Source organism: Panthera uncia, chromosome C2 (genome assembly GCF_023721935.1).
Source record: "Panthera uncia isolate 11264 chromosome C2, Puncia_PCG_1.0, whole genome shotgun sequence".
Lineage (NCBI taxonomy): Eukaryota > Metazoa > Chordata > Mammalia > Carnivora > Felidae > Panthera > Panthera uncia.
The window spans coordinates 116,585,110-116,657,198 of NC_064810.1; the positions used below are offsets into that span (position 1 = coordinate 116,585,110).

Below are 72,089 nucleotides of genomic sequence, written 5' to 3' on the forward strand. Positions count from 1 at the left end.
TGCAATGAGAAGTCATTGAAAGGCTTTGAGCAGAGGAAAGATCTGCCATTTTCTCGCCAAGGATTTTTCTGGAGGCTGTGCCGAAAATAGACAGCAATGGAGCAATAGTAGACTCAGGCACCTGTTAGGGGGAAATGTAGTGATCACAGCAGGAGATACCAGCTTTCCCTAGAATGGCAGCCATAGAGGGAGCAAGAATTTATGAGAATCTGTATATATTTCAAAGGTAAGAAGAGATAGAGTTCATGTGTCTTTATGAGAAAAAAAAAATCAAAGACGACCATATAAATAGATGCTGTGATAAAAAGTTTACGCAACTCAATCCAGTAAGCACAAAAAACGGAGTGCATATGTCAAGGTCCTCTCAAGAAATATCAATCTATTCTGCAAGTTTAACAGGAAGACATTAATGAAGAGAAGTCATTCCTTATGGAACTGATAAGGGCTACTGAAAACCCAGAAACTAACACCAGTAACAAGCTGTTACCAGATCTGGGTCTCTGGGTCTGAGTAAGAGAAAGGAACAGTGTTACCAAAGAAAGCAGCGGTGAGAATTGAAGCCATGGAGAAGGAAACCCATTCCCCTTTCCCTCCTTTTACAGAAGCTTCCATCGTAGTGGTATAGGACCACTGTGAAAGATGTAGCTGCAGAAGGAGGGGTAAAGGGAAGAAATATTGCAACTTACTTTCTCTCAGCTTTCTAATCTACCTATAGTCCCTGTTGCCAAATTCATTGAGAAGCTAATTAGCTAGGGAACATGGGTGGGCATCAAGAAGAGGTTAGAGTGGTTCTGACAAGAGGTGGCGAGGGGTTGGGGGGGGGATGGAAGATAACCAGTAAAGAGGGTACAATAAGCTTTATCTTCAGGGTCATCAAGTGAGAGGCCACAAATGTAGGAATATTGGTAGTTTCTTAATTAGTGAGTACATATTTATAAGGCGATAAGAAGGTAAGAGTCATGGTTAATCCACTACATCCACTTGGAAGAGAAAAGAGAATAATCTTTTTCCACTGACATATGATAGCATTCTGTTTCATCAGAGCCTGACCCAAGTATGTGACTGACTTAGCACATTTCCTTCTTTTTACAAATTTTATTAATTTTTGATGTTGCATAGCATTCATTAATACCTTCTCAATTGAAAACATTCAAAGCCCCTGTCGACTGAGCTCCAATTCAGATCCCCCAACTGCAACTATTTTTATAAGCATGCTAATGTATACTCTCAGCCCTTGTGCTAATATATTTAAATAAATGTATGCATAGTCAAAAGAAACTATATCTGTATCTATATATTAAATGAGCCACCCAGCCCTGACTTCTCTCCTAAATTGAGACATTTGCATCTCACTAACTAGTAAACATCTCCACTTGGGTAGCTAATAGGCCCTCAACCTTCTGACTAGTCTTGATTCCTTTGATTCTTTCCTTTTTTTTTTTTTTTTGAAATCACTGGGAAAATGAGCAGAAAGCTCAAGTCTTTAAAAGATTAGCATTCATCAGAAGTGTTTTTTTATTAAAATCCTTTTATTTCTAATCAAGGGAGCATCAAATATCAGGTTTTACCCGCACTGGTTTCTCAGTCCCATACTGGTGAAGGTTCCACATCAATCACTGGAGAGGTCCAAGCAGAGACTTGAGAGATTCCTCCACCATAAAACAGGTGACAAAGAGGCCTGTCCAAAGACAGCTCGAACAGTATTAAACAATGAAGAAATGAATGGAAAGAAAAAAAAAAAAAAAAAACTCCACCCTCTCCATTCCATATTCTTGTTTTATTTCCTCATCAAAATTTATTTTAATTTTTTTTAATGTTTATTTATTTTTGAGACAGAGAGAGACAGAGCATGAATGGGGGAGAGTCAGAGAAAGAGAGGGAGACACAGAATCCGAAACAGGTTCCAGGCTCTGCACTGTGAGCACAGAGCCCAACGCGGGTCTCGAACTCATGGATGGCGAGATCATGACCTCAGCTGAAGTTGGACGCTTAACCAACTGAGCCACCCAGGCGCCCACTCCTTATCAAAATTTAAATAAACATTCTTAACAGGATGAACTAGCTTGGGTACTGAGGAAATAGAGCCCATCTGTGCTAGAATGTTTCAGGCACACCTGGAGGGGATGCTCAAATATTCACCGATGTAAAGTGTCATCCCACGGAAAATGTACAGACAAGGTCTCTCCTCCACAATTTTGTCCAAGTGTCCCTGAAACACAACTAGAGCAGAAAAGATAGATCCGTGGAACAAAAAGGACTCACAGCAGACCCTATGGTGTGTAGGAATTTTATACATGATACAGTACAAACTGTACTCTGGGAAATCTAAGACAATGTATTGTATTTTTATTTAAAACAATTATCACTGACACATTTTAATGAGATAATACAAATAAACCACTTATTATTCTGAGTGGCATACGAATAGAGCCTGGTTATTCTCGTCATTAATGTGAAAATTAATTAATTTAGGTAATTACCGTACATTTCATACTTTTTGCCTAAAAAATAAAATCCCAAGCATAGAATTAATAATTATCTTCATCCTTTTAAAAAATTAGATGTCCTCCTCAGCATAATAATGAACAAGCTTTGCCTTTTTTCAAAACTAATTAAGAGTCACATTACAAGGATTCAGATTATATTTGAATTTTATTTGAGGTGACACTGCGTGTCCTCAAAGTGCATTTTTAAAGATGCAATAATGAAATGCCAACAAATTAAGAGTAATGGCTAATTGCTATTGACTAACCTAGGAAACGTTCCTATTAAGAGCATTTCCAAATTCTACACTGAAGATACAAAAATATAAAGAACTAAGAACTGCTTCGGTTATCTCAGAATACAAACAGTTTTTATAGATAGAAAGAACACAAATTGCATCTTTAAACTGAAGTCAAGGGATAAGTGTTGAGATTTTTAAAAGAAACTGTGCAACAAGCCACGCCATAAAAATGTGGGGCTGGCAGCTCGCTGTAAATTTGTCTGGCAGTTATGTCTGTAATCCTAAATCCAAGTTACTGAAACCCTGTAATACAATAATAATAAAAGCAATGCAGCGTGAGCACAAGGCCTGTCAGATTTATGATGAGATGGTGTCTTCCATGAAAGGAACACACCAAATCAAATTAGTGGAGGAGAGATTAATAGAATTTCATCAGTTTCTAGCATGGAGACGTTAAGCTGCCTCATAAATTTCCGGTGTCCTGAAAGGCAATGGCTTGAGCCCTTTCGAAGCCAAGCACATAAAAGACCACCACAAGTGGCCTTAGCTGTTGTGAGGTAAAGTTATTCTATGAGGCCTTAGTTGAGCAAGGGTTGGGGAGCAAGTCTCACAGACAACATCACTACCAGAGGGGCAGTATATCATGGTGGCTACAAAGCTGGACTTCAGAGCCAGATTCCTGGGCTTTGAATTCCGGTTCCTTCACCTACTAACTCAAGGACCTAAGGGAGTTTCTTAGCATCTCTCATTTGTAAAGTGGGTATAATAATAGTATAATGCTGATAGAGTCGTGAAGATTAATATAGTAAGTGCATTAGAAAGGTCCTCGTAAGGTAGTTAATGTTACCAGCTATTACATTCCAGCACCCTCTAACCCCTATCTGAATGATGCGGCTGATGAACTAAAGACAAAAGGAAAAATAGAAAACAAAATGGAGTTCTACAGTCCAGACTCGACTAAGGACGGGAGACATCAAGGTCTCCTTTAAGAAAGGATTTTCTATCACTGTCAAGAGAAGTGTGGCTTTAGGAGATTCTAAGTTTCCTATGGTTAGCATTCAAGCAAAGGTTAGATGATGCTTTATGGAGATGAAACAAGCATTAGAGGTTGGCCTAAAGAGCCCCTTTGTCTCCTTCAAAGCAAAGAGTTACAATAATAAAGACTTAAATTTTAAAAAAAGGAGGATTATGGGCTACTTAGGAGTTAATCCCTCCAACAGAAAATCTCAGCTCTGCTGGGTTTTTTAACTGCCTATTTTACTTAGTTAACACTACCCTGCCTTCGAAGGCATGGGATCTGCTTGTTTGGGTTTTGTTTGTTTCACTTAGAATTATTGAAATTCGTTTGCTGTGACAATTTTAAAACTAACACGAGGTAACTCGAGAACGCAAGGGATTTTCAAAGACATCACAGCACCAAATATTTGTACCTTTGGTCTAAAATTGCCTATTGCCAAATTGCTGTGATTTTTATGATGCTTCCCCATTTAGGGAAGAAGAAAAAAGCTGAGTGTACCTTTTCCCATGCAAAGGTGCAAAAGACAGAGATGTAAAAATGAGTCATGACCTAAGATAAAACAGCCAAACGAATTAACAGCATTATAAAGATCTACCACAGAGGTTATTCCTCGAGAGCCATACTGTCTTGGCCTGTTCTTGTTTTTCAGCTAAAATTAAGATTGCTTCAGGGCACACCATACTTCTTTGTGCCTCGCTCAGTGGCTAGCACAGAACTGCACCTCTCTTCACCGGCATTCATTCTCTGCATGATCACAGCTGGTCTAGTCTTAAAAATGCCTTCTATTTGATTCAGACACTTCTATATTCCTGCCCTCTCTCCTAACTTGAGTCATATATCCAGCTGCCGACTCATTTAATTATCCAATATTCCTCAGAACATGCTCAAGTGAACTCCCGACTTTAAGCTCTGTAGTGGACTTCAAGGTCCAATGTAGTTGGTGCTCTATCCGGTGACCCTAAGATTCCTCTTGTTTTCTGTGCCTATCCCTCAAGCTTTGACATGCTTTGAGTCTAATAGACTGTACTTGTAACCTTCTGTTTTGGCTGCCCAGGCTGCTGTAACAAAATACCAGAGAATAGGTGGCTTCGATAACATTAATTTTTTTTTTTTTTCCTCTCACTTCTAGAGGCTGGAAAGTTTAAGATCAAGTTGCCAACTGATTCGGTTCCTAGTGAAGACCCTCTTCCTGGTTTGCAAATGGCTGCCTTTCTTCAAAGTCCTCACACAGTGGAGAGAGTGATCTCTTTCTCTCCCTCTTATAAAACCACTAATCCCATCAAGATGGTTCCACTCTAATGAACTCATGTAACACTATCTCCCAAAGGCCTCATCTTCAAATACCATCACATTAGGGGTTAGGGTTTCAACATATGAATTTGGTAGAGGGAAGCAAAATTCAGTTCTTACGACCTTCTTTAAAAGGATAGCCCTCGGGCTACTGGAACTGCCTAGACGTCACAGGGAACCAGAAATGCCTGTGAGTTTATGCTTCTCTCCCCTTACCCCAGAAGATCATACCCAAACAGTCTTAAGGCAGGAAAAGCTCTGAGATGCAATTTATTCTCCAGAGCTCCTTTTGGATCCCTTAACAAATCACTTGCACACAACTCTTAATTTCAAGAATGGCTTCAAATCTCAGATGCCACCTATAACCTTTTCCTCTCCCAAAGGCTCCTTCACCAGTCCTTCTCCCTCAACAGCACCACCCAGTTCTCAGCCCTCAGACTTTGTCATCATGCTTGATTTCTGTTTTTCTCCACTTTACACATAATCTATCAGACAGTCTTTCTGGCTCTACCTTCAAATTATACTCAGACACTGGCCATTTCACAGGACCTTCACTATTACTCTCTTAGTTAGGAGATAATACAATTACTATTTTTGAGAGCGAAAGGGAGTGCTACTAATAATTATGCAGCGATGACAGGTACAAACTAGGACACTTCCCAGCAAATGGGACATATGGTTTCCTTTAGCCCTATCTACTATCTCTCCCATTTGGACAACTGCAAAACCTATTTGTCTACAGACTTGACGTATATCTATTCTCTAAATAGTAGCAAAAGTGACATTTTTAAAATGCAAATTAGTCATGCCACTCCCCTGGTCAAAAATCTTCCAATGTCTTCACATCACATTATAATAAAATCCAAACTCTTTACCAATGTGTAAAATGCCCCATATGACTTGGCATCTACAACATAGTGATTCCCCAAGTCCATAGGTTATGCAATGCCCACAAGTATAGCTACCATTTGTCACTGTACAAACACTATTACAAAACCATGGACTACATTCTCTATGATATACCTTTTATTCCTGGTACTTATTCATTCCATAACTGGAAACCTGTACCTCACTCCCCTTCATCCATTTTGCCCATTTCTCCCACCTCTTGCCTCTCTGGGGAAGATGTGGAGAAAGAGGAACGCTGATGCACTGTTGGTGGGAATGTAACTTGGTATAGCCACTATGGAAAACAGTATGGAGGTTCCTCAAAAAATTAAGAATAGAAATACCATAAGATCCAGTAATTCCGCTGTTGGGCATTTACCCAAATAAATGAAAATAGTTCAAAAAGATATACGCACCCCTACAATTAATGCAGCATTATTTACAATAGCCAAGATATGGAAGCAACACATCAATATGTAAATGGATAAAGAAGATACGATATAGATATATATGTATACAGTATATACATACATACACAGACACAATGAAATACCACTTAGTCTTTGATGTTCTTTTAATACTCCAGGTACATTCAAGACACAAATAGCCCCATGTCTTGATTACTTACTCCTCTCAGAGTTCTATTAGGCTGTATAAGATATCACCTGTCCACTTGACACACTGACCCTCTTCTCTGCTCTGCATTACATTGTAGCAGGTTGGTTTTTTTTAAGTTTTATTTATTTACTTTGAGAGAGAGACCACAAGTTTGGGAGGGGAAGGAAGAGGGAGAGAGAGATAATCCCAAGAAGGCTCCCCACAATCAGTGCAGGGCCCAATGCAGGGCTCGAATTCACGAACCATGAGATCATGGCCTGAGTCTAAAACCAAGAGCTGAATCCTCAACCAGTTGAGGCCTCAACCAGGCACCCCAGAAGTTATCTTTTTTAAGTTCATCTATTTATTTTTGAAAGAAACAGAGCATGAGCAGGGGAGGGGCAGAGAAAAAGGGAGAGGGAGAATCCCAAGTAGGCTCTGCACTGTCAGTACAGAGCCTGATGCAGAGTTCGATCTCACAAACCCCAAGATCATGACCTGAGCCAAAATTAAGAGTTGGGTGGTTATCCAGCAGAGCCACCCAGGTGCCCCACCTTTGTAGCTGCTATAACATGATGCATTACCTTCTTTGTTTATTCTTATAAGTGTCATCACCCCTTACTTAGGATGAGAGTCCGGTTCAAAGACTTGCCCCTGGTCCCAGGAGCTGAAACAGAACAGGCATTCAAAAATATTTAAGTTACACTAAGTCCCCATTAAGTTCTAAATTCCCTATTTGAGATTCATTTTTGTGCACTGCTTTAGCTAAGGTTCTTTTTAGTTTTCTAGAAAATATATAGATTCTAAAATTTACATCCATCCTCTAATCCTTTTTTATTTTAGAATTATAAGATTCAATTTCTTATGGATTTGATGATTAATTTAGGTACAAATGAATTATTCACATTTAAATGAATAATAAGAATAATTGGGAATTAAAATGTAAATATGTGAATTATGTAATGACAACATATATACAATTTCTCAAAAACACAATAGAAACCCTTTTTTAAAAACATTTATTTATTTTTGAGAGAGAGAGAGAGACAGAACATGAGTGGGGGAGGGGCAGAGAGAGGGAGAATTCGAAGCAGGCTCCAGGCTCCCAGCTGTCAGCATAGACCCCTACGTGGGACTCGAACTTGTGAACCACGATTTCATGACCTGAGCTGAAGTCAGATACTCAACCAACTAAGCCACCCAGGCTCCCCGAAACATATTATTGACCTTTGAAAACTTCTACATCTTGCCACCTTTTTTAAATCACAGTTTGAAAGCATGGTTCTTTTATTTGTAATGAGCATACTTATAACAGCTAATATCTTTTAAATACCATGTTCCAGAGTATAATTTGGGCATGCATAATTCTGAGAAGTGAGTTTTGGAAAGGTAGCCCAAAGCATTCCCTGCCCAAATCCTGAGAACTTACAGAAAATATTGACAACAACTTTTATTCATCCCCTCCCCCATTTATTCAACCTTTCTTACCTCTTCAGGACCTCTGTGCCACAACTGAAAAGTTTACTTCCCTTATATTTTAATTTTAAGCATATTGAGATGACTTCATCAGATTTAAAACAAAAATCTTTCTCCTGCTCAAGATACTGCTCTTAGCCACTAACCTATTTTTTTTTTAAGTTTATTTATTTATCTTGAAAGGGAGAGACTGTGTGCAAGTGGAGGAGGGGCAGACAGGGAAGGAGACAGAATCTCAAGCAGGCTCCTTGCTGTCAGCAAAAAGCCCGACCCAGGGCTCGAACTCGAACCGTGAGATCATGACATGAGCTGAAGTCAGACACTGAACTGACTGAGCAACCCAGGCATCCCTATGCACTAACCTATCTGTTTTACACATGCATATAAATATTTCAAAGGATGGAAGTTGAATCCCTAAGTTATTAGACACTGAGGTAAGTATACCCATCCCATAGTTTAGATGCTATATTCTACTAAGATGTACTAAGATGTATTCTACTTGTTAAACACCCATCCCCATCTTGATTTTTCTTCTATTTTATGCAATACATAAATATAAAGAACGAAGAAAAATAAAGAACAAAAGAGGCTCTCACTGTAGTGAAAACAATCTAGATACATAGGGAGTAAAATATGAAAATCTTTTTTTTAATTTATTTTTTCTTTTTTCTTATAAATTTTTTTTAATGTTTATTAATTTTGAGACAGAGAGAGATAGAGCATGAACAGAGGAGGGTCAGAGAGAGAGGGAGACACAGAATCTGAAACAGGCTCCAGGCTCTGAGCTGTCAGCACAGAGCCCGACGCGGGGCTCGAACCCACGAATTGGAAGATGTTGACCTGAGCTGAAGTCGGACGCTTAGCCGACTGAGCCACCCAGGCGCCCCTGAAAATCTTTATTTATGTTCCAAACCTCCAAACACCCTGAGGAAGAAGTCACTGTGAATAGTTTGGGGTAATGCTTGTCTCTTTCTTCTATATTTGTGTGCGTGTGTATACATGCATATATTTATTTACTTAAATGATATCATACTGCTGCACTGAGGTGGCTCGGTTGGTTAAGAATCAGGCCCTTGATTTCGGCTCAGGTCATGATCTCACATTAGTGAGATCAAGCCCTGCACCGGGCTCCAAGCTCAGCATGGAGCCTGCTTGGGATTCTCTCTCTCTCTCTCTCTCTCTCTCTCTCTCTCTCTCTACTCCTCTGTGGCTTGCACTCTCACTCTCTCAAAATGAACAATCATCTTTAATAACTAAGTAAGTAAAAAATGACATCATACCATATGTTTATGCTAGCATAGAGTTCCTCTTTAATTATAATGGCTGTTTTATATATTCCATAGCATATATGTACTACAATTTTCCCTAGCCCTCTTTGATTGGCTTTATGCAATTTCCAATTTATAACTATGTTAAGAAATTTTTGCAACAAATATCCATGTAGATAAGTCTTTGCACCTACGTGTCTTCATGTGTAAGTTTCATAAAAGAACAAGTTCCGAGTGAACTGTATTCAATTCTTCTTTTGATATATTCTGCTCACTTGCTCTCCAAGATTGCCCCAATTTACATCCCAATTTACACTAAGAGTACGTAAGAATAACACCTATTTCTTCAGTAGATACTGTCAATATTTTAGATTTTTTCCTATATAGTGGTTAAAAACCAATGTTTTATGGCTGTTTTAATTTGCATTACTCAAAAGTCCTCAGTCGACATCTTTAAAAACAAAATATGATTCATTGATGTTATTGTGATACTAACATATTTAAACTTAGCCCCCCCTTTTTTTTACACTATTTGCCTCCTTGATTTGTTTTTCTTTTCACCTCATACTTTCTTGCCTATAGTAGTTTTGAAAGCATTTTCTTACTTCAACTTCCAAGTCTTCATTGTATATTAGATATATAATATCTATGCTAATATTAAACTTTTAGGTATTTAATATGCACATGTACACTTGATTTTTACTTGCAATGTCTGGAATTAATCAGTACTAATCACTGTTTCCCATAAAAGATGATGCACTCAATTACGATTTTCCCCACCCATCTCCTCCATGGTGAAATCCTTTTACTTTGAAATACTTTATTTCAGAGAAGATGCAGTATTCAAGTTAAGGTAAAACTTCCAGTTAAATGAGTAGATCGTAAATGTACAATTTAATAAGTTTTTTCAAGTTTATTTATTTTGAGAGACAGACAGTGCACGTGAGCAGGGGAAGGACAGAGAGAGAGAGAGGGAAAGAGAGAATTCCAAGCAGGCTGTGTACTCACTGTGGGGCTTGAGAGCAAGAACTGTGAGATCGTGACCTGAGCCGAAACCAAGAGTCAGAAGCGTAACTGACTGAGTCACCCAGGCACCCCTAATAAGTTCTGATGAATGCAAACAGTTGTATAACCACCACCTCAAAGTGCAGAACATTTTTATCACTTCAGAAAGTTCCCTTACACTCCGCTTCAGTCAACCACAAAATGCTTAGGCCACCACTATTTTCATTTCTGTCACCAAAGATCAATTTCATCTTTTCTTGAAATTCATTTCAATGAAATCACAAGGTATGTACTGTTTACTCCATATCATTTAATTCAACATTAAGTTGTGAGGATTCATCTATTGTTAATTATGTCACCAGTTTATTCTCTGCAATGCTGAACAGTATTCCATTACACGGATATACTTCAATGCTTTCATCCACCTTCCTGTTGATGGACATTTGAGATGCTATCAGTTATTAGCTATTATGAATTACGAAGACATGTGAAAGCCTTTCTGAGGGCATATGTTTTTATTCCTCTTAAGCAAATACCCAGGAAAACACACCATAGTATGGGAGGGGTATATTAACTATCAAACTTTAAATAAACAAACAAAAAACACAGGAGCACCTGGGTGTCTCAGGTGGTTAAGCAGCCCATTCTTGATTTCAGCTCAGGTCACCATCTCACTGTTTGTGACACTGAACCCTGCGTGGGGCTCTATGCTGACAACATGGAACCTGCTTGAGATTCTCTCTTTCCCTCTCCCTCTGCCCTTACCCAGATATATAACACAATGCTACAAAATACATAATTTATCACTTACGTGATATATATATATATATCACTTACGTGTATATATGTACACGTATATGTATATATATACATATATATATATATAAAACACAGTGCTACAAAATATATAATTTATCACTTACAAAGCAGTATTTTATTATCTCTTTAAGGCTGTGCATATAAATGCATTATTATTTAAGATATCACAAGCATTTTCCCAGATTCAGCAGTTGGGCACTTCTTTCTGTATTTCAGATTTTCTAAAACTATATAAACTGGTAAAGGTCAGGTAATTAAAATATATATATTTTGGGTCAGGTAATTATATATATATATAATATATTATATAAAATGTATATATTATATATATACACATATATAATTATATATTTTATATTATATATAATTAAATATATAATTTAAAATATATATATATTTATATATTATATAATATATATTATATATATATTATATATTATATATATATTATATAATGTATATATATACACACACACACATTATATAATGTGTATATATATATATATATATATACACACACACATACACATACACACACACACACATACATATTATATAATGTATATATATATACATACACACACACACACACACACACACACACACACACACACATATCATTCAATCTGCACAATAGTCCTAGAAAGTAGTATCTTATCAAGAGTTCTCTCCGGACAGTTGATTCCCAGAGCTGTTGGAGCAAAAGCCATTTTGCACTAAAACTTCCTTTCTTTGGTCACCAGCTGTTCTAGAAATTAACTGAAGCTCATACATGTTAATAAAAAAAAGGATAGTGGCAACTTGATTACAGTACAACAGATTCAGTTAGGAGCCAATGTTATGGTTGAAATCCAAGAGTGTAATTGGCTTTCAGCAGTATATTTTAGAAGATTTGATTAGCTACTTTGTTTGCCAAGTCCAGCTCCAGGACTCCTGGCTGGTCACAAAGAAGTTAGGACTAAATCCAACTGATATTCTAAAACCAAAGGCCTTGTATTCAACTTTCAGGACCAGCCTTGTCCAAGGATATAACCGTCTCTGTCTGAGAGTCTCTTCTCCACTTTTTCTGCTTTGTCTGCAGAAGAAATTCTACAGTTCACCTAGGGGGTAAATGGCTCCTCCCCATTCCTGCCATCAGAGTGTATGAGATCCTGCCTAGATTTGTGAGAAACTACTACTGGCTGTGGCTCAGGACACTCCGGTTTCCTCCAAACCTATCTGTGGAGGACAGGAGGCAGCAATAATGTGTGTTGATATTTCACCTTTGCCTTATGAGTTTCTGTCCTCTATCTAAAGTCCAAGTCCTATTGGAGGAGAAAAACTTCCTCTTGTTGTACCCCATACAACTAGAGTCCTTTATCAGTCCTTTGTCAGCCTAATTCAAGGAGAATTTATGGATAGTTTTTCAAAGTAACATTTCATATAAAAGCAGCTTTTTCTTCTTTTACACACACACCCATTCACATGCACACCTTTGCTATGTAAGATTATGCTAGCATCTCAGGAAAGGGAATTCTGAAGTGGATTTCATAATATAAGTCAAGTAACATTATTTAGACACATTTTTTTCCTTTGCTTTATGGGAAATGTGTCTCTCCTATCATCACAAGACTGTCATTTAAAAAGCACAGTGGTTCCAAATTCTCTTCCTTTTCTATAAATTCAGTGCAATAGATGTGGAATCAGAAACTCTTCACTGTGTATCTTCTCCATGAAAACAACCAGTTAACAGAGGTCACACGAAGTTCATCTTTTTGGTCATCTTCATGATCTTGCTGATTTCTCAAAACAATGCAAATACATTACAATTGTATAAGTGGACATTTTTCCCACACAGTTATAATTTAGTATTCAATAATAATGGTCCTCTGCGTTTGACTATTCTACTAAATGAGATTCCACACCAATGAATTTCTAAGGATGCCCTTTCTTCACATCTTAAAAATGAAATACTATTTTTCTTTAACTTTAAATATGTATAGTTAACTGGAATTCTAAGTTTAACAGTACATATATTTTGCTTTGTAAAATACCGATTTCCCAAAAGATCGAAACTAAGTTGCATATATGTGGAAATAGAGTAATAATAGCAGCTAGCATTGACTGAATGCATACTGTGTGCAGACGGTGTTCTACTCATGTATTTCAAATCTACATCTTTTTTTGTTTTTTTTTTTTAATTTTTTTTTTCAACGTTTTTATTTATTTTTGGGACAGAGAGAGACAGAGCATGAACGGGGGAGGGGCAGAGAGAGAGGGAGACACAGAATCGGAAACAGGCTCCAGGCTCCGAGCCATCAGCCCAGAGCCTGACGCGGGGCTCGAACTCACGGACCGCGAGATCGTGACCTGGCTGAAGTCGGACGCTTAACCGACTGCACCACCCAGGCGCCCCTCAAATCTACATCTTTGAAGTAGGGTCTATATCATCCATTTTTCTAATAGGGAAAAGTTAAGTAATATAAGTAACTTAAGTATCTTACCCAACATGACATAACTGTTAAGAATATGCACATATATTTGCATAATTAGGCTTCAATATAGGAAATAATACATTTTAATAAATTCCTATCTTATCTCAAACCACAGCCTTGAAAATAACCTAACTTATACCCTTAAAAATAACCTACAAAACACAATCTTGGTTTAACCCATTTTCAGAGATTACATAAAATGTAGTGACAATAGCAACATAATAATCAGGGGACTTTCAGTGCATTTTGACTTTCTTCAGAGACATAAGCCCCTACTAGTTACGTATTTCTCTTAAACTGAATACTATCAGCTGTAAATTCATGTGGGATTCGAATTTAAATTCTACGTAAATCAACTGAGAAAAAGAAACATACTGATTATGGTGTTTTAAACAAATCTAAGGCTGGTATTGTCAGAGATCCTAAAAGCCATAAGTGCTAAAGAAAAAAAAACAAACAGAATTTGTTGGGTTTGCTTCAACTGCTTCCCCCAAATTTTATTTGGGGTAAAATGAAATTTGCTCTGGTTCTCAATTACACTGAATATTAGAAACAAGACTTTCTTTATATCCATTGAGTACTTTAAGCAGCAGACCTAAGGTTTTCTTGAAGTGGTATCTAAAAAGTAACTTGTCCAGGGATCCGTCGATGTTTGACTCTCAGTGGACATTCAGCTCCAGAGAAAGCTTCCATTCTCTGTGAGGCCCAGTTGCCAGACTCAAGCACCAGCAGTATCTACTGAGAACTCAAGATATTGGAAACTGGCATCGTTGCGTGGGGCAAGATACACAACAGCTGTCTTTACTACACCTGGCACAAGCTCAGTTCTCGTCCACGTGAAATCCTACTAGAATTCCTGGGGGGAGTCACACGTGACCGCTCCATAGAATTCCTGGAGGGAATCATACATAACCACTCCATAAAACAAAATGAGTTTAATTTGACCAATGTGATGACAATTAAAAGACAGACAAACCACGGTAGACCTCATTTCTGTTCTACCTCAAAACTTAGAACAAGACATTCTATCATTTTTCCTCTATTTTGATTTACAGCTTCTTTGGATTCTTTCCTAGAAGAGCTAAAAAATATCCACATTACAGAAGCTGAGGTTGCATTCATGCAGTGATTCTGTGAACATTTTGGAAGCTGATGAAAAGAATATGGATTTAATATGCCATGGCTTTAGCAAGGAGTTTAGAAAAAGGATATTTGAAACAAATTAATTACATGGAAGGAAATGTATGAATGGCTGTGTGTGTTTTCTACAAGGAGAGACTAAGCTAGATGCTGTTCTTTGAATAACAAGAATTATTCACTTTGGAACTAGTTACTTAAAGACGATCTCACATTTTTATATCATCTCCAAAAGTAGCATGGTTTGGATACAAGTAATTTCCCATTATGTGTCTTCTTCCTGCATGGAGTACTGGGCAGGTCTGTAGAAAGAGGCACTCTGGGGGAGGAAAGGCGCTGATTCAGCCACATTCCTCCAGAAGCCTCGGGTTGACATTAAGTCTCTAGTGTAACTTTAAAGGAACCAAGGTCCCTTAGGGTTTATTATTGATCATTATGTTCCCAAGAGTCAGAGCTTTGGTCCTCCTCTTCTTTTACAATCACACAACAAAACACAGACTATGGGTCATGTGGGCATTTCTACTTTATCTATAGCCATTTAACTCATCATTATGTATATCAATGTTTTATACATTAGTTTCTAAGTAGATTACAAATTCAGACATGATTTTTTCTATGCTTTTGTTGGCTGGGATCATTAGATTTTTTTGAAATCACAAAATTTACATAAAGTTGCAATTGTTTAGTAAGGCATATTTCCACTTTCTCAATTTATTTTTCTTTTTCTTTTTATGTTAGAGCGTGTGAGTGGCAGAGAGGCAAAGAGGGGCAGAGGATAAGGGAAGATGGGGAGAGGGAGAGAGAGAGAGAGAAAGAATCTAAGCAGGCTCCACACTCAGCAAAGAGTCCCCATGCAGGAGTTAATCCCACAATTCTGGGATCATGACCTGAGCCAAAATCAAGAGTCGGACGCTCAACCAACTGAGCCATCCAAGTGTCCCTGTTCTCAACATTTTAAAGTAGAAATGACAAGTTAAAAAAGTTAGTTTGGGTCTTTTGTTCTTTCACTTCTGCATCTTATCACCTTTAATAATTGTGACATGATGAAAGATTCCAAATTAGAAATCAAAAGAAAATAATAATAAATCCTGAGTTTTGGTCTTGTCTGTGTTTCTATTACATGTATTAGTTTTAGTACATCAAGTACCCTCTTTGGGGCTCAGCATACTCATGTGTAAAATGAGGAAAGCTGGACTAAACCTCAAAGGTCCTTTTCAGCACAAATTCTATGAATCTTGTAATTACTTCCATTTTATGGTGCTTTGTGAAGTGCCCTTATTTAGTGAACAATTCAGGCCTATGTCCTTCTGAATCATTTTTCAATAGCACTGTTGCACCCAAGGGAGGGAAAACAATAACGAATGAACAGATTATTTGCTCATCATAATACATCTTTTGAAAATGTCAAATGCTCTGACAATATGCTTAAATGTCAAGCTTCTATTTTAACCTGTGGCTTTACATTGACACATTCTTCCTTTTCTTTATCCTTCCAATTGTTTTCTGATGATAAAATCAATACATTGTCATTATAAGTAATAGCTTACAAAACACACATTGAAGAGCATAAGAAAGAAAAAGTAATTACCTTTAATCTCACTATCGCAGAGATCCATTATCAAAATTATTCCTCTGGGCCCACCTGCCTGCGTGTGTGTAATGTAATTTTACAATATTAGATGAATTGTGCTTTCAATACTGTTTTGTAACCTACCTTTATTATATATAAATATTATGAACATATTTCCATGTTAATGAAGGTAAAATCTATGTCATTATTTTAATTGCTACAAGCTATTCCAATGTTGGAATATGCCACGATTTATTTAAGCAATAGATTGTTGGACAATTTAGCTGCTTCTAATGTTTGCTATTATAAGAAACTTTGAAGCATACATCCTTTTTCTTTAAACACATGTCTGATTATTTCCTTGTATTCTATATACTTAAGAATCATACATTTCATTTTTGTTGTTTTTGTAGAGAGTAGATTGACCAAAGTATTTTTATCTCTATCTGATCCTATATAAATACTTTCCTGACCCAATGATTCAGCTTTTGATTCCTACTGCCTGAATGACTCTTCCTTAGACCTACAGCATCTACTATCTACTGCAGCCACACACACCCCCTGCCTTTCTCAGGGACTCAAGCATTGTTCCCTACCACAATGTCATCCCAGTAGTGTGGTTGTCTGACTAGGCTTCTAATCTCCCCTTTTGCTTTTTAATTTCTCCCATAATACTAGCTAAATCTTTCACTCCTTTGGCTATGTATTTTCCATTCTTATTCCCAATAATATACAAAGCTTATATATCATCATGCGAACTGTATAGCTTTATTTTTTTTCCATACCGTTGGGTGTCCAATAGAACTGGTTTATGCTGTTAATACTTGAATGTTGTACATTTTACTTATAGTTTTATTTTATATAAAACTATTGCAGCCAATCCTTTAATCCCTTTATTTCAGACTTAGTCTATATGCACTTAAAGGATTAATTTCATAAGGGACATGAATAAAATAAAGGAAATCCTTTTCATATGATGTTGGCTGCTAAGTTTAGGCAAAGAGGCATGAACTTTTATAGTTTTTGAGATGTCTAAGTAAGGAAAATACAAATACAAATTCCTGCTATTCAGTGGATTCTATGGTCTCTCAAGTGCATTTTAGCTTCATTTAATTTCTAATCAATTCTTAAATTGATTTAAGAAAAATTGATTTTAAATTTAATTCAAAAATAATTACCTTTATCTTTCCTGCTGATAAAAGCTCATAATTGTGAAAAGACAGAAGCAATAATCTTATCTAATATAGCAATAGATAATTTTTGTGCTAGGGTAGGATTCAATATTCAGGGTCTATGTCCTGCCTATGCCCAGACAATGAACACAAAATTAGCAACATGTATTTTTCCAGAGCTTTAGGGTACAAAAACCAAAGTGAACCTTCAGTGGAGGTCCTACATGATAGCCACTCTGGATTATATTCCTGGAAGTTAGATTATCAACCAGTTCAGAAATCCCGGGGAAACTGAAAAGAAAAAGAATGCAAATATCCAAGGATCAAGGAGAATGACCCAAACTGAGCCATCTAGAAAACTCTTTGGAGGAGAACAGAGAGAATAATAGTGAGAGACGCCAGTAAATGTAAATAAGGGTAGATTAAGGGAAGAGGCAAAGACAGAGTTTACCAATTCCTGTAAGTTGTGATTAGAGGTAAAGAATAAAGAGAGAATTTGGAGGGATAAAAAAATAACAACAACAACAACAACAACAACAACAACAACAACATTCCAAGAAAAGGCAAGCCAAGAGACAGATTTGAACCATAAATCTTACTTTGTTTTACAGCTAGTATTTACTAGAGATAGTACTGTTATTCCCAGGGCAATGGTTAAATTGTGCATAATAGGTTCAACAGGTTGAGCTGAGATGTTTAGACTGCTAGTGTAGTCAGTCTGGCTTAGGAGTGCACACACTTATACACACACAACACCTCCCATCATTCCTTTGTAAAGTATATTTACACTTTTTTTCCCCAATTTCATGAAAGGTGAAAGTGGTTGTTAAAAACAGAGGCAGAGAAGAGAAAAACAGTAATGGAGCAAATGACATGGTGTCTATTCCTGTGAATCACTGGGTTACAAAGGTTAATTCCAGGAACTGAAATATGTTTATAAAAGATGATGAGATTCTGGAAGAGTGCTAGAATCTGTGGAGACTATTTCCATAAGGTCTTTGTGTTACACTGCAACTGATGTGATGAAATAGGACATTTTCCTTCCACTGTGCTAATCCTAGCCTCTCCCTTTGACTTGGAGAAGCAGAGGTAAGCAGGACATAATATCCCATGGCATAAATAAAGATGCTCTTGGGGATGACCTTGAGCAGGTAATATAGTAGGTTTCCTTCTAACAGTTTTGCAGGTGACCAAGTTCACTTAGAAGAAACAGCCTTACGAGGAAAGATAGACTTGGCAGATATTTCTGTGTGATAATTACAGTGCACTCAGTGGAATGTGGCATATATATATTTTGGGGGGAATTTCCTCACATAATTGGGGTTTATGGAAAGATAAAGGGTCTTGCCTGAAAAGCGGTGGCCATTGCAATCTAAAGCCATCATAATGTGAGTATAGTACATGGGTGGACCTAAGTCCTATTTGTAAACACAGACACAGGTACATTAGGTGATCTAAGGGTTACATATAGAAATATGCCAAAGGTAAGTCAGAGGGGCCTCAACTATCATGTGAGTTGTTTTTATGATTGTGCAGAGTTTCCCCTTTGGTAAGTTCCATGATGATCTAGATCAATATGAAGTTGATTTGAAAGTCTAAACGATTTCATATGAGAAATATGAGGGATTCTAAGTCAGACAAAAACAGCCTGGTTCAGACACCAAACTGGTATTGTATACTGAGTCCATAATATTTTCATAAATTTCCTAGAATAGTCTCAGAAAGGGAGCAAAGTCAATAATAGTGAACCATAGTCTTCCCAAGTCATATAAATCCAGACCTTGGGGCCCTGAAAGAGACCTGCTATTTCTCTGATGGAATAGAGTATCACTGGCCTGCACCATCTAGAATAAACAAGTTTTGCTCCCAATCAGCATTCAGAACACAACTGTGATGTCTCCATGTTAAATTGGGGACAAAGGAAGGAAAATTGCTATTTTGTTTAAGATATCAGTTTATGCCGTATGAGAATCAGGCCCCATGGGCAGAATATGGAAGCTAAGAATGAGACAAAAGAGGACAAAAACAACTTTGCATAATAATGTAAAGGGCCATCTTCCTAACTGCAGTATAATTTCCCAAAGTTTCCACTCCTCAAAATGAAGATAATAATTGATCTTAAACTGAGCTGTACTATTTTATCTTTAAGACATGCAGTTTTTCCTTGGGAATGTATGTATCTGAATGTTAGTGTTTTGTCCAAGAGCTATCCACCAGCAGGAAAGAATATCAAAATACCAAACTTGGATGGGGGCAGGGAGAGGAGCTCTAAAATCCATTCTAAATAGAAGATTTCTGTGAAGCATTTTGCCCAATTCCTTCTCTTTTGCTTAAACTTTTACCAAACACTACAATTTGTTATTACTGCAAACAGACTGCCATGGAGTAGTATCCTGATGGAAGGGGATAGTCATTGGGTAGGATTTCCCTGATGAGATACACATTTGCACCATAAGAGAGCAGTGTGCCTCTCCTCTCTCCCCGTAGTTTCCCTTCACTCCCCTCTCTTCTTGCTCTCTCTGGTAGGGTGACTACAAAAAAAGAACACAAAGTCATTAATTAGAATGTTCTCAAGAGGGAAACCCTATGATAGTTTATTCTGCTCTTATCTTCAGTCCTTAGACTACAGAAAAGTCATTTTAACATCTAATTTCCAGGTCACTTTCCCCTCACTGTTGCAGTTTCCTCTGTTATCCTTCAAATTGCCATTAATTACATCATACATTAAAACCCACTGTTAGAAGTTATCATAGTGGCAAAAGTACCATTGAATGGGGCAATGCTAATTCTGTAGTTCTAAGCAGAAACTTAGCAAAGAGAACAAAGGGGTACAAAAGAGTGCCCATGAGGAACCTGGCATCAGGAGAGGGACAGATTATATAGCACATCCCACTCCAGATCAGGAGGGAGATAGACTTCACTGGCCAAATGCTCTATCAGAAGGCTGTCCTTGTCCTAGGAAGGGGTGGGTATGGGGTGGGAAATCTACATCCCATCATTGGGTGGCATAGAGATCATCTAATTAACATATATTTGGGTTAGATAAATACAAGTTCCATAATGAAAATCTTTAGAAATAGTTTATAATAAATATATACATATTTCAACAGTATTCCATGTAAGTAGACATTAATTTGGAAAGCAAGATGCTTGGACTATCCTCCCATAATCTTTACTCTGAAGAATGTATTTTGACACAATTATATTAAAGATAAAATTTTATCATATAGTTTCATATTACTCTGTAATAGTTCCATGGGGTTTCTCCCCCTGCCCCTTCATACCCCAAACTGTGAGCCCATTAGCCCGCAGCTATTGCAAAATTATGATTGGATTTTGCCGCTGTCCCACATTTAAATGACTCCTTATAGTCAGACATCAAAAAGGACCCACTCCTCAGGTAACAATGATAGAAATGGTCACCCTAACTTCTTATTGGGGGTGATAGCAATTATTTACTCTATTTTTCACATAGGTGGTAGTCTCATGGTAGAACCATGAGTAGCTCATAACATGGAATTGACTCCATCATCTCAAAATACCCTCACTTAATGTTATAGCCTATCACAAAATAGCTTCTGTGAATTTTCTTCTATGTGATTATAGAACCCTAAATCAGTGCTCTACCTCTAAAGCTCAATGCACTAAGCAGAGAGCACTCAATCCTCCCTTTTCCTCAACTAGTAGCCTTAAAAGTACAGCCTTAAAAGTAGCCTCTTTGTATATAAGCAAGGAAATTGTGGATTTTGTAAGAATAAAAAAGTAAATGAGCATTTGTATATTTGAGACTAAGCATGTCAAATGTTGACGTCTTAGGGGATTTACACACATACAGATGGTTCCTAACTCATGATGGTTCAACTTACAATCTTTTGACCTCATGATGGTATAAAGGCGATATGCGTTCAGTAGAAACCATACTTCTAATCTGGAATTTTGATCCTTTCCTAGCAGCAAGCCACAGCCAACAGTCAGCCACCCAATCACGAGGGTGAACAACTGATACACTTACAACCATTCTGCACCCATACATCCATTTCGTCCTTTACTTTCAGTACAGTATTCAGCAAATTACGTGATTTTCAATACTTAGTTATAAGATAGGTTTTGTGTTTGATGATTTTGCCCAACTGCAGGCTAATGTAAGTGATCTGAACATATTCCCTTTGATAAAAAATGAAAAGAGTCATTGGAATAAAGGCAAAAATTATCATCTTTAGCCTTCCAGATTTTCATGGTATAAAGCCTAGTGTATTAAGATTTTTACTGAGATAAGTAAATTTTACCTTCATCAGTCAATGGCATTTGAATAATATACGACACCACTGCTATTGGCTCACAATGGGAAATCTATAGTAAATTGAAAATTAATTAGTAAATTAATTGAAAGTCTTCTGAACTACAGTCTTTCATTTCTCTTTTGAATCTTGCCTGGGGAGAGCCACAAAATCACACCCTTTTTGGCACCAGTTTTTCATTATGCCTTTCATTTTTGAATCTCTAAATAAAATATGAGATCTCACATTCTGTGCGAAAAGAGAATAATTTTTTTTCTCTTCCACTGTCCCCCACCTGCTATAGTAATCAAGCACGGCAGTCATGGGTTGGGCAATTCTTCCCACCGTAAACATGGTTTTTGAAAGAGAACGCAGGATCGTCTCCCTGGCAACATCACCAGCAAAAAGCGCTCACATGATTTACCTGTTTAAGAGACGGTTGGGAGGCAGATTTCAGACTGAAGGTAGTCACCTGATTAAAAAGGCAGCTCACTTAAGTCTCATCTGACACCACAACTAAATCCGAAATCTAGCTAGACAAATTATAAATGCTGTTTGGGTTGGTGGAGGATACAAGGGGACATGAAATGCAAACATTCTGCATCTTATTTAGCTACAGCAGGTACAAGACCTCACGGGCTTCAATATTTGTTTCGAGCTGTTTGAGTTTAAAATTAAAGTGTTCTTTTTTCTTCTCTTCGTGTGGCCTGCTCCCTTTTCAGGCCAAATGCTGCTTCTGGAAGGCTTTCCCTGATGTACCTCTTCACTTTCTCATCCCTCAACCAAGACATTTTTCCGTAATTATAATCTTTTCACTTCTCTTAGAACATATAGCACAGTTTAGAAATATATATATTGTCACCATATACTGTCTTCATCATCAGATTACAATTTTAAGCTGTCAAAAATACATGTTGAATGAATAAATACTGACTACAATGATTTATTTAAGCATAATAATGCGGTAGTAAAAAGACCTATTCATTCCTTAATCCTCAACCCTGTTGTTAAAATAACATAAGCATTCATAAAATCCACCATCTAGTTTAACATAATCACAGGAAAAACTTGGAAACCATTAATATATACACACAAGTATACCCCATACATTTACAGCATAGTAAAAGGACTATATACTTCCTACACATGTTCTAATGAAGTGTGAATATACATTTGCTTTATTGTTTTAGAATATTCAAATCTTCTACAGACTATAAAACAAATGGAAAGGATATAACTTAGATATGCATTAAGGAAAAGCAATTCATAAGACACAGTAGATACAGATAAAGCAGAGCATAGGAGTTTTAACTATAGGTCTTAAAAGATAGAAGGCCCAAGTGAGTACTAAATATACAAAAGGCATAGGAGATGTCTCAGTCTTCATGAGGTCTTAAATTAGCCACCCACTGATGAAACTCATTCTCATCTCACGTGTCCAAGATGGACACACAAAAATCAGGCCTATTGGCAAGTTTCATCTATGGATCACACATACTTGGCCCCGCCTCTCTTCAATTAAGCAGCGTGTTGTGGTGGTCCCAGTCTTACCTGACCACATTTATCCATCTGCTTTTTAGATTTGTCAATTTTTTCTTACATTCTAAAGGCCCAGTTTCCTATCTGTTGTCCTACGCTAGGCAGGAGATACTGTAAAACAAAAGTACAAGGTTTAAAAAAAAATGCACACCACTGAGATGGCCAGCTCATAATTACCCAAGCCCATAGGAATGACTAAGATTCAGAGGAACAAATGGCAGAAAACTGTATTTTCCAATCCTCTGCACTACAGGCCAGAGAGATGGGCCAATAGGAATGAATATTTGAGTTCCTTCTTAAAAGCCAAACTCACAAGTGCTTCTGGGATATGCCCATCTTCACCTTCCCACTTTCCCTTATTCTTCAATTTGTATTCTATGGGGAAAAGGAGTAACAGTATAAACTGTATACTACCTTGGGCTCTTAGCTCAAACTCCCTGCCACTGTCCATAGAGAAAAGTCAAGTACTCTTTCTTAGATACAACAGGGTGAGCAAGTTTAAGGAGGGCAAATACAGTGTTTGGTGACCTTCCTGTTGAATTTCTTGCCATGTACATTTGAATTAGGGGATAATGGAAAAGAAAAGTGACTTCTGGGGCCTGTCTGGAATGCCAGGTTTGGCGGGCATGTGCTGGCCACAGAAGCTACAGTGTGCACAGCAGGCAGGAGTGAAACAGGTAACAGCACAGGTTATTCTTCCCAACAACCACAAGGATCCATTGTTTTGCTTCATCTCTAACTCCTTTCCCTGGAGGACATTCCTAAATGATGTAAAAGAACTCCCTTCAGTGGTATTTAAATAGTCTCCCTTTCTCACATCTAACCCAAATCCTATATATCCTAACTTCATACTGTAAAGATATTAATGATCAACTATTTTTTATAAACCCCATATTTATTCACATACTGTTCAAGAGTTGTTTCATCATCTGTTTGCTATATCTCAAGATCTCTGCTCGCTAGAGTATTTTATTGAATAAGCAATCCATATTTCCATTTGTGGTAAGAAAGCAGAAAAGTACTTATGAAACAACCATGTTGCCACAAATACATAAACACATCATAATTACTAACAGAACTTAAACATCTTGGAAAAGCCATGCCTAGGGCCATGAGCGAAACCAAGGCTAATTATATGCTTGTTCACCCTATTTAAAATCTTTAAATGCCCCAAACTTCAAATATTTGTTTGGATCTTGGAAGACTCCAGAAAGAGCCAAGTACTTTCTATGTAAATAGCCAAAAACCAGTGGGAGCCTTAAACAGTCCTCTGTGCATGGCTTCTCAGGAATGTGATAACAAAAGAACAGAGCCCTAGCATGGAACTTTTCTCTATTTATTTCAAAGCTATTTAGTAATAATTTCACCAAAAATAAAAATATCATATCATTTTAGAATTGAAAGACAACTTTTTGATAATCTCTCCAAACATTTTATTCTACCATTGAATAAATTTAGGAAAAGTAAGGTAAGATGATGCTCACAACTCTGTAGATATTTGAACCACAGAACCATAGCTTTTAGATTCCTTGCCTAAGACTAACACACACACACACACACACACACAACCCTCCAATTCCAGGGGCTTATAGAAGCTAATGAATGGATGGGCAGGGGTTTAAAGAGAGCTCTGATTTATGGGTTTGCTTAGCACTGTCTCAGTTTTAGCACCAAAAGTCTGGGTTCCAGGAAACCTCTCAATCCCAGGCAAACCAGGATGTTTGGTCATTTTAATTTTGAGTTCATAATTCCATCTGACATGCAGGGTTGGGATTTTGCCTGTAGCTCCTTGATCTTTTCTAGTAACAGTAAAAGGGATAAAATAAAGCTACAAGCTTTCTGGTGGAGGTTAAGGAAGGAAAGAAGGAAGGAAGGAAGAAAAGGAAGGCAGGCAGGCAGGCTTTGAGGATTCCTTAACTGAGCCATGCACATGGTAGTAAATCAATATCAAATGAATGATTATTAAATGAATAAGTCCAGTAGTCATGTGAAAAATTGCGTTGATACAATGGTAGCTTCTAGGTCCAATGCCAAGAAAGTGATAAACAGAATAATGACCTCTGAAAATGTTCATGTCCTATTCCATGCCCATATGTCATGTGTATGTATGTGTGTGTGTGTGTGTGTGTGTGTGTGTGTATACACACATGGCAAGATGGAACTAAGGTTGTATATAGAACTATGCTTGCTAATCACTGGGCTTTAAGATAAAAGTGGTTATACTTGATTATCCAGGTGGGTCCAATATAATCACAAGAGTCCTTAAATAGGGGAGAAGGACACAGAAGGGTCAGAACCAGAGAGAAAGCACCATGAGAAACTCAATCTGCCATTAATGGTTTTGAAGCTAGAAGGAGGCCATGAGCTAAGAAACAAGGGTTGGTTATAGAAGTTTGAAAAAGCAAGGATTGTCTCCCAGAGCCTCCAGAGAGGAGAACAATCTTAATTTTAGTCCAGTGAGACCCATTTTGGACTTCAAACCTTTAGAACGACAAGGTAATAAATTTGTGTTATTCTAAGGCACTAAATTTGTGGTAATTTGTGTACCCAGGATTCCAGTAGTATGCTACAGCTTATCTTAACTGTATTAACTCATTTCACCTCTTTCTCCTTCCTTCTTCCTGTGTTTTAAAGTCCTTTAATAAACCATGTGATTTGAGCATTTTAAATTGGTCTATGAACTATTCTACTCTTTTACATCTGGAATAGCATATTAGTTTCCTCCTGTACTATAACAGTGTTCATGTATCTTCTCCTTCTTTCTGCCACATCAGTCTCCAAACCACTCCAACGGTGTATTTCAAGAATTAAAGTTGAGGGGCGCCTGCGTGGTTCAGTCGGTTAAATGTCCAACTTTGGCTCAGGTCATGATCTCATGGTTCGTGGGTTCAAGCTCTGCGTCCGGCTCTGTGCTGACAGCTTAGTTCCTGGAGCCTGCTTTGGATTCTTTGTCTCCCTCTCTCTCTGCCCCTCCCCCTCTCTCCCTGTCTCTCTTCTCTATCTCCTCTCTCTCTCTCTCTCTCTCTCTCTCTCTCTCAAAAATAAGCCAACATTAAAAAAAGAATGTTGAAATATGAAAAAAAAATATCCTGGATTGGAGTGGTCCTGACCCAATAATACACACTGGCAAGACATAGGGACAATCATATCTGGCCATAGCTGGTAAACAGTTAACCTGGTGAACAACCATGGGTTTGTGTTTCTTGCGTAGAAGGCACATGGGACAAAAATGGTGTCACCAATGAGTGGCCAAATCAAGACCTCATGTATATTGAGTATCCATGTATATTTAGTGTACCCTAAATAATTAGTATCTCTTGTATGTTTTGTGTATCATAAATAGTGCTAGATGCCTCATGTATAAATCAGTAATTCATGAATATTAATTATCTCCAGTCCATCTAACCTTTTTAATACATGCTTTACTATTTGTTTATACTTAACACATTTATGACTTTCATACAGCTTATCTGTGTTGTTTTGTATAGCAGAATTGGATATTCTCATAGAAAAGAACACATGCACACTAGCTCATGAAGAGAATGAACAAAATTTTAAGGTGTTTCAAGGCTGACCCAATACAGTGTCATTTTGAAGATTTGCTTCAGGTCTTGTAAAGGTGCCTACTGTTGTCATTCCTCTGTATTCCTCAAAGGGCAACTTTACAGGATTTTTTTTTTAGAAAGAAAAATTTTTCTTCTCCAAATCTAAAAATCCACCTGGTCTCTCCCACTGTAAACCATTACTTAAGGGTAAGCCTTGATCCCTTTAATCATTAGAAGCACCATGTTCATAAAGGAACATGACTCCCCAATCACCATGCCTTGTACTTTGAGGGGAACCATAGGACAGTACAAAGAACAAGGCTCTGAATTTCAGGAGATAGGACACTTGTCCACCATTGTGCTCTATGCAGGTCTGTGACAATAGGGTATTCACTTCACTATTCTGAGCCCTGTTATCCTCCTTAGGCAATCAGACTTGAGAATATCTAGGACCATGTTCGATTATAAAAACTAATTGTCATCACCCAATGGCCTCTGTATTTGCCTAAATGTCAGTAGTTTGGGTCTCTGACACAGCTTTACCTGAGAGCCTTAAAAACATTAAAATCAAATTCATGACCAAAAATAAGTCTCACAGTCATGTAATTTCATATATGAATGAAGAAAGAAAATAGTTATTTTGACATTTTACCTTTCCACCACTGAAATATGGTTCATTTAGCCTTTTTGGTTTTTAAAATCAAAATTTGGATCGTAGTACAAATAGCTAGTAAAGATCTTAGAAAGATCTTAAAAAAGAAAATCAACAAACAAATAATACCCAAAGATCAGCTCCAAGCAGTAATCTAGAGGAAGATACAAAACGCCCCTTGTGAGTCTGCAACTGATGCTTTTCCTATAAATGGATACATATTATCTCCTTGACAAGGGCAGTTATGCCAAAGCTTTGTGGAGGTGTTTACTCTTGCTCTTAGATCTTTCTCTGCATAGCTCTTATGCCGCAGTTAAACACCAATTCCTGTTCTGTACCTAAGAGTGGTTGCTCACTGGGCTCTGTAGAAATCACTAGGCTAGGTCTTTATTCAAATTACTCCTGAAACTAAAACCTCTTCTTTCTTCTTTCTTTAAGAGCTAGCATTTTAGGATCCTTCAAGGTTTTTCTTTTTGATTTATTTTCCTACTCTCTGAATAGATCGATCTCTAAAAAAAAAATGAAGGTCACAATTGGACTAATGGCCCAGTGGGGATTTGACGAGTAGGAGGCCAATGAGAAGATGCTGGGAACCCTGCAGACCACGTGCCTCTCTGTTTCATAGCAGCAGGTGGCAGCCTGCTCTCAGGCTGTACAAATCACACAGGACGAGTGGGAGATCTGAAACCATGCCTAACAGCATCCCTCTTGTTTTCCTTGCCCAACTCAGAGCTCAGACTTTGACCCGCTACTCAGAATGCCCGAAAATATTAAATTCAGGTAAGCCTTAATTTACAAAACTTGTTTATGAAGAAATACACTACCTGGCTCCCCTCCTTCCTCTGAAAGGCAGAAGACAAAATGAAATTCCAAATGATATATACAAGAAGGGGAAAAAAAAAAACAACTTGGTGCTAACTCCAATTTGCCTCAATTTGGCTACATTTCCCATGCTAAATTGGGTATAATATATCCAACTAGTACTCTCCTTTGTTATTCCTGACACCCTCGGTGATAATTTTAAAACATCGCCAAAAAGAAATTGCGCACGAGTTTTCTTTATATAAAGGAGCTTCTTTATATAAAATATAGTTTGTCTGTTTCTATAGGAACTTTACACTTTGACAAAAAAGGCATCGTCAACATTTGCCTCCTCCAAACTCTAGCACAAACTGAAAAACCCAACTCTGTTCTTTTAAAAATATTTTCAAATTTGTATAATATTTCTCACCCCACCTCTACATTAGCTTTCAGTTTTGAAGTTTTCACCAGTAGAAATGCAGGTAACATCAGAAATACACACACATCTGCAGTTATATTGATATGTATATCCCTGAAAATAAACCCGTGTCTTGTGTTTTTCTGCCGTCATTGACTGTCACTTGTACCGGGGTAAAGGTTTCTGATGCTTCTGATATTTCTGTCTTAGAACTGCAAAGTTAAAAATGAGCAAACACCACAAATTCACTTTGCCTTTTAAGATTTTTCTGGCATAGGATCAAAGAGAAGAAGAAGAAAAGCCCAAGATAAGGCTTAAAACTATGAGGCTAGCACAAAAGCATGAGAATTGAAAAGTCTGTTTGTAGTCGAAATAACTCTGACAAGGGCTGCAAGCCATAGAAACGAGGCCTCGGGTCTAGTTGGGGTTTCAGGAATGAAAGGGAAGAACTGACGTTTCAGGTATTGAAAATGTATTTAGAATCTAAACTCTCCTCATCTTCCTGAGAACTGACCTTTAAAAAACCCACATTGCTACACACTTCGTTTGAAGTAAGTAAACAAAACCTCAAAAAGGGGAGTTAGTCCACGGAGTGTCTATTGGAATTACTTTCGCAATAAAGAGAAAAGAGGAAAATTACTTAGGTTAATGTATAAATCACGTACCACTTAAAGAGAAGTGTGATTCCAGGTTCTGCAAAGACAAGTACAAAATGATTTTTTTTTTTTCCAGAGAGGCTGCTTCATAAACAAAACATGGGCTTACCCAGCTCTGCCCAGGCACCAGACATCTGTCACTTCACAGATGTCCCCTCAGTAACTCACCCAAACAACACTGCTCTTCTCCAGCCCACAGGGACAATGGGCCCACACTGATGAATCTGCTGCAGTGTCTGGGGAAAGACTTTACTGCCCAGAAGTCAGAGTAGTAATTACAGTTTACCTGAGAGTGATTTTTCCCCTCTGAATGGCTTTTTTCCACATGCTTCCCAGTGTACCTTTGCAAATTTGCCATATGAATCTACAAATACGTTGAATATTTAAGACTTTAAAAGTAAATCAGAGCACTAGATTTGTCTCTTAGTACATTTGCAATTGTTGTAACCTCTCCTTTGCTAAGTTTTAGGTTCATGGAGTCATACTTTTAATATCCAAAACAATAATTAGCTTACCTTTTAAATCACAAGATGCTGGGCTAGTTAATCATTTACAAAAGAAACAATGTCCCACATTATTGCAAGTCTTTGAAGCAATGGGCTTGATTCACTAAAACAAATTCAAAGCAACATACATAGAAAAGGTAATTCACCTTGTAAATGCTTTTCTCAGCTCATCTGTAGGTATATTAGATACTTTGAGCTCTTAAAAAAGAAAGTAGATTGATCCCACAATGGTATCAGCTCTCTGAATACTGCTGCTCTTTTCTGGAAGCAAGAAGATCCAGTTATGAGTCTAAAAGTGTATACCTTGATTCTCTACGTACTATGAATATTAATCAGAAATTAGAATTGAGAAAATTAAATGTGAGTGCAAAGAAAATGTGCTTGTTCATGAAGATAGCCATGAGCAAAAAGATACCTATTTTTGTGTGTGTGAACGTGTGAGTGTAGACTGGTTTTTATACATGCATGCTATTGTCAATTTGCAAATATAAACAAGGCTGTAAATCTTCTTCCTTTAGGATAAACATTTGGAACGTCTACCTCCAGACCTCAGTTCCAAGCTAGAATGGGAAACCCTGAAGTATGCTGGCCAACTGTTATCTCCTGTTTGCCCCCTAATGGCTAAGAGTTCCAAGTAATGTAGAAGGAACAAATGAGAGACTGTAAATGGAGGAGGAGTCAGGGCAAAGAACTGACAAGATTTCCTGGCTCTAACCAGTTTCCTGGATTAGAATTTTGAAACCCAAATTTGGGTTCCTTCACTTTCTAATTTACCCAAACTAGTAAAGAATTAGTCGGAGAACCAAGAGAGGCTCCAGTATCCTTTACAGGGTGTTTAATGCTTTCCTTTTTGCAAAAGGAACTTTACAGTGTGCCTTTGAGTTGCTTAGTGATGATGTAAGATTTCTACAGATGATGAAGACAAGTCTGGAAGCTTGACTCACGGGCCGAAAAGCAGATGAATAGGTTGTAAGTATAGGTCTCAAACTTCCAATTCATGGAGCTGCTTTGCCTTGGAGTGCCTTGCTCAAATTCTTCATCAGAGCTCTTGAAACCAGCTATGAAACTCCCCACCCCAGGGAGAGTTTATATTCTCATTTCCCCATGCAGACGGCTTCCGATTTTTCAATATTCTGGCTTGTCTGCCTTGAAAATGAGTCTGCACAGTATTGTATGTAATTTACCTTTGGACATTCTCTCAGCCACATCTTACATATAACATTTTTGGTTATCCTCATCCTTAGATATCTGAGAAAGTTGGAGAGATGATTGTAGACTTGGAATCATATACAGACATAGCAAGATGTATACTCAAAAGCATACTGAGCAAAATAAGTTCTTGACTGACCATCACACTGTACAATTCATACTCCACATAATGAGAAATTATAAAATTTTGTTACAGAAAATGGAGGAGAAAGGAGGTCCTGACAACAAATATTATCACTGAAAAAACTTCTCTTTGTCATGGCCAATACCTATACAGTATTTCTGATACCTACACGGTACTTTGATAAGAAATGTCTATTGGAAACTAGTAGAAGCATATTGAGAATTAGCCATCTTTTTTTATTTTTTTAAATTTTTTTTTAACGTTTCTTTATTTTTGAGACAGAGAGAGACAGAGCATGAACGGGGGAGGGTCAGAGAGAGGGAGACACAGAATCTGAAACAGGCTCCAGGCTCTGAGCTGTCAGCACAGAGCCCGACGCCGGGCTTGAACTCACGGACTGCAAGATCATGACCTGAGCCGAAGTCGGCCCCTTAACCGACTGAGCTACCCAGGCGCCCCTAGCCATCTTTTTTTTAATTTTTCAGGCCTAGTAATGTATTATCTAACATGCACACTATTAGTACTATGTTTGATTAACAGATAAAAACTAAAACTTGGGAAATGTTCTTATGAATAGAATGTTTATAAAAGTAGTTAGTAATAAAATAATTAAACTCCACTGTAAACTAGTTTTAGAATCATTATAAATCAATTACTCAAGGCTTTTAAAGTTATCATTAATATTTCTCGTTAATATAGCACAGTTTAGTGCAATATGTGTATGGATATAGTTTATTTAAAGGACCAAACCATTAATAAGGCAATTAATACTTACAGGTAAATGAAATATTAAGCTTTCCTGGAGTGTTTGATATTTACTTATGTTCATTTTATATTAAGAACCTAAAATAAATCAGCACTTGCTTATGATGAAATACATTAATTAAGGTATGTGTTTTTTTTTTAAACTTAGCAAAAACAGGAAATAGTTTCTCTTCTTTCTCTGTTACTTATACATAGCCTACTTAGACACCATACAAATTCAACAACAAAAAATAATTTTAAGATAATATTTTATCCATTTCTAGATTTTCCCCAATGCCTGCTAGAATTTTGCACATATTTTGCACATAATATACTTTTTTAAAATTGAGTTAATCTATGTAGAATATATTTCTGCATTGTTTCAATCAATAGTCATTCAAGGGGAAAAAACACTCAAATTATGTTTTCTAATAATATTTCACTGAATTATGGTTGGTTTTTCTTCTAGAGGCGAGTGGTAGAACATCTGGGTACTGCCAGATGCTTCTGTTATAAATAGTGTTAAAGGTTTTCTGCATCTGAGAATTATGTGATTTTCTCTTTGGGGAGTCTAATTTTATTGTAATGACTCTGCAGTTTATTTGGTGAGTATTCATATCCACTATTAAGACTTGTTCTTTATCACTAAATGAGTATTTATTTAAATGTCCAGGCACTAGAGAAACCCAGAAATAGGACAAGCTCCAAAGCCCACACCCCTTCTGTCCCCTATATAGAGGTCTCAGGTCAGGCTGCTATAATCAGAGTACAAGAATGGGTTATATAAACAACAAATCTTTATTTCTCACAGTACTGGAGTCAGAGAAGTCCAAGATAAAGATTGTGGTGGACGTGTTGTTAGGTGAGGGCTCCCTTCCCACTTTGCAGATGATCACTTTCTTGTAGTGGCAGAGACCAGAGAGAGCTGGCACTCGTGCTCTTTAGTATCTTAATAAGAACGCTAATTAGGAGGCTAGTTTGAGTATTTAGGCTATTTTAAAGTCTCCTATTAAAAGCCAAATATATTAAGGTTTTCTTCTTTTTTTTAATGTTTATTTATTTTGAGAGAGAGAGAGAGAGAAGCAGGGAGAGAGTAAGAGAAAATTCCAAACCAGCTTTGTGCTTACAGCATGGAGCCTGATGCAGGACTCAATCTCACAAACCGTGAAATCATGTCCTGAGACAAAATCAAGAGTTGGACACTTAACCAACTGAGTGACCCAGGTGCCTCTATTAAGGTTTTCTTCTAATGTTACCCTATTTTATATAAGCAGGAAGACTATGTTAGTAAATTACCAGTATAGAAAGGCATTTTACATCAAGTCCCTGTAAGTGTCTTCCAGCCTAATATAGCTTATTAATCCACTTATCTATTAAGTTTGTGGTTTTTTTTCAGTCTTTCATGACTATTCGGCAATACCTAACTTCATCAAGAAAAATGACAATTTACTACTAATGTAATTTCAGATTACATTAGTTGTTTATCAGATTTTAATTAAAATACGAAAAAACAGTACAGGGTCAACAGAAAACTATTCAAATACTAACTTTGTAAAATGATGTTTTAGGTCCTATTTAAAAAGCATTTAATGAAGTACTGGGAATATTTTTTAAGAAATTCATAAAATTTTTAAAGTTGGCAAAATTCATAACATTTTTAAAGTTGGGGTAATAACTATGTCATAATTCAACTAATTTATATAACTCTGCCCTATTTTTGCAAAATGTCTTAGTATTTACATATAATTTGATGAATATTGGCCAGGCTACTTTCTTTGTGTTTTCTTTTGAAGTGTTTGTACATTTGTATTAACACAAGTGTTTTAATTCTTGTCCTCAGAATAAATTACCTTAGAATTTGTGTGTGTGTGTGTGTGTGTGTGTGTGTGTATACTTTCTTTTTTTTTTTTTGTATATATTTTCATTATGCCCCTTAGTTCCATTTCAAGAAACCCCAAACCCTGATGTGATAAAATTAGTACCACTTCACTGAATTAAGAAAAAGTGGGTCAGGTTTAAAGAACTTTTCTCTAGAGAAGCAGAAGAATAAAACAACATGACCAAATTATAGATAAATGCTTCTTGAAACGATATGAGCATATTTTATCACTAGTGATTTTCGTCTGTGTGCTTAACACATTTAACTCTATCCAGTTAGTAATACATCATTGTCCAAAGAATAAACGTAATTGACAAGCATCCCCACAGAATCAAGGTTCTCTTGTATTTTGTACAAGATACAAAATGTTCTCCACATTTTGTAAAACAGAGCACACGACCACCAGAAGGGACACTAGATATACCAAACAATAGGAGTAAATTTCAACTTGGGAACGTGTATTAAAAATTTCATGTCTAACTTTAATTTACTTCTATGTAATCCTCATGTGTCTTTTTGCTTGGCTGGGATAAGAGCTGGGGAGAGGACGTTTTGGGGTCTCATTTCTGCTCAAAATCATTTACCTCTTGAAAGAAATTGTTGGTTACATCACACATCTCCTCAAGCCCCAGGATGCTCATCTACAAAATAGTGATAGTACCTACCCTGCCTCATGTTTAGAAAGTTATTGTAAAGCTACAGTAATAGCTGAGCACTCATTATGTTTAATAATTTTAAGAGCTTTAAGAACTCAGGGCTTTCCAAATGTGTGCCTCCAGTGAGTTTCAAGTACTTCCAAAGATTATCATTTCCAAGCAGCATCAGGGTAGCCAGACAGGTCCTGGGACAATCAGAAACCTCAGGCTGGACCCAGCATGAACTACCTCATTACTGGAGTAATGAACTGGGGTTCATTACCTCATTATCCCTTCATATACTGGGTAACTAGTGAAATAGTTTCTTTATACAATAAAGGGATCTAAAGTAAGGATGAAAAGCACTGACGAATCCATTTAATTCTCAACAATAACCTTACAAGTACATACCATCATTATCTCCATTTTACAGATGTTTATCTTAAAGCTCAAGAATACACAGGATTAAGTGAATGCTAAACTTTGAAAAGACAATTTTATGAAAATATTTTTTAAAAAGGAAAATAAAAGTATTGCTATGCACTCCCTGAAATAATAGCTGTATTAATGCCAATATCAAGCATACACTGGTCTCTGTTAAAGCTGGATGGTATGAAGTTATATGACTGTCCTTTCCGAGGGGCTAGGTATGATGACTTCTTTAATGTCTCCTTAAATCCTCTGCTTTATTGAAATGTGATCAACCATAACCTAGCCAATATGGTGATTCCTCCAAAGGAATGTAATTATGTCCAAGACCTATAGGTGACTATCAACAACAGACTTTGTAGACGAAATACAAATAAGCAATTTTGAGAAATAGAAGAATGACGCTGGCCTATCATCTTTCTAAAACGAGTTTATGCTTTCTTTTTTTTTTTCCAAGTTGATATCTTACAGTTCTAATGTTACTTGAAGAATACAGTGTTGCTTCAAACCGAACCTCAATGACTTGACTTCAAGGCCATAGATAATCTGATCTCCATCTCCCCTCCTGCCTTAATTTATCTCATTCTTGAACTGTCACTGAATTTAAAGGTCAAATGGCACAGTGAGGCTTGTTTTGAGTTCCTGTTGGGAAGGATGAGGAGTATAGGTTTCTTTTCCTATTTCAATTATAAACTCCTGGAGAGCAGGGAGCATACAAGCAGCTTTATAGACTTGCCTCTTTAAAATATAAAAGACCTTCAGTAAATTTAACATACTCAATTATGTGTTTATGCAACAAAAATGTATTACATAGTTCCTGTGCTAGTCTTTAGGGAAATAATGCTGACCAAGCCAGATAAAATCATGACACTAGTGGAGGTTGCAATATAGAGAAGTTGAAGATTATAAGATGAAATTCCAATATAGTGTTTATCAGTTTATCTCAAAAACAAGAAGAAAGAGAATTTACATGGAGGGGATCAAGAGAGGGGGAGGGATGGGGAGGCATCGGGAAAGTCTTCCCAGAGAAAATCTGCACTTAAACTGAGTCATGAAATGGGAGGGACAAACGTTGAAGAAGATGTACAGGAAGAGAAAATGGGAATGACAGACAAAGAATTGGACCTTCAAGAGACCAAACACCTTTAGATAAAGGAAATTAATTCAGTATGGTTGAAGGATGGAGAATGGGGTCAGGGAGAGGGGTGAAATATGAGCAAAAGAAAGCTTTTGAAGCCATGGGCAAGAGTTTGAAATCTTATAGTAGCAATCTCATTGGATTTTAAGCAAGGTAGTAACATAATCAGATATTCAGAATTTGGCAAGATTTCTATCTATAATATGGAAAAGTAACTTAAGGCAGGAAGAGCCATGGTTAAGTTTTAATGACAGAAAAACTTCACATTGAACTAGGACTAGTGGACAAGCATGAAAGATATTTAAGAAGTAGAAACGCAGGGACTGGGTGGCTCAGTCGGTTAAGCATCCAAGTTTGGCTCACAATTTATGAGTTTGGGCTCCACGTAGGGCTCTGTGCCGGCAGCTCAGAGCCTGGAGCCTACTTCGGATTCTATGTCTCCCTCTCCCTTTGCCCCTCCCCGACTCACACACACACACACACACACTCTCTCTCTCAAAAATAAAATAAGAACTTTAAAAAAAAATATGTAGAATCAACAAACCTGGTAACTCATTTGGTCAGAAGGGGAGGGCTTGTAGGATTCGATTTCAGGTATGGGCAACTGGGTGGTTAGCTATCCTGTTCTCTTAAATACATACTTCTGGAGAAGCAAGTTTTCTACAGTAGATGAGAAGTTCAATTTGGGATGAATTGATTTGAAAGTACCAATACAAAATGCAATGAGAAATGTCCAATAAGTGGATGGATCCACAGTTCTGGATCTCAGGAAAGAGACTGCAATCAGACATATAGACTTGGGAGACGTCAACATCCATTTTGCCTTTGAAGCCATAGGAGTCATTAAGCTCATTAAGGAAAAGTGAGATGAAAAAAGGGCCTAGCATTTAAGAGACAAATAACATCACTGGCACCTTCAAAGAGGCTGAAAAGGAGCAGCTAGAGCAACAGGCTAAACTCTAGGCAAAAATATTGCCCTAGCAATCCTGAGAAGGGAGTGTTTTAAGGAGTAAGGGATGAGCTGTGTCAAGTGTCGTCAATGGGTCAAAGTTACGAAAATAGCACATTTGTCAAAAAGATGCCATAGGTGACTGTGGTAAGAAAAATTTCCAAGAAATAATGAAAGATGAGCAAATAGAGTCAGCAAGTATAATATCTTTTTATGAAATCTTCCTGGAAAGAAGGAGGATGAAATATAGATGAAAGAGAGTATGGGACAGAAAGACTATCATTTTTAAGACAGAAGAGACTTGAGGATGTTTATATATGATAGAGAATAGGCAGGTGAGAGGGAACATTTGAAGCTACAGGTGAAGGAACATGATCAATAGATCAGTATTCCTGAGAAAGCCAAATGAAATGGGATCCATATATCAGATGGGAGGAACTGGTCGGAAAGAGAAGGTGGAATAACTATAACAAGACAGAAGGTGGAAAGAACTGGCACAGGTATGAGTGAGCCTGTGGCTAAGGGAATCCTATCAGATGTTAGGGAGAACAAGGAAAGAGATGAATGCTGGAGGAGTTAAACCCAGAGAGAAAAATATATAAGGCAGAGAAACCAGAGGTTCCCAATATATTTCAGAATAAGAGAGCCGGAAAGGCTGAGAGAGGCAAGAAGCATTAGGTTATGGTCACACAGCTGGAGGATTTAATGTATTACATCATAGGTGAAATTGTGTAGGTGATGGCAAGTAGCAAATCTATGAGAGTCGATTCACAAAATGACATAGATGTGCAGGTCAACGGGGTGGAGGGAGAAGAACTGAGAATCTAGGGATGTAGATGGTTCATTTCATGGATAACAATGCCACCCAGAATTAGTGCGAGAATTGAAATGCAGGGAAACACGCCCAGAAACTTAAGAACGAGTTTAGAAGCAAAGGTAGATGTGGTCTGTCAACTGGCCAAGGATCAAGGAACTAAAGATGTGAGCCTTGTTTGGTTCAGCTGCAGGTGCAGCAGTTCCCTGCTGGATAAAAAAGGGTCTCTCAGAAGCAATGAGCTGTGGCCACTTTGACTATGTTTGTATGTCCCAGCCTAATTGAGCAAAGGATTTTCCTGTTTTCGTATGAAATAGTGCAGCTTGTGGTGGCTAGAAGAATGCTCTGGAAGCAATCAGTCATGGTCTGCTGTAATTATATAGTCGGGGTTGAATACACTGGCTTTCAGAGAAAGTCTCCCAGTTTGCAAGTTCCAGGGGGAAACGGCTGAAGCCCAGAAGGTCATTGCTAGTCTTTTGATGAAAAGGTTTCTAGATCAAGGGAAAATAAAATGGAATTTCGGCCATCGTTTAAACATTTTTCAACTTTCACGAATTTACATCAGTCTAAACTAGTTTATGGGTACATGTATGATAGCTTTAAACTACTTGTGTTTGGACCAACAGTAAATCATGAGAACTAACGTTATGCCAAACAATGAGGAGAGGAATCATCAATATGGAAAATGTCCCTTGTAAATTATTCAGTATCATGTTCAGACAGTAATCTGATAACACTTTTTAGCAACTTGGAATAAGTCCATTATTTTCTCCTCTGTCAGAAAAAAAATTAGATTTGGGAGAAATATTTTTTAATTTCCTTTCCTTTTCCTAAGCAAACTAAATACCATAATTGGATATCGTTAGCTTTTTCAAAGTATTTATCATTGTTTTTCCTCCCTATTGGATGTGCTAAAAATGTAAGGCAGAATACCGTCTTTGATGTGTCAAAGAGGGAATCGGTTGCTAATCTGGAGAGGACACTTAAATTTGTTAAGCGTCAAGTAAAGACATTTTGTGTTCTCTTCACATTCTTTCCCTTTTTTGCCCCTACTGGTTTTATCACATAAGAATTTGTTAAGTAGAGTGTCATGTGAACATGAGTTTGCACTTACACATTCTTCGTAAACTCTTAAGGTATAAACATTCTGCTTCTGACTCCAGCTGAACTTACCAAACATTACGGAAATTATCGCCACATTATTTTCGAGTTTTATCTCTATAGGTAGGAACGTTGGTTTTATAAATTTGCAGCTCTGTTTTCAGCCTGAACAATGGTCTTGTGAATGTTTTGTTCAATCAAAGGAATCAATGTCATATTTTCTATATTTAAATGGTATGTCTTTATAAAAAGTTACATGAGAATTTCTTGATGTTCCAAATTACAATATTCCCCACATTTTATAGGCTTCAAATATGTAATCAATGTACATTTTCCATATCATTTGGAGAGAGTTTGGAATAAAGATTTGTCTGGAGATATAAGAATTAATAAAAATAGAGTTGTTAAAATACTGCCAGTCTCCAGAAGGTTTTGCCAATCACAAATATGTAGAAGTGTGATAACTTCATGCTTATCTTTGGGTTATATACTTCTCACTTCAGACTAATTTTAAGTAATGCCTCTTATTTAAAAAGTCTTCACAAAGGGTATTTGCTCAAAACCCTTCTCACTCTTTAGAAGTGATGGAATCCTGGAAGAAATCTACTTGGCCATAATGTATATCCCAAACTGTGCAACTAAGTCACAATTCAGAAGCCTAGCTAAGTTACAGAGTGTCCTAGAACCTATGAGAGAGAGTGAGGGTGGTTCAATAGTATCTCATATTTGGTGTTTTCAATATCCCAAGATCAATCTGCAGAGTAAGAAATAATTATAGCTATTTAAAACTAAAGCAGGTCTCTACAATTCACTCTCATAGACCAGAATTTTCCAAGACCAGGGAAAATGTCTTCATCTAGCACAGACAAGACCATTCTCATGGCAAATAACAAAGTAGCCCTTTAAAAAATTTTCATTCTTGGGGCACCTAGGTGATTCAGTCAGTTGAACATCCGACTTCGGCTTAGATCATGATCTCATGGTTCGTGAGCTCAAGCTCCGCATCAGGCTCTGTGCTGACAGCTCAGAACCTGGAGCCTGCTTTGGATTCTTGTCTCCCTCTCTCTCTGCCTGTCCCTTGCTCGTGCTTGCTTGCTCTCTCTCTTCTCTCTCTCTCTGTCTCTGTCTCTCTCTCTCTCTCCCTTCCCCACTTGCACTCTGTCTCTCTCTTTCTCAAAAATAAACATTTAAAAAAAATTTTTTATCTTTCCCTCTCTCTCTCCCTTCCTCCTTTCTTCCTTTTTTTTTCCTTTTTCTCTCTCTTTCTCTCAAACACATTCACTCATTAGCCAGTGTTCCCACGGGTTAATCACTTTGCTTCTTCTTCCCTCTCCAAATAAACCTGAAAATTATGTCTGACATCAGTTGTATATAGTTCAACATTAAAATTAAGTTCACAGGTAAACTTTAGCAAGACTTAACAGTTTAGGCACAACCTCCAGATTCCAATTGTGGTCAGAAATTTATACAGTTAATACATTTTCACCTTTTTGTGAATACTGTAAGTGTGATTATCACAGAACAAAAGCGTTCAACAGTAAACATTAATACTAACTTTCCTTATATTGGTTCTCTGATATTAACAAATGGTATCTTAGATTATCAAGTTAACAGTTATTTAGGTAAGTAGGAGGAAGCTTAGTGGACGGTTTTGTCTACAGCTTTCATCTTTGAGAAGCAGGAAGGTGGGAATCAATAGCAGTAATTCATACAGTTTTGTCATGGGAGGTTTATGCTCAATAAATGATATCATTTAGAATAGTCATTATAGTATTAACATTTCCCAAGGAAAACAGATGCTCCAGAAGGATAAGATGTACTGAACAAGTATCTAATTCCTGGGATGATGGCTTTCTTAATAAATATTTAAGTATTTTTTGTTCCATCAGGCAAGATAATGGTAATGTTTTTTTTTAAACTTACATGCACATGTGATTCACACAGACTCACTGTTATGATTCTGTTACTGTTTTCTAATATTACTATATGCTATTATTCCAGTGTATTCCAATCCTAATCTGCGATTGTGAATGGCAGAGGTAATGTAAATATTAAAATTACTCTTCTATTTTTAAAGCTGGCTTTTAAAATTGACTTAAGTTTTTAACCCTATAATACATTATAAAATATTAAAATAGCATTTCATAATCTCTCAATAATCTAAAAGTAACAATATCCAAATAAAAGCAAGTAAAATATGTTTCAATACTACGCAATTCTTATAACATATGGAGTGCATTTCCACTGAAATTCAAAGAATATGAAATAGAAGAAAACATTATATCGTCTTAATCATCCTCAATTTTACATCAGTCAAGCAACGGACTTCCATCAGTTTCTCCAAGATGATTGCTTTATACAAAGGATAAAAGCCTGTTGGAACATTTACCCAAGTCCTTTTTTCCAGCTCATTTATTTATTCACATTTACAATTCGTGAACGATTTATTTCATGATGCTTTCTGCCTATAAAAAAATCTATGAGAAGTTATATCATCTCAACTCACAATTATATATTTCTGTCCTGGTATGATTCTATTTGCATGTAAAATAGCATTTCCACAAGAGAACTGCTTGGTTCATGGCCTCTGACGAAGCCACTCCTACCTGTAGACATGTAACATGACTAGTCTTTGATTTTCCTCTGACCCTCTTAGTATACTGAATACAAATTTTGAGCTGGCAGCTTCCACTGGCAGAAGTAAATGAGAAAAGGGGAAGGAAGACCTCTTCAGCTATTTCCTCACACATGATCCCTGCTCTGGTCCTAGCATCCTGGTATTGGTTTCTTCATCTTAGCAAGAAAAGGAGGAAGGAAAGAGCAAGAGAAACCTGTCCTGCTGTCTCAGAGGGCAGTTAGAATTGCTGATTCTCCTTCTCTGCCCAGCCAAACACAAGAAGGTGAGCAGTGGTAAAAATGGAGAATATGGAAGGTCAAGAAAGGTAAATTCCACCCAGACATTGCACATGCTGAGTGCCCCAGGCCCCACCCCTCTGGTTGTCATTCCTCTCAGGTTCCCAGGACTGAGTTCTGCCTGACATTCTCATACCATCAGAGATCATCTGCCCATGCCAGAGCTCTTTGCTCTGGTCCAGAAAACATCACCTCAGGAAAGACTGAGTTCTTGGAAGCCTTCCTGTTTTCAGCAGTGGGAACCAAAGAAAGGACACCGCCATCCTGCTTACTGGAATGAAGAGAGGCAGTTAGAGCCCTGGCTCTCCACGTGGGAGCTCCAAAAGCCTTCCCTTTCATTGAGACATGGTTGATATGTGCTTAGAACTTAAGATTTATCGACACTTTTCTTTACAGATATGTGAACATGTTTGTTCTTGAGTTACATAGAGACTTGTAATGGAATTTGATTACCTGTGCAAAGTTAATTAAAAAGGGAAAAAATGCATCTCATGTTCCAAACTAAGGCATAAATAAATTTTAGCATAATGCCCATTTTCAAGATGAGGACTGTCTCTATAGTTCTATTAGTGTCTCTATACACTAATATAGGATATAGGGTGACCCTTTCCTTAGGATTCAGGATGTGAGACATAATACAAAAGCTTTTGGTTTCGTGTGTGTGTGTGTGTGTGTGTGTGTGTGTGTTTTATGATTTTAGTCAAGTTTTTCCATGGGATTCAAGATGCACATACTAGCTATTGAATTCACCATAAAATATGCTGACAGATATTTTTAAGCAATCCAACTGCCCCACAAAAATTCAAACAGTATAAATATGTATAAAATGAAAAGTCTTTCTCCTACTCCAAAACTGCATATTTCCAGAAGTAACCACTGCTAATAGTTTCTTCACCAGTGGACTCCTTTAATAATTTTCAGGACAAACTCCTCTACTAGTTTTAGAAGGGTCTCCTAGAAAAGCCCAAATGCAGTTGCCACCAGTAGTTCTCAAAAGCTCTTCCAGAAAATACAGGCCTTCCAACTTAGTTTTCTTCTTATCTCTTAATCAGTCCAACCCCTGGGCGAAACACTGCCTACTGTAGAGTTTTCCGTAAGAATGCAAGGCTTGCTTATGTCAACTAAGGCTTGGCATTTCTCTCTAAATCTCTGGTTCAGGCCTGTCCATGACCCAAATTATTGTCGGGCTTGTCAGCAGTCAATAGCATTGTGCTGATACAGCAAAGCTTCTGATAATCTCTCCGCAGTTGTCTTATGGGTGTACTTTGAGAAAAAGGTCATCAGCAAAGAGTAATAACTGAAGGACGTTTGAACGTTTTCAAAACAGTGGAATTAAAAGAGTTCCTATTAGAAAACAAGCATGTTAATACCGACTGGATCCCAAACACGCCTTTGTATGACAGCTTGCACGAGACTAAGGTTAGTACCGCTCATTTTCTTTCTATGTAATAGGGGATTTGGTAAAATAAATTAGTAAATGATCAGATAATCATAGTACAAGCTTGGGATCCAAGTTAGTTTCTAGCCAGACTGGCCCAAGAGGGTCTGCTGACAGGTTAGGTGCATGAAAACCCTTTACCCTCTATAGTTTCTTTCTCAGTTATTGCCTATTTTTTCAAGGCTTCCAAGGCTTCTATATTTTGCTAATATTTTCCTGTCCTTCACAAATGAAATCTTATATATCCACTCACTTTAAAAATAGGACTTGATGTGCTAGATGCTGTTCTAGGTACTTGGGTAGACCTATACCCTATTAATGAAGATCTCTGCCCTCATGGAATCCACATCCTGGTGGGAGATGACAGATTTATGTTAATAAATAAGAAACTTCCATACTATGTTAGAAGTCGATAAGTCTATGGAAAAGATTTAAAAAGTAGAGCAGGGTAGAGGGCTTTCAGAAAGGCAATAGAGGGGACAATTTTCAAAAGCGTAGTGTGCGTAGGTCTCAGTGAGAAAGCAACATGTACACAAAATCTTCCGAGAGGCAAGGACTTAGCCAGGAGGCTATCTGGATAAAGAGCAGAGAAGGAACAGATGATGCAGGTATCCTAAGGTGCATTTGAAGTACAGTAAGGAGGCCATGGTAAGCAAGAGAAAGGATAGGAGGTGACAGCAGAGGGAAGTGTAGAGATGAAGTGTAGGAGATACAGTCACAGATTACATGGGGCAGTGCAGGCCATGGAATAATTTCAGGCCTTTGAAATGAGAGAAATGAGGAGACACTGGAAGTTTGGAGCATAGGAGACCCATCAACTGTGGTAATTTCAAAAGAATGATTCTTAGTTTTGTGCTAAGAAGAGACTTTACAGGGATAACAGTGGAAGAACAGCACCCAGTTAGAATACGACTCCAGTAATTAAGAGAGGAGATACCTCTGGCTTGAATCAAGAGGGTGACAGCAGAAATGATAGGTAGTGATCTCATTAAGATGTTAGGCATGGAATGTGTTACTCTTCCCAAAGGCATCTCAATTTTATAATACCTCACCTCCCTAAAAAAAATTATTTGGTTAAAAAAAGGAGAAGGAAGAAAAGAAGATATCTACTAATGGTTTAATTTTAGGCGTTGCTGAAGATACTGCAAGGAGAGTTCTCCATGGGCCTCTCACCTTCATCAGCGAGCATAATCTGATTTAAGCACAAGGCACATTTGTGTCAGATAATTATTCTAGAAACTGTGAGGACAAACAGTATTGAACAGGCATTTATAAAGTACCCTCTGTTCATTCCGTCATTGAAGCATGAAGTATTTCTTCACACTGATGAGGAGTCAGACACTGTTCTAGGTAACTGAGACACAACAGTGAACAAAACAAACAAATGTCCAAGCGTCTGCTGTGCTTATATTCTAGACAAGAAAAGATAATGATACCGAAGTGATATAGCATATCCTATAATGACAAATGCCATCGGAACAAATGTGGAGCTGGGGAAGAGGAATCAGAGTGTGTAGTCAGTGAGAAATGCTTCAGTTTTATTTCGAGTAGTCAGGGTAGGGCCTCATTGATGAAGAGAAAGAATCCAAGGCGGTAAGGATCACACTCTGACTCTTCAAACTGCTAATGGAACTCCTACAACTTCCTGAGTAATTTTGTAATTGATCACTTAATATACCTCATTTCAGAAGGAGTCTGAGTAAGAGTTTAATGATTCAACTATAACATAATCCTATATTGTTTACAGTCTTTTAAATCATTTTCCTTGCAAATTTCACACCTATACCATATTTGAAATCTTTTATATAATTCACTATCAAATAAAAGAGCTCATGTGGTACAGTTGCTGTTGTAGTCGACTATAATTATTAGGCTTTGTTTCTTTTACAGCACTATATGTATTTAGGAAATAACTGCAAAAGAATATAAATGAGAATAGATGCTCTAATTCCAATGTTACTTTCTGCCTGCTTTGTATCAGGCTTATTGTGAAGTAAATTGAAAACACAATTAAATCATTTTAAAACATAGGAATTTTTCCAATGATAACAAAAGGAATTATTCTATTTTTCAAAATGTGGCTTAGTACTCCGGTGTCAGAGTTAAGCCAAAGTCTGACTGGAATCTTTCAGACAATTTTGTGATGAACTTCACCTTTCCAGCTGACTTTATGGACCTTATGTGGCAGCATGTTCATTATCCAGAATAATAGTCATCTTTAATATGTCACAAATCTGAAAAGCTATGACATTCATTCCCAAAGTTCAACAAAATATATTAACAAGGCTTAGGCTTTATGAAGAAAGGTTGTCTAGGTGATTATGACAGATTTCCTTTTCGTTTTTATCAATCTAGGAATCAAACTCCAAGGCCACAAAATGCTTAAATATTGTCTAAATATTATCTCTGACCTGTGACCCAGAATCTTTCTCCAGGTAAAAGTGTAGAGCAAAATTTTTAAAACTATATGTCTCAAAATAGAAGTTTATGAAGAAAAGTGGTGTCTATGGACAAGTTAAATTAGGGATACTAGTTTTAGTCTTCTGCAAGATTTCTCAGAGATTTTAACAAAATGTAGCCCCATGAGATTGATATAATTAGCAGTGCTCTTCAACAAACTATTTTTCATAGAATCATTGCCTCTGTAAAAAAAAAAAAAAAATATTTACAAGGAACACTGCCTGGAATCCATATATAAAAAATCAGAGTAGGAAGAGTTAGGGATTCTTAAACCTCACACCAGGTGCTAGCCATTTCAATCATTATATTCTTATTACCTCCGTGTATTTTCAGAACTCTTCTGTTTGCAAATACGGAAACCCAGTTTACACTGGTTTAAGTCTCCTAAAAAAGTTTTCCCTCACATGGAAGTGAAAATACTGAAGCTAACATTGGCTTTGGGTATAGCTAAATCTATGGATTCACTCATGCCTCCAGACCCAGTCTTTGGCTCTCCTCATCCTGTTGTCCTGGTTCACTTCCTCACTGGGCAGATTTTCTTCAAATGGTGAACACTTGGCAAATTCACACTTACCTACCCTGAGCTGCTTAGATTAGCAGAAAACTACCTCACCTCTCACCTGTACGTTGTCCAATGAAAGTTTCTCAAGTCTCTTTGGCTTTGCTTAGGTGAGATGCCCATTCTCATACCAGTCTCAATGGACAGGAGGACGGGCTTCACTGAACAGAGTCTGAGTCAGTGCCCAACCCAGAATTGGCACAGGAGAAAAATCAAGTTCACACCCTCCCCCGTGGTCTGAAAGCAGGAGGACAGTTCCTAAAAACACATGAGGAATTGGTTCCTGTGGAAGTGAAGATAAAGAAGTGCCAAGGACAATGATGGTCAATTTAAAATTGCAATATTGGCTGAGAGGTAAAAACTAACTCTACCTTTCCTAAGAAGAAAGTTCATGTCTTTAAAATATTGGATACTCCCTCATTTAGGATATAACTTTATTCAGGTATTTAAGAGATTGTACTTACCTGCGTAACAGTTTCCTACATTCCTGTATATACATTCCTATGACTTCCTGTATATATCCCTCTGTGCCCAAGTTACCACACGGAATTCTATGGCCTTGCTTGCCACTGCCTCCCTCATCATTGGAGATCTCCCCAAAGACAGGGATCTCACCCTAGTTACGTCTGAACACAGGGCTTAGCACTGTGACACAAACACTCTAAGCACCCCAAGCCTGTTGAACTAAATAGAATTCTTGAGGCGGGGAGTATGTCCTACTTATTTTCCTAGGCTGACAAACAGATGCTGAAAAAACTAGAAGACAATAATTTACAAAGTGTCAGCACTATGGTAAATAAATTTTGTTTCATATGTTCATCTGAAAGCATAATTTGGATACCATCACAATGAAAGAATACTGTTGAGTGAGAATTTTATGACTGTTAGATTTCTGGAAGAAACTAAATATAAAGATTCTATATGAAATTTTAGTCTTAATTCTGCACTGCTTAAATGAAGTATGTTAAAGGAATAAAATAAAAACAAATTCTAATATTAGCCCAATTTAAAAAATTGCAATGCAGAATGTAAATTGGTACAACCATTCTGTGGAAAACAGTATGGAGGTTCCTCAATGAATTAAAAATAGAAATATATATAATCCAGTAATTCCACTACTGGACATTTACCCAAAGAAAATGAAAACACTAATTGGAAAAGATATATGCAGCCTTATGCTTATTGTAGCATTATTTACATTAGCCAAGATATGGAAGCAACCTAAGTGTCCATCAATAGATGAATGGATAAAGATGTGGTTGATATATACAATGGAGTATTACTCAGACCTAAAAAGGAATGAAATCTTGCCACTCACAACAACATGGACCTGGAGGGTATTATGTTAAGTGAAATAAGAAAAAGATGGATATCATATGACTTCAGTAATTTCTGAAATATGAAAAACAAAACAAAATGAACAAAAACAGACTCACAATGGAGAACAAACTGGTAGTTTTCAGAGGGGAGGGATGAGGAGACCAGAGAAATAGGTGAAGGAGATTAGGAGGTACAAAATTCCAGTTATAAAATAAATAAATCAGAGGGATGAAAAGTACAGCATAGGAAACATAGCCAATAATATTATAATAGTTCTGTATGGTGACAGAAGGTAACTGCACTTACCTGTGGTACGCATTTCATAATGCATATAACTGTTGAATCACTATGTTGTACATCTGAAAATAATATATGATTGTATACCAACTACACTTTAGTTTAAAAAAAATGAGAGACAGAGAGAAAAATTACAATGCAAATATACTGTTCAAAATTATCAAATGACTTAGAAAACCAAATGCCCATGGCTGAGGTGATTGTGACAAAGGCTGCTAGTTGTCCCCCCAAAGTCTTTCTTTATTCCTTTATTCCTTTATTCCCTAATGGAAATCCCAAATTGGGCACATGGTGACATCAAATAAAAATTATGCTTTCTGGATGATCATTCAACTAGGTATATCCAGATACCTAAGTCTGGAAAATGATTTAGACACATATATTGGGTATATTTTCTTGGAAATGCTGTATTTATTTATATATTTTTTTGAGAGGTGGGGGGGTGGGTGGTGCATAGAGATAGGGAAAGAGAGAGAATCCCAAGCGGGCTCCACAGTAAGGAGCTCACAAAGCATGGGATCATGACCTGAGCTGAAATCGAAAGTTGGATGCTTAACCAACAGGGCCAGCCAGATGCCTCTTGGAAATGTCTTTAACCGGTACAGACCTGACCCACCCTTTTTCTACTCTCTTTCTCATTGTCTGCAACAATTTTTATGGCTAGAGTCAGAGTAGCCATGTTGGACCATACAGTCTTTGGCTACACATGGAAAAACAGCAAAACCAGCTCCCTAATATCATGGGCCATAATATCTATATCAGCCCTGAACCCTCACCTCTGGACTTTTATATGAGAGGGAAATAAACTTCTCTACTTAAGCCACTTTTACTTTGGCTTATCATTTGTAGCCAAACATCATACTTTTATTCCATTAACAGGGATAAAACAGAAACTCCCTATATGCCAGCCTACAAATCCATTGGTTATCCTTTCCCTTTTTATTGGTCAGTTTTCTTGCTAAGCCTTTGAATATTACAAGCTGTAAGTCAACAATAGCACTTCATCCAGAGCCAAAATACCTCCCAAGGGAACCTATAGCAACACTGACAGGGTATCAACCTTTAGGGCCCAATCCACACAACCTGGATTAATTTAGTTATCCTTCCTCTTACTGAAATGATTTAAATAGTTCTGTCACATCCTTATCAACCTGCTACCTTATCTGACCAGTGTCCTTTCTTCAAGGCCCCATTCAAGTCTAGTCCCCTTTCTCCTCAGCCCAGCCCTAGGTGACCCAGCCAGGCCTCATTCTCTCTACAACTCGTTTGGCACATGCCATTTTTAGAGAAAGAAGTTGGACTGCCTCCTTCTCCTCTCTAGCTCCAACCATTTTAGAACCAGAAATTTTAGCCATATCTTTACAGTCTTCAGAATAGGTTAGAAAGCAAATAAAGATAGAAATGAGGACTTTTCTAATCATAAAACAGAATATTTGAAAGCACTTTACGTTCCCCAATTGATGACAGAGTTGAAGTTGGTTTAAACCACAAGACACTGTGGCCTCTCTTAACAGTGTTACAAGCATTTTGTTTTAAGCTCTTGCACCATCTGATCATGTTCACACTCCCCGGCACTGCAGTGAGGACACTCCACATTTAGAATCTAGAATCCAGCATCATGTCTCCTGTATAAGCATTTTCCAATTTATTAATACTACATTCTAAGGTAAATATACAACCCAGAAGAATTAAATTTAGAAGGTGCTTGGACCTCCTGAATCACAGGTAACAAGAATGGCAATGGACATTACTTCAAACTATTTGTATTTACTCTCCAAAATGTTCTGTTGAAACAGGTGACGAAATGGAAACTCAAGGCACTACCCCATGATCTCCCAGACTGATCACAGCAAAGTAGGAAGAAGAGCCCACAGCTCTGTGCCCTGGTTACTGGCCAGAACAGCCCCAGCAACAAGTCAAAGTCCTCATGTTTGCAGAGCCCTAGTCACCGTTACTGATCTTCTCCCGCCATGGAGTGGCTCAACCTCCTCAGGAGGTAGGGGTTATAACCTCAGCAGCTCCACTGCCCACATTTGACCTGACCTGAAATGCTTAGATTCTGGCTTCCCCAGCACCTACTTGGAAGGGCCAGGCAAGACAACCTGGGAGAGAGCATCCCCAAATAAGAACTATGACCAAAAGAGACAGTAGATAGCAACAAGCTGGCAGTAACTGCTCCCACCCTGTTTGTTAGATGTTCCAAGGATTATGGAATCAGCTATATTTTCTTGTGAAGGTGTAGTTGACTCAGAGGCACATTAATTTCTATTTGCTTTTTTTAAAATTTTTTAATCTTTGTTTTTGAGAGAGAGAGAGAGAGAGAGAGAGAGAGGGAGAGGGAGAGGGAGAGGGAGAGGGAGAGGGAGAGAGAGAGAGAGAAAGAGTGTGAGTGGGGGAAGCGCACAGAGAGAGGGAGACACAGAATCTGGAGCAGGCTCCAGGCTGTGAGCTGTCAGCGCACAGGCCAATGCAGGACTTGAACTCATGAGATGTGAGATCATGACCTGAACCAAAGTCAGATGCCCAACCAACTGCACCACTTAGGTGCCCCAATTTGTATTTGCTTTTCTTCCTTCCTAGTCTTACTTTCTCTTTCACTCTTGTGCCCCAAATAATGAATTAGCACCTAAGTTTGCCTTGAGTCCTGATAGCTAAGAAACCTGGGCCTATCTGTTCTTGGTCCATTTAGGCTACTCCACTAGCAGGCATCTCTTCTGCAATGCAAGCAACAGAAAGCAGGAAGAGAGAAAGAAATTCAGCCCCTCCTTCTTCAGATTATTTCTCAGAAATTACAAACAACATTTCTATCTGATCTCATTGGCTAAATTTAGACACAGCCATATCCAGCTGCAAAGAAGGCCACAGTGTTCTGTAAGATGTGCCCAGTGAAAAATGGCAGAACAGCAACAAAGGAGGAAAAAAAGAAATGTTTGGGGGGCAATCAGACATGTTTTATACGCCTACCACAGCCTGGAACTAGAACAGTCCTACTCCTGTGATTCATTCATTTTCCTGTCTGCAAACCTCCTACATACCCTTCTCCATATTTATTTTTCAGTTAATGGCCATAGTTTCTTTTTTAATGAAAAAATAAACCAATCAGAAGAAAAATCCCACAAGCTCCAATTGCCACATCTACCCACCTGTCTGCTATGATGTCCATATTCTCTATTTATGTTCTTGCTCCTAGCCAAGGCCAAGGCTTTACTTGTAAGTTAAATACAATTCCATCTGGTTTTACTCCAAAACATCACTCCATCTATTCTCTTCCTCTGTTTTCTGCAACATCAGTTTGTGGGTTTTTTTCTTTTTGCTTTTTTTTCTCTTGTGGGTTCATTCTCCTAAACTTATTGCAATTTCCCCTCTCAAATCACCCTCCCCCCTTTAGTCTTTTCCTTTCAGGTAGTGTCCCATAGCTTTCCTATTCCTACACCACTTCACCAAATCTGCTCTCATCAGTCATCAATAAACACCATGTTGACAAAGATGATGGTCAATGCTCACTTCTCATCTGAGTTTTCAGCAGCATTTGCCATAATCATTCTCTCTGCTTTGATGTATTGTCACTTAGCATACACATCTGGCTGGGGTTTCTTCTCCCTTTCTGGTCCTTTCTTCTCAATCTTTTTTGCCCGATTACTCTCTTCCTCCTGACCCCTAAATGCTAAAGTACTCCAAGTCTCAGTCCCTGATTCTTTTCTCTATCTATACTCACTAGGTAGGTTGATCTCCAATTTCATGGTTTTGACTACCATCTATAGTCTTTTGTTTTTTAAATGTTTATTATTTTGAGAGAGAGAGAGAGAGAGAGAGAGAGAGCACGTATGCACCCATGTGCACAAGAAGGGGGAGGGGCAGAGAGAGACAGAGAGAGAGCGAGCTGACAGCTCAGAGCCTGATGCGGGGCTCAATCCCAGGAACTGTGAGATCATGACCTGAGCTGAAATCAAGAGTCTAATGCTTAACCAACTTAGCATTCAGGCACACCAAATACCATCTATATTCTGACAGCTCCCACCTCTCTATCACCTTTCCTGGTCCCTAACATCCACATTCAACAACCACTAATTCAGTATCTACTTGATTTCCAATAGTTATCTCTTATAAGGCATGGCCAAAAAATCTACTTTCCCTGTATTCACCATCTAATTAAATGGCAACTCTATCTTTTCAGATGTTCATACCAAAAGCAATGCTGTCATTCGTGACTCCTGTTTTCTTTCACACTTCAGGCCCATTGAGTCAGCCAAATTTTCCTGTTTAGCTTCAGAATAGTTCCTACTACCCTCCCTGCTATGTCCTACTGTTTTCAGAGCTAATGCTATTTAGTCTATTCTCAACCCAAAGTCAAAACAGTACAGTTAAACCAAGTCATATCATTTCATTACCCTGCTAGAAACTCTCCTGTGACTTTCCATCTCACTTGGAGTAAAGGTGAACATTGTTACTAGGACCTATAAATCACTGTATGACCTGACTCTCCATCCATGACCTGTCTTGTCTCTTCTATTAATGCTGTTTTCCTCTTTAGAAATGGTGCACCCTTTAGTTTCCCTTGCCTCTGCAGACATGCTGAGTAAGAAGTTTTTGCAGCTGAGGTCAAAGAGGTTTTTGCCTGCTTTCTCCTCTAGGGTTTTGATGGCTTCCTGTCTTACATTTAGATCTTTCATCCACTTTGAGTTTATTTTTGTGTATGGTGTAAGAAAGTGGTCCAGGTTCATTTTCCTGCATATTGCTGTCCAGTTTTCCCAGCACCATTTGCTGAAGAGACTGTCTTTATTCCATTGGATATTATATGTGGACTTTAGTATGAAAACGGATGAAAATAAGGGAAGGGAAGCAAAAATAATATAAAAACAAGGAGGGGGGCAAAACATAAGAGACTCTTAAATACAGAGAACAAACTGAGGGCTGCTGGAGGGGTTGTGGGTGGGTGGGGGATGGGCTAAATGGGTAAGGGGCATTACAGAAGACACTTGTTGGAATGAGCACTGGGTAATATACATAGGGGATGAATCACTGGAATCTACTCCTGAAATGATTATTTCACTATATGCTAACTAACTTGGATGTAAGCTAAAAAATACATACATACATACATACATACATACATAAAAGAAATGTGCATCCTATCTGAAAATTCAGCCCATCTCAGCTCTTCTTATCTCCCTTTCCTGCTTTAGTTTTCTCCTTGTTTTTTTTGCACTGTAGAGCACAGTATACAGTTTACTTGTCTATTATCTATCTCTTTTGCTAAAATATAAACTAAATAAAGCCAAGGGCTTTTGTTGTGGTTATTGTTGTCTGTTTTGTTTACTACAGTATCCTAGAGCAGTGCCTGGCACTTAATAAGAAGCACTCAGTAAATCTTTGTGGAAGGAATAAATGACAGGTTGGTTGGCCTGTAATTTCACAATAGTTAAGCACTTGCCACATTTCCCAGAAGAGGCTCACACCTGTTCCCTGCTCTGCCTCAAGCATATTTGGACCTAAGTGTCCCTAAAGACATTCCAAAGACTGCTTCCTAAAACCCATATTACCAAATTGCTGCATATGCAAAGTCATATAGCAAGAGTAATTGCTAGAATCTATGAATTAATAAGGAACAATGACAAAACTGTGGCAGCCCTGAAAAAAAATCTTCAAGTACATAAAACAAGTCCTAAATGAATGGAAAGATGGTCTGTGCCCCTAAATAAAAATATAAATATATCAAAAGTTAATATAGGAGCCTAATAAAATTTTCAATTAGAATTCCAATGATATCTTTCTAAAAATTTACAATATTATTTCAAATTTCATATGATAGAAGGAATCTTCCAGGTTTCCCAAAGAAACATGGAAAACATTAATGCCATGTAAATGGTATGGTATAAAAGTAGCAATAGAAGAGAGAATAAACAATCTAGAAACAGAACAATCATACACTGAGTCCACTGATCCACTTAAAAGTCCACTTAAAAGACAAAATTTGTCATTCAAACTTCTGCTGCATATTAAATACAGAAAAAATTTCCAGAGAGATCAACAACCTAAAGATTAGAAACTAAAGTATAAAAGCATTAGAAGAAGATCTAGAATATTGGTACAGCATTGGTGAGGATAAAACCTGTCTTAAGGGGAAACTCGGAAGTTATAAACAACTATAGAATCATGCTAAAATTTTACATAGCAAAATAAAAAAAAACTTGTTAGAAACTATTAGTTTTAATATAGTATTTTTCAGGAGAAGGGTAGAGATAAGCATACTTGAATATGCATGCTAAAAACGTACTATCAAACAGAACTCATGGGACATAAACAGATCTGTATGGTGAGATAACTGGTTTCATGACTTCTCTGATCTCACAGAAGTAATAGAAACTTCCATGTCTCAATCTATACGTAGGATGCCTAATCCCATTTAATAATGAAATCCTCTGACTCTTTTCAGAGGTAATACTTCCCCCTTCATCTTCCAGACTGGGGCTGCCAGTCTTCAGGAAAAGGATGCAGCTATCATCACCTTTGTTCTTGCCAATTTATCTCCCTAACCTGATAGTCAACTGTGTCAGATTCCTCCACGACTTGCCAGATGAGTTTTGAGGTCAGATGAGGCAATCGAGACTTTTCTTATTTGAATGGCACTATTTCTGAAGTGAATGTCACAGAGCACTTCTGTGGCTTCTTTAGAGACCCTGGTGCTTGTGGCCTCTGAACCTGTAGTTCCCTTGATGTGGCAGCCAGGTATCTGATTTCAACCTCTTTTTGAGAAATTTAATGCTTCCAGGCAGACTTATCTAAGAGCACCTTGGACAACACTCACACAAGCTCCAATGCACACAGGGCCTGTATGTGGTTCAAAGAAACCCACATCACTTCCCCCAACACCTTCACTGTCCCCAAGAACTAGCTGCCCACCTCCCTCATCTTCTACTTTTCCCAGACAGGGGGGAAATGTCTTCCTCCTATGTCTCCTTCCAGCAAGGGGAGAGATCAGGCTGTAGTGGTCCTGGTGAGGCCCTCTCACCAGGTTGATGCAAGAGTTAAATTCTACACTCCATTCTCTCCTGGGGATGGGCATAGGAGTCACAGCACACCAAGTGGTCTTTCCAAAGAAATGCTCTTTGTAAATCCTCTTCTCATTTTTAACATCCTCAGTATAGGCATATTTTTTTTTAAAGTTTTCAAACAAAAAGCAAAGATTTCCTTTAAAAGTCTGTATTGGGCTAGCACCTCCTTTTGCTCTATATTATATATTTTACTTTCGTGTTTTAACCAAAACCTTCAATTAACTATATTGATAGAAATGTCTAACTTACAATCTGGTAGACAAAAGACTCAAGACGGTCAAGGACATTCAACTTTTTCAATAGAAGCTAAGAAATAAGAAAAAATAAAGCCAAGGAGAATGATGATTTTAACAAGTTCCACAAACTGTAGAAGAAATAAATTCTGGGGCACCTAGGTGGCTCAGTCGGTCGAGTGTCCAACTTCGACTCAGGTCATGATCTCATGATTTCCTGAGTTCAAGCCCCACATTGGGCTCTGAGCTGACAGTTGAAGCCTGCTTTGGATTCCGTGTCTCCATTTCTCTCTGCCCCTCCCTACTCATGCTCTCTCTCTTTCTAAATAAGTAAATAAATAAATAAACATTTAAAAATAAAAAACTAAAATTTTTTTAAACATAAATATCCTAATACACAATACCAATTCTAATAATCATTTATATTTAAGCTTTCCAGTTCAAAGAATTTGATTTTCAAAATGGAAAAAAATCCAGCTATGTGTTCTCAATAAACAGAATACAATATTCTGATATTTGACACAACATTCTCCAAATACAGAAAAAATAACAATTCTACCTATTCACTTTAGGTGGCTACTATGGAACTGATTCACAAACTGTATGAAAACAGTTTATGAAAGCAAAATTATTAGCTAATTCTACTTATGAATATAAATATAAAAAGTCTCAGTAAGCTATTATCTAAAATATATAGCAATTTATATTTCTGACAAGTAGGGGTATTCATGGGAATTCAAAATCATTTAACATTAGAAAAATATATCCATGAATTTATCTATGCCAATGCCTTATCTGAGAAAAAAAAACACATAATATTTCATTAGATGCAGAAAAATCAGATGCAAAAACAATCCATCATACACTTAGGGCAAAAATCAAGAATAGAAGGGAACTTGCTTGACTTTATAAAGGATATATTTTTTAAAAAGTTCAAAAACATACACAGTAATTAAATGTTAAAAGAATTCCCTTTAAAGTTAGGAATGAGACCCAGTTGCCCACGGTCATCATTTCTAGTCAACATTTTAGTGAATGTCTAAGGAAGCACAATAGAGGCAAGAAAAATTAAAAATTAAATAACAGTTGCTATCAATTTCAGAAGCAGGAAAAGTTGCATTATTATTGAAATTGACCAAGTTTTCCATTGGAGATTTTGAAATATGAACTGTAAATTGAGAGACTGACAACAGTAAAACCTTTAACTTTGATTCCCGAAGTTTCAACAACCAAAATTATTTTTGCGGTTAAGGAGATAAGGAACACGAAGGCATGAGAAAAAAAAGATCATTAAAAACAGCGATATTAATTTCAATACACTTGGACTTCAAATGTAATGAAAACACCAGGACTTCAAAGCTCTCAGGTAACCGCCTTCCTCCTGAAAGAGTCCTGGTCCCTCTGTGTGGTTTCCTCCATGCCTGTTATTCTCCCATTCTCATTAACTGAGTCATCCACACTGCCTGCACATCTCCTGTTGCTTCTCTCTCTGCTGCCCCTACCCACTTGGAGTAAGCCTGGCTCTTTCAGAGTACATAGGCTTCTCTGTTAAAAAAGGTAAATCTCACTCCTCTGGGCATGAGAGTGAAGGATCTCTGAATGATGCCATGGACATCGCATTTCTCTTCACCAAGCACAAGCCAGCCCCTCAGGCAGAATGCCGGTATTTTGGCCTCTCTTCCCCTAGATGAGCTTCGTGACTTTTTAGGACAGATTGACCTTCCCATACCATTTTTTCCCAATCTTTGCTGGTGTTCGATAAGCCCAGAATATTAGAGCCCACTAACTATAAATACATCATTAGTATTTCTTCTCTTACAGTAAGATTTATTGGCTTCTACTCTGAAATCATGGGATTACTGAAGGGGATAGATTTTTCACACTTCTCCCAAAACCTATAAACTTGCCTATTCTTAAAAACATCCAAAGCATCTGATACACACACACACACACACACACACGCAAGATTTATATAGTAACGTGCTCTTTGGATTCTCTAACATTGATTTGAGATAGCCTATTTGACAATGTTAGAGTTATTTACAAGTGTGGCCACATCAGTGGTATAGTTATTTAAGCAAGAGGTGCAAAGGTAGTAATTGGTATCATGAGGTAATTAACATAATCATGCAGAAAAGTACATCAGTGTTTAAAAGCAGTAGCAATATGAAACCAATGTCTTCCCATTGTTTAATGTGGCTCTCAATACCAACGAGCAGTAATGTCAATATGCTTTAGTGATTTTTTACCAAAATAGTAAAGAATACAAAAACATTAATACACTGACAGTCCCTAGAAATGTTTTTAAAATTAAGTTAATTATAAGTAAAACCTGACAAAACATACACACAGAAACTTTAACCTCAAATGCACCCTAAACTCCTTAAGTATGGCAAACACTTCCTTGTGCTAAACTCTTCACCTGAGTGTCTTCAATTTACTCCTTCCCATTAATGTGACTGCAGATCATTTTCAGTGTGTGAAAATCCTTTAAAAATATAATTCTTTACACTCATGACCTTGAAAATATATGAGGCCAATTTAATAAATGGTTCTGAATCCATGAAACTGCTGTAGCAGCCCAACTCTAGATTCATAGGCAATGATAAATATGTATATAAATGTGGGCATCATTTACTCTTCCGATTGCAATCTCCAGTTAATGACACGCTGAGTAGTGCATCGCACCATAGAAGCTTCAAATAATTATCTGACTCTCTTCACCTCTGTTGCACTCGTGCTGAAAAATTAAGGAATTCGTTCTTAGGGCCTCTGCACAGAGAGCACAGATTCAAGGAAGAGGGCATTGCCATTGAAAGCTAGAGGTAATAGCCAAAAAAGCTTGAGGTAATAAGTGACAGAGGCCAAATTAGTATTCAACTGCCCAGTTCTCATCTATTTCTCCCCAATATATTTCAGATAGGTCTCACTCAAGGTCAACAGGGGATTCGTGTGCAGAAAACTAAATGGGAAAGTCAGATGGTAATAGTCCAGCCCCAAGTCCCCTGGGCTTCAAAACTTGGCTCATCTTCTCAGAACTCACCTTTGTCATACACTGACACTATTAACAGGCTGTAAACACACTCAGCAGTTAATTTTAAAACCCCATTATTGAACACATTTTGCACTTTAGGAATGTCCATCAATTGTCTAGTAACTAGATAGAAATGAGGGGAAATGGCACATATACCAAACCAGGTATCTTCTTTATGTTACTTCATTTTTGACTCTTCAAAATCTCCATATCACTCTCTTTCAAAGCAATATGGTCCCTCTGAGGCTGTGTTATTTGGCAATCTAAGGATCTTAGCCAATTTTTATGACTAGAACACAAGCCCTTGACATCATTGGTAGGAGACAGTCGTCCTGCTGAGTAACTTAAGTTAAAAGTACTTGTCATAATTCTGGCTCAAATTAGTAGAGCTATCCTAATTAAATCCAGCATTTCTGGTTTCCATATTTCTGAGAACAAAGTGCATTTGACTATAATGCTAGTTTTCTACAACAATGAAAAGCCTCACATGACATCACACTCTTATTTCAATGAAAATTTTACATTTATTTTTAAGTGACTATGAGAGCAAGAAAATCATACTCTCAAGTATCTGCCTTTATCTTCTAAACTTGCAAGTAAACATTCTCATTGCTATCTTTTTTTCTACTCGAGTTTACAGTTTAAAAAGCTGTCTTTCTATCTATCTCTAGGTGATATATAAACATTTCACTATAAAAAATGTTCTGGTTTAATCAAAATGAATCAAAAGAGGCTTTAGCCAAGAATTTTCAATCTTTCATCAAAAGTAGCACTGTCAAGGTTGAAAGAAAGCACTAATAATCTAATTTTCTGTTCTTAGTTCTCAGGCTTTTCTCCCTGAAGTTTGTACGTTGATGTCAGTTTCAACACTCTTGCAATCAAATGTCTGTGCGGGAGGGTATCACACAACCAAGAAAATAATGGAATCCCAGCCATGACTTTGATTCAAATGGAGAGCTTGCATGAAGTAAAGCCTATTTTTTTGTATGTAAGAAGACAAAAAATGTGTAACTAAAGTAAAGATACACTGATACGTATGATACCAGAGAGAAAAATAAAGGATTTTTTTTGACACATTAGAACACAGGTGCACTTGATACTGGTAGTTATTTTTATTATTTTAAATCTCATAAAGTTTCATACAGCAAAACCTGTCATTTAAAATGAAATTATACATGTGGCTTCTGATGGTGCTGCTTTGCTCAAAGGCAGTAACCAGGCATGTCATTTCCAGGCTCCCCCAAACAGTCTTGTCTTACTGAGTAACAAGAATCTTCACAAATCTGGTGGCAAAAGTTTTGAGAGTATCCTAACTACACAAGGCTTCCAGTTTGTACATTTACCTCAGGTTAGAAGATGTACTGGGGACAGTCTAAATAAGATTTATGTCTATAATTTCCTTATTCTCAATAAAGATGGTCAAGCCCACTGTCAAAACTAAGCCATGTATTGGATGTAATTTAAAACGTTTTTTAAAAAAGAGTTAATGATAGGGAAAACATCATTGTTTTGCAAGCATTTTGGGGAAATGTACATATGAGTATCAATGGATGGCCCCATCCAAAATAAAAAGATACCTCCTTTCAAATGGTCCTGAAAATCTCTCCAGGGAGTCTTCTTATTTCCCCAAAGAAACTTAAGTTCCCTTTATGATTTATGCTGAATAGCCTGGCATGTGTTAAATTCCTTTTATAAATCTGTCAACATTCAATTCTTATATAGGCAAGTAGACAAGATTTAGATTGCGCCCCCATGCAACAATTAAAGAATGTGCTATATTCATCGTGCCTAACCCCAAATAAACACATTGTTGAGAAAATTATATGTGATTTTTCCCCCCACAAAAGATATTCTCTACTGAAAAAAAACTCCAGTCAGTTTTTAACGAACAGATTAAATTTTCTCCTTCTATACTCAAGTTACAATGAAATCCAGTATAGGGTTCTGACTTTTTATTCCCTTCCTTCCTATCTTGCTTCTTTCCTTTCCCTTTCTTCTATAAATGTCTATTAAGCATTGCCATGTCCCATGTATTCTAGATTCAGAAGATTCAAAAGTGACCAAAACAAAAGAAAATCCCTAACTTGGTGGAGATTAAGTCCTGGTAGTGGAAGCAAACAAACAAACCAACAAACAAAAACAAGATGAATGAGTAAAATAAGTAAAAAGTGAAAAAAAAGCATCATATGTGAATTGAAATTTTAAATTGAATGACCAAGGAAGTTCTCATTGTAATATTTGTATAAGAACCTGCAACATGGGAGTGAGATATATTTGATAAAACAATATATGGGCAGGGACAAAAGCAAGTAGAACAGCCTCAAAGCATGGGCATGCCAGACTTTCTTAAGGCAAAGTGAGGAGGTCAGACAACTATAACAGAATAACAAAGATGGAGGTCAAGGAGACGGTCAGAGAAATACCAGATCATACTGGCCTTCTAGAGACTGAAGCTTTCCTTCTGAGATGGGAATCCCTGTAGGATTATGACTGCAGAAATGACATGATCTGATTTACAATTTAACAGAGTCACTCTGGCTGCCTGTTAAGGACAGAATGAAGGAAGTAAGGGCCCAAGAAAGGGAACCCCGCAAAAAACTACTGCAATAGTCCAGGCAGGAGAGAAGATTTCAATGTAGAAAGTAGCAATGGAGGTGGTAAAAAGTGTTTGGACTCTGTATGGTGACTTCTCTTCCCCAACCTTCTTTGCCAGTGCTCTATTGGCACTACCATAGTCTAAGCAGGAAGAGAGAGGGGAGAGTCAAGGGAATAGAGGGGTTCTAATATTGTAATGATGGAAGTTAGCTTCTTACTCTGCACCAAGAGAAGGTGATAGCTGATTTTTTTTTTGTTTTGTTTTCTTCTTTAAGCCACCTTTGAGAACTCCTCAAGAGATTCCTGCTACTCCATTGTTCTAGATAAATGTATTTCCTTTCCTGGTGGGTGGTAACTCTTGAAATACTTTTGTGCTGCTTTCTGATAAGTTCTTCCCACTTCACCAAGCAGCTCTACTGGGCAGGACTCAAGAAAACCCTACATCACTCCTATTTGCTCATGTTTCTATTTGTCCATATCTGGTTTATAGGAGACACTGCATCCCTTCTTCCAGCAAAATTTTCAAACGTATGCGAGATACATTTGAAATGCATTGCAAATATTAGAGAGCTCTCCTCTCACCTTCTGCTAAAAATAGCAACTGTGCCCTGCTGATATTACCACCCCACCCTCTGTCCCTGAGCTTAGCACATGCCTAGACCAGAGGAGATACAAAGGAGACTTCATTCACTTAAAAAAAAATTGACTATAGGATCAATTATCAATCATAAAATCAGATGTTGTTACATTTCTACAAAAAGATTTGGCCATTGGCCTATCATTAGTGTAATTTGAGTTGCTTTCTAATAGCCAATTTTAAAATACTAATTAACACTCACATTGTTAGTTTTGTGAATTGGCCATCCATAGTTGACATTACTCTGTGACACAGTTTAGGCATGTGAAGTATTATTTAAGGCCATGCCTCAAAGCAGAGTTCATTTTGTCTGTTTGGAGATAAAAACCATAAACTTGACCTAATTTGAATCAAATGTTCCCACAAACCAAAGAAAATGGATACAGGATTTGTATAATAAACTATATGTTTATTTCTCACATAATTAGCTATATTATAGTTATCTACCACAGACTTAAAGGATTACAGAGTCATGGTTCTAAAAGTTACTTAGAGAATATTAATAGCAAATAAGATATTGGCTTATGGAAAGTCACATAGTAGTTAGTAGACCTGGGAAAACACAGCTATCTCAACGGTAGCCCAGTTTTCTTATTACAGTGTCTCCTGATGGATATGTAAAACATACGTATACCAATGTTTATTTGGGAAATTACTAAGAAAATACAGTAGAATTTCACAATATTAACTAGGGGAGGCTAGAAGACTTTAGCAAAAATTAAAAAGGCCTAATTCTAGGAACCAAAAAAGCGCTAATAATCTACAGGTCAAAAACAAACAAATGAGGAATTACATCTGAAGTGAAGATGAAGAAAATGGTTGTGGATCATGAAAAAGAAATGGCTTTAAGTGGAAATCCAAAGACAAAATACAGAGGATAAAAGGGTCTGGAAACTTTATAAGTCCCATCTTGAGAAATTTAAATACAGGAAGGAAAATCTGAAAAAAGAGTTGAGGAGGATCTTAGACTGGTCTAGCTCCATTTTACGTATAATTAAAATATCTGAATAACTACTATACAAATTGGCTTTTTTCTAAACCTCTATAATTTTTCCAATATTTCATTATTTTTCTTATACCCTATTTTCCTATACTAAAACTCTAAGAATAAATAGGTCATATGTATATGTTTCAATACCAGCAAAAGAAACCTATGCTGTGATTTTATTCCACAGTTAATTGGGAAAAAGAAATTTTCAAGACCTTTTAATATTCAGGGGTGAGCTGTGAAAGTCATAGGAAACAGGACTCAACTATCGAAAATTTAGGCTGGAAGCTAGAAGATCTGCATTCTAGTTCCAATATGCTGATAACCACCTGTGTGACTTGAATAATCATAGTGTCTATGTTCCTTAGTTCATTCATTAGTGGATAAGGGGATGGAACTTAAGGTTCCCTATGATTTTACTCATTGTAACCGGAGTAATGTACACCATATTAGCATTATGTGTTAAAATTTATTGACAAAATATCCAGCCTTTCTCAATATGACAGTTCTAAGTATAAGCATTTTATTTGTTTGTTTATTTGAAGTGTAACACTCTTCCCCAATATATTTCCTACATTTGCAAAATTTACTATGTTAGATACTTCTTTGTTGAAAATAGCTTATTATGACTTGATATGTTCAAGGGAATTTTGCCCTTTTCATTTCCAATTCTCCTTCATCCGCCCCTGTCTTCATCTGCCTTGACAAAGAATTTAATTTATCTTCTATCATTTATTTGTTCCCTCCGCCAAGATTTCCTTTTTATATAAAGGAAATAAATATTATATGCACTATATAACATATCTATTTTATTTTCATAGTTCTATCATTATTTTAACAGTGTTTTAAAGGTCTACTTTAAGATAAACATAAAGGTTGAAAAAAACCACGAAGTATCAGGAATTCTTAGCCCATTTCCCCAACCTGTAAAGTGACACTGGACAGGACAGTGGGCAGTTTTGAAGACTAAATATGTACGTCTGAACAAGAACATAGCACAGTGAATAGCACTCAGTAGACCTTGTTCTTTCCTAGTCATAAAAACAGCCAGGCAGGAATCCAGTTTTTAAAAAGTGGGATTAGTACCCTATCACTAAATCTCAAGAAGTTCAGGAAAAGAGAGTTTACAACATCAGTGTTCTGAAAGGTGATCCCCTATTAAGGTACAATTGTCTTAACTTTTCATACTATTTTTTCCCATGATAAGTATTCATCTGATCTTACTTTTTCATATAAGAGCTTAAAAAGAAACGTCTTGCCCGTTTCTGTGCTAATTAATAAAGCTTTCTTCACTATCAACCTGGTCTTTAATAAGAATAAAGACAGACAGGTCTTGAGCCTCTTTGGCTTGAACTAATTGCCAAGCATTCCTTTATTTGGTTCTTGCTCAGAGAAGGGCAATAACCAGGACAGAGACCTTTAGCTTTTCCTTGGAAGCTACTAAGTGATGAGCCTGAGTCTGGTGGGGGAAAGATTTTACCCGACTAGTTGAGCTGAGCCTAGGGACTTCTTTTAAGCAAGCTCCCACTATGATTTCTCACAGCATCCCTGGGATTTAACCAAAATGCTAGAGACTGTCACTCACAGGGGATGTAAAAAGGTTCAGGACGTTGGGAATTTTTCACTTCCTTGCCTGTGAAAGTGACAGTGTTCTGAGTTGCCTCCAGTTTACCAAAGTTGATAATTAACATTTCAGCTATGGCTAACTAAAAAAAAAATTGACCAGAAAATGCAAAACTGATTAGCATGCCACCAGTGGACCAACCTGCTCATAAGGAAAAAGTTTTGTTTGAATCTTTTTGGACAGTCATGAAAACTTTCCTACTCTCCAAAATTGCACTAGAAACAACATGTGAAAATCGAAGGTATGAATCCACAATGATAATTTGCATTTTACACACTTTCACATGAATGTCCCAAAGGCCTCCAAAAACATAAATTAAATTTCATGGATCTCCTCCAAGGACACATTTATTATTGTTTATGCAAACAGATTTGGAAATTGAGACATAAATCAAGAGAAAAAAAATGAGTTGGTTAACAGGGAGCATCAAAGCTAGAATTCAGTTTCAAGTTTTAAGCATTAAACTACATAAATACCTCACCCTGTGGTAAAGATATAAAGGGAAAAATATATTAAATTCATTTGTATATTATTTTAATAAGGTGCATGCCTACATTTCAAAACTTGTCTTGCTAAAGATTTATAATTTATACAAAAAATCAAGCAGAAAAAAATGTTTCTTGTTACAGTGTTATTATCTTCTTTGTTTCTCCTGAATTTTCTTTCAACAGGTATCATATGGGTCATTACCATACATAAGGCACTAGGTTGTTATGATACACAGTATAAACGCAACACTCTTGAAGATTTTGCCATCCATTTGTACAGAATGGCACTCAAGCCTGGAAAGTAAAAATCTCCATACCAGCCTATGATTAAATGTAAAATATGTGCAAAGATTAGTGCCACCAAGAGAGATTCCTGTGACTGAAGTCATTTCAGAGAAGGCTTTGTGAAGAAAGGGGGGAACTGAACATTCTCTTGTAGAACATGCCAAAAGAGAAAGGGGTGAAGAAGAGAGAATCCCTGTTAAAAAGTAAAAGCTAGGGGAGGTAGAAATAAACGTTGCATGCTCATAAGACAATAAAAAGGTCAGTTTGGAATGTTTGTAAAATTACCTGAGCAGTTTGGAATCTGTTTATGCCAGGAATTTGAACTTTATATTATAAAATGTATTTTTTCCAATTGCCTAATTGCCAAAGAGACCTAAAACATATCCTTGCTTTTACCATTCTCTTCAAGACCAATAGCCTAATGGGTCAAATTCTTCCCTTGAATGTCTTTAGGCAGAACATAGTATTTCTTTTTTTTTTAATTTTTTTTAACATTTATTTATTTTTAAAAGAGAGAGACAGAGCATGAATGGGAGAGGGGCAGAGAGAGAGGGAGACACAGAATCCTAAGCAGGTTCCAAGGCTCTGAGCTGTCATCACAGAGCCTGATGCAGGGCTCGAACTCACAAGTGGTGAGATCATGCCCTGAGCTGAAGTCAGATGCCCCACTGACTGAGCCACCCTGGTGCCCCCAGAACATAATATTTCAAATCAATTGTTTTGCCACCTGTTTGCAAAGCCATTTCATTTCTCACATCATACTTCATTTGAGAAAACTAGAAGTCATTGAATCCTAAGTGTCCTAAGAAATTAAATCCAAGAATATATATGGAAATGTCCACAATGCATATTATCTGTAGGTTCTAGCTCCAGCTAGGCCACAAACCAGAGGTAGTCCTTCAAAGCGATCCAAACTAGGATTCTGGAGTCACTCACATTTGAGGTAATTCCACAGTGTCAATCATTACCTGTATGATCATTCATTGTTTTTAAGCCTCTGTGTCATCATCTGTAAAATGGGGGTATGATAGCCCTTCATTTTAAGTTCATTTATTTATTTTGAGAGAGACACAAGGGCGTGAGAGGGGGAGGGGTAGAGACAGAAGGGGAAAAGAGAATCCCAAGCAGGGATTCTCCATGCTGACAGTGCAGAGCCCGATGCGGGGCTCAATCTCATGAACAGTGAGATCGTGACCTGAGCCAAGAGAAAAAATTGGATGCTTAATTGACTGAGCCGCCCAGGTGCCCAGATAGTCCCTCATTCTTAAGGTTGTTTACTCATTTAATTTTTTCAACAAATGTTTATTGAACACTTATTATTTTAGGGACTCTTCTAAGTGCTGGCGATACTACAGTGAATAAGAGAGACAAGGATGTTTGGAAGCTGTAAATAGGACAATTCCCATAATGCATCTGGCAAAATACCTAGAAAATAATGAACAATCAATAAAGGTTAGCTATTAAAACTATCATGAGCTACGATGACAGAGTATATGATGCAATACACTTTCTCAAAGACTTTGCCATCCATCTGAACAGCATGGCACTTTGCCATACGCCTTATGAATTTAAGCAAGTCTTTTTACTTCTCTGAACCTCATATTCCTTATTTTTAAAACAAGAAAATTAGGACATAAGATTTCTAAAACCTTTCTAGCTTCCACATGCAATGCGTCTATAGTTGATAAGCTCTCTTGAGTCTTCTGGGAGACACCGGAAAAGAAAGGGGGTGAGGGAAAGAAGACAATCCCTGATCCACAGAAGCAAAAAGTTACAAAAGTTTTTAGCACATTTCTTATTATATTAAAAAAGGGAACATACTGCTTGCTATTAAATCAGAACATCCACAAAGAATGAGAGTGATAGACAATGCAGGCAATACCATCACATTTGGTAGGGATTTATTATTATTTTGGTTTTTTTTTATTGTTTTTGTTTTGTTGTTTTGTGTTGTCTTGTTTTTTTTGTTGTTGTTTAAAAGATTAGGTGGACGTGGTATAATTTCTTGGAAGTATCTGTATCACTGATAGCCAGACCATGGGCATTTGGTCCAATTACAGGTTCTAGAATAGCAACCAGTTCATGTCATATATGAAAGAAATTCAGAATCCACCATCTATCTATATCTGTATCTTTATATATATATACATATATATATATATATATATCTTTATATATATGTGTGCATGTGTGCATGTGTGTGTATAGATATAGATATAGATATATAGATATAGATATAGATACAGATACACACACACACACACCAACCAAATGTTTCCAAGTGAATTGTAATATTGCCAGTTTGCTCGTCTTGCAGAGACTCTTCATTTGAAGTCTCAAGCACAGTAGAACTTAGTGAAGACTGCTTTTCTTCGGCAAATGGAGGTTTAGTGAGACATTCAGAGACATTCATGAACTCTGGGTCAAACCAACCAGTTCACTGACTTGTCACTTGGTGAAAATTTGTTTTTATTCACTCAACATTAGACCTTGAATCAGTAACAGGGACATTGATTTGTTATCTAAAAAAATGAAGAATCGAGAGGACTTCATGCATGACTCACCTTGCTTTCAAAATGTGAAGTAAGTTTGGTGATAAAATTAGTAGTATTAATGGTAGAAGCTACCATTTCCTGAGGGAATGTTAAGCCAGGAAATTTGCTTATATAATTTCATTTAATCCTCACAATAACCCAATGAGCTAGGCATTATTCTTTCTATATTTCAGATAAGGAAATGACTCAGAGAGTTTCAGTAACTTTCCCAAGGTCACACAGCTAGAAAGCAGCAAATGGAACCTGAAAATTGTCACTCTTCTTTGTTAGTGATGGATGTCAGACAACTATACTGGAACCTCTTTAGGTATAAAAGTGATTCAAGAGAATGTAAATGAGTCATCCCTGGACTTCTTAGCAGAGAGACCTTCATTTTTTGCATTTACATTTCAAAAGACTACATGATAAAGAAGTCATTTGCTATTGCTAGATAAGTGCTTCTTCAAACAAGAAATTCAGAGCCCATTTAAAAAAAAATAAAAGAAAAAAAGAAAGAAAATGTACCAGCTCTAATTTCCTCTCCGTATTAGATGGCCACAAAAGACACTTAACAGTTCTGGCATTAAAGCAGGCTTCCCGGCATTATTGCAATCTCTAGGAGTTTGCATTTTTAAACAGAAAAGTTGCCTCTGTGACACAAATCACAATAGTCTTCAAATTTATAAAAAGGGAAGGCCTTGCTTTGATTCCCTGTTATTAATAACTTTCTGGTATATGCTGGACTGTATATATTTCCTTTTATTCCCCACTAGAATGTACATCTGTTGTAGCAGAGACCTTTGTCTTCTTTCCTCTGTAACCTCAGTGCCTAGAAGAGGACCTTGGCACAGTAGATATTTACCCTATATTTCTTAATCAACAAATGAATGAATAAATTAATATGACTTGAAAGTAGGCTGAAGATAAATGCTCTCCAATTTCTTTTTGGTCTTTCCTGAAACTGTCGCACAACTCAGGAGCTAAAGTCCTCTGACCCGATCATCTCACCTGCTTATCTGAAAAGTTTACATTTTCATAATATTTAGGACAAGTACGATACTGTTTCAAGCATTTCATTATGAAATCAGAAAAGCAAGGAATCTAAAAGGATTACTAGTATCTAAATCATATCAGGGGAAAAAAAAAACACCAATTCTAATGTTTCCTACTTCAAAGCCTTTGCTTCATAGGTCTATATGTAATATGTGCTTTATCAGTTTTTAAAAACAAGTGATAACAGCTACAGCCTAGTACTCAAGTAGCTTAATCAACCCCTGGGAAGATTTATTTTTCACCTCATCCTATTGCTTTATACTGAGAAGCCTTTACAGTACTCTTAGAGCTGCTAAAACTCCCTTAAACTACTCCGTAGAGACAACTACCAAGATGATTTATGTGGCAACCTGCTTATTTGTCTTCCTGGCAACCAAGGGGCTAAACTTTAACTGATAAAGTAAGTCCCTTTGGCATTTGGAAACTTACTATTAGTGGAGTTATATTGTTCCCTCCCCTCTAATTTCTGCTTCAGCCTCTCTAATAAGAACTTCTAGCTTGTTAGAGGTATTACAAAAGAACTCCATCCTTTTTGTACCTCTTCCTTCTCCTATCCTAGGACAGTCATGACTGTATAAATGAAGGTAATGATAGCTACCACAACAAAGAAGCCTTCAACTTTCAGTGGCTTAGCACAATAGAAATTTCTATTGCACTCACATAACAGTTCAGTGTCCTTGGTCCTGGCTGGAAGGCAACTATTTTTCATGTATTGATTTAAGGACCTACGTTCCTTCCTTGTGTGGTTCTACCACTTGTTAGAGTCCTGCAAGTGAAAAAAGGTGAAGAAGGTAAAACATGGTCGAAAATTGGCATATATCCTTTCCACCAATATTGCATTGGCAAAATATAGTCCTATGACCACACCTAGAGGCAAGGGATAGGCTGGCACACATCACCTCCAGCTGGGAACCTTGCCAGAGAAAAATTTACAACAAAGAAGGAAAACAAAATTCTTTTTTTTTTTTAATTCTCACTGTGCCACAGTGGGACTGGGATGCTGTCTTCCACTGAGGAGGGCATATTGTTGAATTACAGGCATCTTTTTGCAGATGCTATGGTTCTCTTCCTCACTGATGCTCTGTTACTGGAACTACCCACTCCTGGTTCCCTTCTGAGTTGTGGTAAGCCCTCAGGACAGTCTCTTCCCCTGAAGAAGAAGCTGATAGTTGTCCAGTTACCCTACTTATTGAATGAGTAAGTTCAAATCACAAGAAGGTCAAATAGGAACTCATCCGCCCTCAAATTCAAGCTCATTCTACCATCCAGCTTTACCAACGATACGCTTGGTATTTTTCTAAGTTTCTATATGACAAGTAGATCAGTCAGTAGGGGGGGACAGAGGGAGATAGAGTTAAATAAGATAGATGTATACAGTGTAAAATGGCTCAAAAGTAGTAGGAAAATGGGGTAAGAACTTCACAAAGCCCTATAACTATGCTAAGGGATACTTAGATTTATCCTAAAGTAATTTTACTAAAAATGATGGTTCTTTTTTGCACTTTTTGAAATGTCATAAAGGAATTAATCACAAAAACAATTGTGAACATTTTAGAAAAAAAAAATATTACATCCTTAAACTCTCAAGTAATCTAAATTCTTGAAATGTAAATAGGCTTCCCAAGATAAACCTAAAGGCTGAATTAGAAAATATTTAATGAGCAAATATTTTTTAAATGTTTTTAATGCTTGTTTATTTTTGAGAGACAGAGCACAAGTTGGGGAGGGACAGAAAGAGGGGTAGACATAGACTCTGAAGCAGGCTCCAGGCTCTGAGCTACCAGCACAGAGCCTGACATGGGGCTCAAACTCATGGAGTGCAAGATCATGACCTGAGCCAAAGTCAGATGCTTAACCAACTGAGCCACCCAGGCACTTCATTAATGAGCAAATATTTTGACTCCTCTGAACTTGATATCAGCCATTGTTCATTCTCTTTGGTGGATTTTCTAAAAGGTCTTATCCCCACTCTTCAAACTTCAAGGACCTATCACTCTGTCTCCTCTCTTCAAATTTCAAGGATCTCTCCAGAGTGCATCAACCCCCATCCATGTGTGGATCACGTACTCAATTTCTTTTTCAGTCATGTGTCACTATCAAAGTCTGTACTGTGTGGTCTTTCAAAGTGTTCTGGGTGGGAATTCAAGGGAAAAAAGGCAACTTTCTAAGGAAGCACTGGAGTAGTTTGGCATTGAAGACAGAGACAGACTGCAGAGAGAATCAAGCAACCAGTATGTCTTGCTGATGCATTTATATACAACCACAAGGTTAGTACCATAAGCCTTAGCCACAGGGGCACTGGGAGTTGCCTTCAGCTTTTAAGCAGGCTAGCACACAAGCTTTTAACTAGCTAAGGAAGAATGAGTTTGCTCTAACCAAAATGTGAATATGATATTACATGTGAGGTAGAAAAAATATCTTAAGCCATGCGTGACCTCTTTTGTCTCCTGTCTGTTGTGGAGTCAATGTTTCACTCACGAACAAAGAATCACAAATAAAATCCTATTGCTGTCAATATGCAGCCATTTTTGAAATGACCATTTAAACAGCTATTTTCTTCTCTTTCGTCTGTAGTAACAATGCTTAAAATAAATTGAAGACTTCAATACAATCCTATTTTATTTCCCTCTGCAGGAGAATCTTCAAGTATAATATAAAATTATATCTACACCGATAAGGTTTAACAGATACAGTTAGTAACATCAAATTATGGGTTTATCAAGAACATTATTTAGAAATATGTACTAATAATGATTGGTTATTTAAACAGGACACTAGTGAAGAAAGATAAAAGTGAGGTATATAGTGTATTGTGTATATTCCAATCTAACTTTAATTATAAATTATAGATTCCATGTTTTAAAATTTTTAATGTTTATTTATTTTTGAGAGAGAGAGATAAAGAAAGAGAGAGCATGATCAGGGGACAGGCAGAGAGAGAAGGAGACACAGAATCCGAAGCAGGCTCTAGGCTCTGAGCTGTCAGCATAGAGCCCGATGTGGTATTCAAAGTCACGAAGCGGGGAGATCATGACCTGAGCTGAAGTCAGAAGCTTAACCAACTGGGCCACCTGACCATACCTAATTTGTAGATTCCAAATAAAAACCCTGAAGAACTCAATAACTGTCTGGCTCATTGATTTCCATCACATCCTCATATACAAAGAATTTAGGAAGTTAATTCATGGAATGTTAGGACATTATGGAGTTCCCTAAATCTTTAAATAGTGGTAAGATTTTATATCACCATTTTAGGGAATCTCTCTTCTGGTTTATAAATACCAGAAATTCAATCATGTGCAATTCATTCAATCCTGTAAAAAGTCAAGTTAGATGTTTCTTGATTTTCTAGAATAGACTATTAAAGTCTACTACTGAGGGAAAAAACATGCTTTGGACACATATTCTAAATTTAAAGACCCTCCACCTATTGTGGTCAGCCACTTCTGGTCAGGGCTTACATAAAGACACTATACCCCATCCTTCTAGTCCTTTGGAGAGCAAAAGAGTAGTAAACTTTGAAGAGAATCAACTTTTTCTTCTTAATGACTAACATGGGGAGAAGAGATAACTTCAGACTTGGGTTATATATCCCATTCCTACAGGACTGGAGACTAGACCATCTGGCCTCCTATCAGAAATTCATAAAATAGACACCATCTTTGGTTTAAAATTTACACAGCATCTAAACTAACAGACCTGATACTGCTGATACTTGGGGGTA

The 72,089-nt window shown here is 37.2% G+C and overlaps 1 long non-coding RNA gene across 2 annotated transcripts; it reads left to right on the forward strand.

The window, feature by feature from the left end:
- The first annotated feature begins 42,766 nt into the window (after positions 1 to 42,766).
- Positions 42,767 to 59,230, forward strand: LOC125921254 (uncharacterized). 2 transcript variants are annotated; one of them, XR_007457355.1, is made up of 2 exons: positions 42,767 to 43,187; positions 58,982 to 59,230. It is a non-coding gene; the product is annotated as an uncharacterized LOC125921254 (long non-coding RNA). The 2 variants fall into 2 exon arrangements; XR_007457356.1 differs by lacking the exon at positions 42,767 to 43,187 and adding an exon at positions 48,715 to 49,838.
- The last annotated feature ends 12,859 nt before the right edge of the window (positions 59,231 to 72,089 follow it).